The following is a 69,990-nucleotide window of genomic DNA, read 5'->3' as shown; positions in this document are numbered from 1 at the left end:
TTACATCACTATTCTGTCTAGAAAGCAGTATTATTTGCTGTAGAAAGTACCTCACAAAATAACACAATGACAACAGAGCTGTGCAGGTCAGCTCTACCTGAATTCCTGTGCCTGCAACAAAGCTCTGAGCCACTCCACTCTCCCTCTCAGGAATCCCATCTAATACATCAGTTAATCTGTTGGCGCCTCCTTTTTTTTAATCCTGACCCGAGGATATATTTTTATTGATTTTAGAGAGAGAGGGAGCTGGAGGAAGGGAAACACCGATCAGTTGCCTCCTATGCATGCCCCAATCGGGGTTCAAATCTGCAACCTAGGTATGTGCCCTGATCAGGGATTGAACCTGCAACTTTTGGGTGCACGAGATAATGCTCCAACCAACGGACCCACCTGGCCGGGGCCTGTTGGCTCCTCTTTTGAAACAGATCCAGAACCTGCCCACTTCTCCCACATATACCACTGCTGCTCCTACCCAACCCCCCAGGGCTCTCACTGTGGCCTTCTAGCCATCCCTGTCCTCCTCATTTCCCTGAAGTCTGCATGTGACCAGCGCAGGAGTCAGAGTGGACCACTGCAAAACTCAGGTCAGACTGCACCAGCCGTCCCTCTGCTCAAACCCTCCTGTGGCTCCCATTCCAGGGAAAAAGCCAAAGCCATTGCTGTGGTCTCCAGGAGACCTTGAACGATGCCACCTCTCTGTCCTTGTCCCCTCTCTTCTCTGCCCACCCCTCCTTGTGCGCTGCTGCAGCCATGCTGGCCCTTTGCTGCTCCCAAAATGTGCCAGGCGAGCCCACCTCAAAAGCTTCGCTCTTGCCCTTTCCACTACTCAGAAATCTCTTCCCCAGAGACCCATGTGTGTCTCCTTTCCTTGACGTGAGATTTTAAATTGTATATGCTGTTCCTGTCCTCCTCTCCTTCTCTGCTTGACATGTGTCACCTGTTTTGCTAATCTTAAAAAGTTGTCTGTTTTCCCCAAATCCTCAGAAGAATGCGAGTTCCATAAGTACAGAGCTTTGTGACTATTTTGGTTGCTGAGAGAGATGCAAACTGATGCAGCAACAATTATTCTAATCTTACAAAGGGGAAACTGAGGCACAGACAAAACAAGAGAGAAATAACCAGATTGGGCAGATTTTGGCTCAATAACTAAGAAAGCTCCTTGAGCTGAAGTGGGTTCAATTCCAGAGGTTGCGAGTGTTCTTATTACCTAGTACCCAAGAGAGAAGCTTGAAGCATCAGAGAAGGCACCTGATTGGACAGATGAGCTCGGGCATTCCTCCTGGCCCAGGCTCTGAGATGTTGTGCACTGATTGTCCACTCCCCTGGTCCACTGCCCTGCTCAGGAAATGGCAGGCCATTGAGCTGGCGTCTCAGGGGCATTCTGGTGTCTCCGCTCCATTCCGTTAGCACCGATAACTGCTCTGTGTCTGTCTGCTCAACTGTTTGTTTTTTTTTTAAAGTTCATTTTAGAGTTTTAGAGAAAGAAGATGGTTAGGGGGAGAAAGAGAGAGAGATTGATTTGTTGTTGTTCCACTTATTTGCATTGGTTGATTCTTGTATATGCCCTGACTTGGGATCGAACCTGCACATTGGCATTATCAGGATGGGGCTCTAACCAACTGAACTACCCAGCCAGTGCAAGAGTACTATTTTTTTTGAGACTTAGCATCTTATTATCATAGGGAAGACTTCTTTCCATTTCGCAGATGAGAAAGAAAGGCAAAGAAAGCTGAAGGGACCTCTGGTGGGTCAGGCTTTATCTATACTCACTCTGTGCTGATTTCCAGATATCACCAATACTCTTAAACATCTTGTGATGCCATGGTGGTGCCCTTTGGCAAATGGGGAAACCGAGATTCAGGGAAGGTTACAAAAAACTCACCCGCACTTTTGCAGCAAGTAAGTGTCTGGCTGCCTAGCTTTTCTGCAGAATCATGGGCACTGTGGTAGGGAGTGATTCTACAGAGGAGAAATGCAATCTTTATAATCATTTGGCTCCTGCAGGAAATTAACACTACAGCAAGGCACCAGCCTCTTTTCACAGCCAGTATGAACTCTCTGCCTCTCATTTCGGTCTCTGAGCAGAAATCTCTGAGGAGTTCCCTTCCCTTCAACAATGCCAACTAAAGTGGGGAGATGATCTTATAGACTCAGCAACTTCTCCCGAAAAACATGTGGCATCGACATGCCACTCTTCTTTCTAAAGGACGTCTCCAAGCAAAGCTGGGGCTCTTCATTTCATAGACTTGGAACAAAAACCTGAGCTGACAGAGACACAGGTACTGGTCAGATGAGGATGGATCCAGTGTCCACTTTTCCAGCAGCTCAAGCTCAATGCTTAGGGTCACTGGTCCAGTGGCTCCCATAGAACATGGCTTGTTGGGCATTGTGTTCATGTGACACTTGATGAGTGGGGAGGAGGTTGGGGGAGGGCAATGTGTGGGTAGAGAAGGGGCACAGAGAATGTTCTCCAAACTGAAACTCAGGTGTTAGGATGTGGTGGCCTGCTGGAGTCTCTTTTTCCTTCTGGTTCTTTCTCTGCCTGTGAGCTCCTGCTGGACACGGCCCAAAGCCAGATTTCCCTATTCCACCTGAACACAAGCCCCTCTTAGCATGATGGCAGGGGCAAGCAGGAGTCTCAAGTTTAAAACTTTCAGCGCTGGATAAAACCCTCAGAGATCTTATGTGACCTTCCTATGCAACAGGGTGAAAAATCTAGGCTCAGAGAAGATAAGCAAAGTGTCTAATGCCTCATTGAAAGCTTTTGGCAAGACACAGGGCTCCATTTCTTGCGAGTCTACTATGAGCCTAGACAACCAAAATCTCACAGATTCTGTGAGGCAGGTTCTATTATCATGCCCATTCTCTACATGGTGCAAAATACATTTTTGTTGACTTGTTAGTACAAGTGTTGATTGGTGCAGTCTCTTTAGAGGACAATCTGGCACGTTCTATCATTTCTAAGGCTAAGTGGTTATGATAATGTGGTGTGAGGGCAAAGATAAACACACCAATGAAGCAGAACAGAGACTAGAAAAACAGACCTATGCTTACAAGGGCTGCTGATTTCTGACAAAGTGGCAATGATACTGAGTCAACTAGATTATCTACCTTGAGAGAAAAATTATGTATCCTACCTAATCCAATACATAAAAATCAACCCCAGGTGGGTTATAGAGATAAATCTGAAGGCAAAACATGAAAGCTTCTAGGAGATAATATAGGAGGCAATGTGAATGACCTTGGATTTCTGAAACAGGACACAAAAAGCATTAACCATAAAAGACCAAAAAATGAACTCTATAAAAATTTAAAATTCCAATAATCAAAAATCACCACTGAAAATAAAAATCACATATAGAGTAGAAGATAATTGCAAAACATAAAACTGGTAAAGGGTTCATTATCCAGCATGAGAGAACTCCCACAAAGCAATAAAAATAAATAGACAACTCAAAAGAAAAATGGATAAAAGATGGAAACAGGCACTTTATAAAATAGGAAATCCACATGACCAATAAACATATAGAAAAGGTGATCAAAATCAGTAAGCAGAGAAATTTTAAAAACTACCACATACCCTGCAAATGGCTAAAATTATAAAACACAATAACAAGTCAAGGTGCTAGAGCTGGGGAGGATGCAGGCGCCTGGAACCCTCATACACACTGCTGGTGGGATCTGAATGGGGCAGTTACTTTATTCTAGAATGTTCATGGCAACACGATAGGCACACTCAGAGATATTGCAGGTTCGGTTCCAGGCCACCACCGAAGAGCAAATATCAAAATTGAGTCACAAAAAATTTTGAATTTCCCAGTGCATTAAAAGGTATGTTGATACTAGACTGTAGTTTATTAAGCATGTGATAGCATTAAGTCTAAAAAAAAAAGGGTACATATCTTAATTAACAAATAATTTCACTGCTAAAAATGCTAACCATCACTGAGCCTTCAGCAAGTCATACTCTTTTTGCTGGTGGAAGGTCTTGCCGCAACATTGATGGCTGCTGACGGATCAGGGCGGTGGCTGCTGAAGCCTGGGGTGCTGTAGCAATTTCATAAAAGAAGACAACAATGAAGTTTGCTCCATCGATTGACTCTTCCTTTTACAATTTCTTTGTAGCATGTGGTGCTCTTTGATAGCATTTTACCTACAGCAGAACTTGCAAAATTGGAGTCAGTTTTGCTGCTGCTTTATTAATTAAGCTTATGTCATATTCTAAATCCTTTGCTGCCTCACTGCGTACTTTTATGTTATGGAGATTGTTTCCTTCCTTAAACCTCATGAACCAACCTCTGCTAGCTTCAAACTTTCCTTCTGCAGCCTCCTCACCTCTCGCAGCTTTCACAGAATTGAAGAGAGTTAGGGCCTTGCCCTGGATTTGGCTTTGGTTTAATGGAATGTTGTGGCTGGTTTGATCCTCTACCCAGACCACTAAACCCTTCTCCATCTCAGCAATACTATTTGCTTCTTTATCATTTGTGTGTTCACTGGAGTAGCACTTTTAATTTCCTTCAAGAATTTTCCTTTGTGTTCACAAGTTGGGTAATTGGTTCAGAAGGCCTAGCTTCTGGCCTGTCTCAACTCTCAACATTCCTTCCTCACTAAGCTTAATGATTTCTAGCTTTTGACTTAATGTAAGGGTTATTGGACTCTTCTTTCACTTGAAAACTTTGAGGCCACTGTAGGGTTGCTAACTGGCCTAATTTCAATATTGTTGTGTCCCAGGGAACACACAGGCCAGAGGGGAGGGAGGGAGGGAGATGGGTGAATGGCCAGTCAGTGGAGCAATCAGAACACAAGCAACATTTAACAATTAAGTTCGCTGTCTAGATGGGCTCAGTTTGTGGTGCCCTGAAACAATTACAGTAGTAACATCAAAGATCACTAATCACAGGTCAGCATAACAAATATATCAATAGTGAAAAAGTTTGAAACATTGTGAGAATTATCAAAATGTGACATGGAGGCGCAGAGTGATCAAATGATATTGGAAAAATGGCAACAATAGACTTGCACAATGAAGGGTTGTCACAAATCTTCAATTTAAGAAAAAAGCAGTAACTGCAAAGCACAATAAAACCAGGTATGCCCGTATTTATAATAATAGCTTTGCTATGGACTGAGTTAACTGTCTCCTCCAAACTCGTATGTTGAAGCCCTAACCACCAATTCGATGGTTTTTGGAGATGGCCTTTGGAAGGTAATTAGATTTCAATGAGGTCAAGAGGGTGAAGCTCTCGTGACAGGATTAGTGCCCTTTTAAGAAATAGAAGGGACTCCAGAGTGCTTTCTCTGCCATGTGAGGACACGGCAAGAAGGCAGCCAGGTGCAAGCTAGGAAGAGAGCCCTCACCAGACCTCAACTGTGCTGGCACCCGGATCTCAGACTTCTAGCTGCCAGGACAGTGAGAAATAAATTTCTGTTATTTAAGCCACCCAATCTACTGTATTTTGTGATGGCAGCATGAGCAGGCGAAGACAAACTGCAAACTGCAAACAACTCAAATGTCCATCAGCAGTGGAGTCCATAAATAAATTATAGGCTATTCATGTTATGAATTACTAGGCAACAATGAAAATGACCAAGCTACAGGGGACAACATGGAGAAACTGCACAGATGCTACAGTCCGCAAAGGATGTAGATACAAAAGCGTACAGTGAAAAAAGAACAAAAACAAACAAGCAAATTGAATTGGTAATGAAGAATGCATCCTTAGGTAGTACTCTTGTAACTATACGTAAGAGCAAGCAAAGATCTCTGTGAGAAATGATGGGTGACGTGGGGATGGGATAACGGTTTAGAAGGGCACATGGGGCCTGTTATCTTTGCTCTCTCCTTCTTGACCTTGTTAGCAGTTATATGACTGTTAGGTTCACAAAAAACCACTGAGCTGGGTTTGTTTGCTTGTTTGTTTTGTGCTTATTTCTGTATGCATGTTATATTTTATAAGAAAATGGTTTACAGAGAGTATTTGGAAAAATACTCATATACCTTCTTTGCTTTATACCTCTTCTAGGAATTAATGCTACAGAAATGTTGGGACAGGTGTGAAATGACTATGTACATGGTTGCCCACCCATGCTTCCTGTGATGACAAAACATTGGAGACAACCTAGAAACTCATCAAGAGGGGACTGGTTGGATAAATTAAGGGTCTTATCCAATGGAATACTCTGCAGCCATGAAAAGGGATAAGGAAAGATCTCTGTGATATATTAAAAATAAAAAAAAAAAAAAAGCACCAAACCATGACCAGTTTTAAAAGACAGAGCTGCTCATACGGAGCAGAAGGGACTAGGAGGTGGGGATAAGGAAGGAAAATTTATTTTTTCTGTAAACCCAGTTGTACTGTTTGTTTTACCATGCACTGTACCACCTATTAGGAAATAATTATCATTAAAAAGCAGAATAAATATGTACATACAGACTGGGTGAAAGGCGTGGAAGGGGAAGAGGAGGGATTCCAACCCTCTGGCAGTTGGCGGTCCCCAGTGAAACCAGTGTTCAAAGAATTGGCTTTGGACCTGGGCACTTCTTGATTCAAGTCTACCTTTTGGTTCTTTCTATCTCTGTGATGTTGGCCAAGAAACTTAAAATGCTCTGATGTATCCTCATCTATAAAAGAGGACCTTCTACCTGGATTATAGATCACATTCCCTCTTATCATCCAATCTAACAACCATTAATATGATGTTGCCATTTTACAGATAAGAAAACTGAGGTCCAGAAGTCCCAATCTTAGGGCACTCAGGGAGCTAACAATATATCTGCTTCTTAATACTGGCTTTTCCTTGACCCCTTAGGAGTGTCTACGAAACAGACCCAAACCCAGGCCCACAGCAGGCCCACAGGGTTGGATTTGATTGGTTCCTACAAATGAGTTGTGAATGGGCGGCTGTTGGAAGGAAGTGCTTTAGACTTTCTCCACCTACTACTGGTTTTATTCAGCATTTTTGACTTTTTAACCTTGCTTTATCATCTGCTGTGGCAGCTGTTCCTCCCAAACTCCCATTAAAGTAAAAGCATAAGACAATGTTATTCCCATTGACTGATGCCTAAACTGAGCCCAGACAAGGCAGTTACCATTTCTGAGTCTCTATTTCCCACCTCTGCAATCTGATCGGTCTTTTCTCCAGGGTTGTTGTGAGCAGTGGATGAGCAAATATACAAAACCCCCTCAAACAGCCCTAGCACCCCCCAGATGCTTGGCAAATAGGAGCTGCCATTTTTGATGGGTCACTGTCACTAAGGTAGGCAGAGCCTGAGTTGAAACTCCATCTATGGTCTTTTGAATGTTTCCTCTTGTCCTATAGCTAATCAATTACCCTGACAGCCCAGCTCTGGACCCCTCCTAGAGCCTGTTCCCAGGTCAGAATGTCCATGGCCTTCTGTGTGTGTGGTTCTTCTATGAGCCCTGCTCACAGCCCCTGGGAAGACTGTGCACTTCAGCTGGGGCAGGGTGCCAGGCACACAAATCTGCATGCAGGCAGTAATTTTCACAAATGCTCCATGATGTGATCATTTCCAGCCTGTCCCCAGAACAGCGCTCAACCTGAAAAGCCAGCAGAGAGCTATTCACAGCTCTGGGCAAGAAGACGGGAGGCGGGCTCCCTTTCCCCAAGTCCAGCCTAGGTGGTGGCTTGCTCTTTTGGCTACTGTAAGAGGCTGTTTGGTCAACCTTGCCCCCAAGGAGCTTAGAAGTACTAAAAGCTTTTGCTCAAAGGCCAGTGATCCACCTCAGGGATTGTCCGATTTCCTCACGAACCCCATTCAAAGGCAAGTGGAAGAAGGTGTCCCTTGGGCTCCCACCAATCGCTGCCAATGGATTCTAAACATGTAGAAGGAAGAAGGGATACAAGAGGCCTGCCAAAACTAGGGAAGCTCTAGACTCTCTGACATTGCTCTAGGTCAGGGTTTGCAAACTATGGTGGTGGTGGTGGGGAAATATCTGGCCCCCAGCCTGTTTTAGTAAATAAAGTTTTATTAGAACACAGGTGTGCCCATTCAGTCACATGGTCCATGGCTGCTGTCATGGTACAGAGAGTTGAGTAGTTGCAATAGTAACTGTATGGCCCATAATGCCACAAATATTTACTATCTGCTCCTTTATAGAAAAAATTTGCCTCACCATACCGCAGGCAAAGCCCCTACCATCTCATTTTTTAACTGGCTATTCTGTCTGATCCTCCTGTAGTCAGTCCATCCATTCCATGGAAGGATCCTTCTCAAATGCTAATAAAATCAGCTCACCTCTTTGCTTGAAATCCTCCCGTGGTTCCCCATTGGTATCTCAGTCAAGTTCAAGTGAATTATCATGGGTCACCTGGCTGTCCATGACCTGGCCCTTCTGCAGCTTCCCTTTGCCTCATTCACCCACACTGTGCTCCAGGTGACACCTCCCTCACTCTCTAAACATTGGTTTTATGGGAAAAAAGCGAGTCTCAATGAAAAATTATGCATTGTCTACATACAGTGCAAATGTTCACGTTATCTGATTCTAGCTCTGTTCATTATCCTTAAGCTATTTTTCCAACTTTTTGTAACTTGTCGCATATTGATGGACAAGCAAATTCCGTCTTGTCCAACCACTGTTTGCTTCCATTTGCCACTCAGTTCAACATTCTTTTACTCTATAGACAATTAGGCTTTATTTGACTTTTCCTTTGAATCATTTATAACACCTGCCCAGCTCACTGAATGTGCTTAATAAAATTAACACATTAAGTGTTTGTTTTTGTAATTGTATGGGAGTCATGATTTTACCCTTTTTTTTTTTCCCCTGAAGATTTTCTTCTAACAGTTTTTTAGGAAGTCTCTGAGCCTCTCTGTTCATGCTCTCTCTTGACATCTTCCCTGTCTTTCCTGTCTTTTTCTTCTGAAAGGTTCTTCCCCAGCATCCCTAGGGGGAAATGTAACCTCTTTCTTCTTTAAGCTGGAACCTCTGTCCCCCTCCCTTCCCTGAGGACTCATCTCACTGAAAGCAGTTGTTTATGGGCCAGCCCCCTTCTCCCCACGGCTAGCCCAGAAGATCCTCTGGTGTAATTGCTGGGTCTCTCTCTCAAACACACACACACACATACACGTCTAGTACTGTAGAGGACACATGGAAGTTTGCAATAAATGGACATAGCCATTAAAGAATGAATGAATGTCAGATGATTAGACTGCCCACTCAGATGGAAGCCAACTTGTATTCTTTGTTCACACCATTTATGTGATGCCATGTCCAGCATATACTAAGTACCCAATAAACAGTTGAAAAATAGAATAATAATAAAAGAATACCACTTAAGTTCTTGTTCTTGGCCAACTTTTAGGTCATTTCCACTTCCTCCACTTTAAAAAAAATTCTCATCCGAGGATATGTTTTTTGATTTTAGAGAGAGGGGGTGTTGGGGAGAGAGAGACAGAGAGAAACATCACTTAGTTGCCTCCCGTACGTGCCTCAACTGGTGATCTGGGGATCAAACCCCCAACCTTGGTGTGTGCCCTCATTGGAGATTGAACCCTGCAACCTTTTGATGTACAGGACAGCGTTCCAACCAACTGACCCATCTGGCCAGGGCCTTCCTTCACTTTTCAAGAGCAAACCTAGAAGCTTCAGAGTGCACCCTCCCACTCCACATTTTCATACATCACCACTGTGGTATTTCAATCCCACGAAATACTGCTCACAGTTGGGGAATACATGGCAATCTCCGTTCTGCCTGATGGTAATCGTACAACCTTGAGTAAGGCACGGCTCCAATGGCCTCTATTTTTCCATGGGTCAAACAAGGTCAGTTCAGACATTCCAAGAGATAAAATATATCAGGCAAAGATATAAATGACCAGTAATGCCCTAATGATGTTCCAGCCCAGATATCATTCACATTGTAACAAATGTTGTCAATCTAATTGCAAAGTTATGCATGGTTAGCTCTTAGTAGTGGGGGTATAGAGATGTCCTAGCGGAGGTTTCTCAAACTTGAATATGCACAAGAATTCCCTCCAGGATATCACCAAAATGCACATTTATATTCTGTAGGCCTGGGGGTGGGGTGGGCAAGAGTCTGCATTTTTAACCAGCTTCCAGAGGATGTGATGCTGCTGGTCACTGGACCACACTTCCAGAAGCAAGGTATTAGGACACCTTTGAAAAATTCTCAGTGTGGCCAAGGGACATATTTCCAGTATGCTGCCAACAGTTCAAGGCCATAAATGTTGATATTGGCAGTTAAGGCTATGAGACATCTGAGAATGAACACCTGAGGTTGGCAAGGTGGGGAAAGTCTGGTGCAGGTTCTCAAAGGATATGGAAACTGGGTGGAAGCATTCTGCCAGTCCAGTGATACTACTGAAGCATAAATCTGGTGGTAGGGGCCATCAATCTGTGTTCTAACACACCCTCCAGGCGATTCTGATGGTAAAGCTTGAGAAGCATTGTGCTAGGCAGAGAAAGAGGGTGAGCTATTCCAGCTGGAAGATTAGTGTTTTGTTTTCCCATAGGAGTTTTAGGCACATATCCAGACCGTGTAAATTACATTAATTTATTCATCCATCCATTCACACACTCATCCCTCAATTTACCCAACCCACAAAGGGGTTGTGCCCATCCTACAATTCATCCATCCATCAACCCATCCAACAGTCAACAAATATGTTTTGAATGCCCACTGTGTACTCTCTGAGGCACAAGAGACATAACTGAAATTGTAGATATAAAACACCTGTCTTAGCCTCTAAACCGGAAATTCTCAACAAGGAGCAGTTTTACTCTCAAGGGGAATCTAGCAATGTCTGGAGACATTTTTGGTTGTTACAGCTTGAGGGAAAGTGTACCACTGGCATCTGGTGGGTAGAGGTCAGGGATGTTGCTAAACATCCTATAGTGCACAGGACAGTCCCCAGTGAAATGTCAATAGAGTTGAGGCTGAGAAACTTTGCTCTAGACTGTGAGCCCACAGGAGCTGAGCAAATATTTAAATACAAGAGGAAATCACAACACAAAATTACGTTTAAGTGTATATAGAAATCTTATAGCTCAACAAAATGACAAACAACCCAATTCAACAATGCGCAAAGGTCTTGCAAGGACATTTGTCCAGAGAAGACATATAAATGGCCAGCAAGCACGTGAAAAGATGCTCACCGTCATTAGTCATCAGGGAAATGCAAATCCAAACTACAGTGAGATACCATTTCACACTTGCTAGAATGGAAATAATAGTAGTAATGATAATAACACAGAAGTGTTTGCAAAGGTGTGAAAAAATTGGAACCATCATACATTTCTGGTGGGAATGTAAAATGGTGTAGTTTGGCAGTTCCTCAAAAAGTTAAACCAAGAATTACCATATGGCCCAGCAGTTCCTTTCCTGGGCATTTACCCCAAAAAGTTGAAAACAGGTCTTCCACCCAAAGCTTGTACATACATGTTCATAGCAGCCTTATTCACAATAGCTAAGAACTGGAAACAACACAAATGTCCATCAGCTGAAGAATGGATAAACAAATTGGTCTATCCATAGAATAGAATATTATTTAGCCATAAAAAGGAATAAAGTCCTGACACACACTGCAACATGGAGAAGCCAGACACAATAGGCCATATGTGCATGATTCCTTTTATGTGAAATATTCAGAATAGTCAACTCTATCTAGTCAGAAAGCAGATTAGTGGTTGCTAGGGGTAGGGGGATGGGGAAGTGACTGCTTAATGGGCAAGTTTTCCCTTCGGTGTGGTAAAGAAGTTCCAGATCTAGGTAATGGTGATGGTTGTGTAATATTGTGAATGACTAAATGTCACTGAATGGTACACTTTAAAATGATTAATATGGTTAATTTTATGTTATGTGTATTTTACCATCATAACAAAGTACACTTATGCACATACTAAAATGCTCATTGATCATTGAGTCTCCACTGTGTGCCAGGAACTGTGTTATGCATTTGGGACCCAGGAGTAAGCGTGACCGGTGTGATCTCTACCCTACAGCAATTACAGAAAGGGAGCAAAACCAGCACACAGTACTGGACCCAAGGAAGACTTAGGTGTGCTGAAGGGAGTCCAGAGGAGGAGAAATGGGTCTCCAGGCTGTGGATGGGGAGGATCAGGGAGATGTGCTATAAAAGATAGAATGGGGGACACCTCTTGAAGGAGGAACATTTGCCCTTGGAGAGTTGATATTATTATTAAAGGAATGTGTGATTAGAGGCTGCCTCAGGCTATCCTGTCCCCCATGATGGGTAAGACAGTTGAATGCATGCAGCATCTAGAAAAGCAAGGACAGTTGTACACAAGGGAGAAGAGAAGAGAGCAGTTATCCTCAGAACCTTGACCCCTGGACTTTCTGTTGGGCAACAACGGGGACTGGGGCTTGTTGATTCAGCCAGCTGTCACTCCTGAGGATTTTGCCCTCTGTCTCCTGGCTCGGGGGCAGGCAAGCAGAGGAAAGGGGAGGGGCGGGACTCACGTGACCTATGCAGGACTATGTACCAGAGGTTTGAACAGTTTCAGTAAATCTTCATAATAACCCAATGAGATAGGTTCTACCATTGCCCCTCCTTCTCCTCCTTTGGAAAAACAAAATATACGAGCATTCCCTTTTTAAGGATGAGGAGGAACTGAGACACAGAGGTAAAGTGGCCACGGCCTGAGGCTCCCATGCTGGGAGAAGCCCAGTTCAGTTCCAGTCAGTCTGACCCCAAGATCCCCTGGGATGCTGGTGGAAGGGATTCCCCACGGTCAGGGCAGAGGCCAGGCCAGTGAGGATGAGGCCCCAGATTCCTGTCTCCTGGACTCAGGACTCACAGGAAAGGCTCAGGCCTGAGTTTCAGCCACTGGCAACTTCCAGCATGACCCACATCCCAGGACAGAAGGACTGGTGTATGCAGGTCTTCCGGCCATATCCATTGCCAGACACTGAGGGCAGAGGCAGCTGAGAGAGCCCCAACCTGGGGTTCGGGACCTGGGGTTCGGAGGCCCACTACCGTACTTCCTGGCTGAGGGACCCTGAGCAAGTCTCAATCTCTGTGGGCTCTGTTTTGCTTATTTTTAATGCAAGAGAAGCAGGCTAGAGTATACTTTTTCTTCTTCTTCCTCCACGAATATTTTCTTTCTTTTTTTTTAAAGATTTTATTTGACTTATTTTTAGAGGGGAAGGTAGGGAGAAAGAGAGGAAAGAAACATCAACGTGTGGTTGCCTCTCGTGCGTCCTCCACCGGGAACCTGGCCCGCAACCCAGGCATGTGCCCAGATTGGGAATTGAATCAGCGACTCTTTGGTTTGCAGGCCGCATTCAGTCCGCTGAGCCACACCAGCCAGGATGCCTCCACAAATATTTTCTTACATGCATAGGTCCTTTTCGTGCTCCTCACTTCCCTAACTACCCTTTCCATATTATTTATGTATATTATTTTTTCCAAAAAATGCGATTATACTTTACATATTGATGCTGTGACTTTAATCATTTTCATGAGATAATAAAGTTTCAGAGACCTTTCCAGGTCAGGAATGTAGATCTACCTCATTCTTCTAAAAAGATGCTCATTTTCCCATGTGACTGCACCGTAATGTAGCTCCTTCCCGTGTAGGTGTTCAAAAAGCCTTGCAGTCTTGTGTTTATCTCTCTGTGAGCATTTCTACAGAAGATGCCTAGAAGTGAGATGGCTGGACCAAAGGGCATGGATTTTAAATTTTGACAGAGACCTCCAAACGATCTTCTGAAGAAGGCTCCAGAACTAGGTTACTTCTAAAACTGTTTTAAAACGGGCATGACTGGGCAGGACTGTTCCTTTGATCCCTAGCAGTAGAGGAAGTAACATCCTTAGGAAGTCATTTAACCTCTGTGAGCTTTAGTTTGCTTATCTGTGAAATGGGAAACCTAGAGTAATACACATGAAAGTAATTTGGAGATGGCAGAGTCCTGTTTGAAGTGTGAGAGATTAAAATCGTCATGAGCATTGGGAGGCTCAGGGGCTGAGCACCGCCCCCTCCATCATGCAGGAAGCAGAACGAGGCAGCCTGAGCAAGGAGGATGCTGTCTTATATCAAGCATCCACTCACTCCGTGCAAGGCACATATATTAGACCAGTGGTCCTCAATGGGTATGGGGGAAATGACTTTGCCTCCCAGGGGACTATCAGGCAATGCTTGGAGACAGTTCTATTGTCATAACTAGAGGGGGCTGCAACTGGCATCTAACGAGTAGAGGGCAGGAATGATGCTGAGAATCCTACAGTGCACAGGACGGCTCCACAACACAGGACTACCCCACCTCAAATGTCTATAGTGCCAAGGACAAGAAACACTGCTGCTCTAGGCCTGTCTCTAATCTGATGCCTGCCTTACTGACAACAAACTGCACTTACGTACAGTGATGAGTGCACTAATGGCTCAGAGAAGTGAATGACTTGTTCAAGGTCCCTCAGCCAGCAGTAGCCAGGAGTTGACTTCTGGTCCCATCTGACTTTAGGGTCTGCAGTCTGTTCCATATACTGCACTGTCTCTCTGGGAAGATGTCCTTATCTCCAAGTGCCGGCCAGCTTTTCACTGCCTTGGTCCCTGGCAGATTGTCTACAGGGCAGGTTTAAGTTTTACCTAAGGGTTCAACGTCCCTACCATTTTAGAGGTTGTATGACTTTGGGCTTGCAGTCATAACCATTGTTTCCATTTACTGTGTGCTATACACTTTATGAGATTAACTCATTTTACTCTGATAAGGACACTGAGGGATTTGGATCATAGATTACTAATTTCCCCCAAATCACATTGCAAATAGCAGGTTTGGGCTCTAGACCCAGATAAGAAGGGCCAGAGACCACGCTCTCAATCCCTATGCACTCTGGTTCCTCTTCATGCTATAGACATTCTCCTGGGCACCATGAACTGCACTCATGTTCTACATTGGAGTATGACACGCCAGAGTCCTCCCTCATGTCTCATCCAATGCCTCAGGAAAAGAACCTGTGCTCTGAGCAGGGATGGGAGATTGCTGCAGGGAACTCGGGGCCAAAGAGAATGTCCTGGGACTGAGAGGAAAGCGGCTCTGAAGGAAGAGGACGTGACTTCCTCAGACGCTATCCATAGTTCCTGGAGCAAACCTAGCTATGAAACTGAGGGTCCTGCAGGAGACTTGGTCACAGCATATTGCAACCAATCTTATTTGCTGTCCTGGGTCAATTTGGATCTTGCAAGCCTAAATTTGGCAGCAGGCTCAATAAAAAAAAGCACATGGGGTGAATAGTTAAGCAAAAACTCCCAGGAATGGATTCCACAAGGTGGTCTGTTGGGGGGTGGCACTGAGCTCCAGCTCTGCCCGTTCCTAGCTGCGTGACATTGGCAGAGCCTCAGCACCTCCTCTGACAAGTGCAGACAGCAGCACCCAGAAGTCCAGGTTCTAAATGTGAGGACTGGAGATAGTGTCCAGGACCCTGGAATCCCACAAGCCCTGGAGAGGCTGTGACCAGCTTTGCCACCAACTGGCTGGGTGACCTTGAGCAAGACTCTTCTCCTCTTTGTGCGTCTGTTTGCTTAACTGTCAAAGGAAGGAGCAGGTTCTTGATCTGGAAGCCCTTTGAGGTCTTAGGGCTCCAGAACTAGACCATTTCTCTTTCCCAAGGGCTGACCTCTTTGGGCACCCAGGACACACATTTCTCCATACTCCAGGTTGCAGGGGCAGCTCCAAAGAGCAAGGCAAATCTCCTTGTCTTTCTCTTCCCAGTCCCCACAATGTAGCCCACTGGAGAAGAGCTGCTCCCAGTCTCCCTCAAGTCTCCAACATACTGTCCCTTAGACCAGCTTCCCTGAGGTAGCGAAGCCAACACCATCTCCAGCCCGGTGGATGGTTCCTGCAGCCTCCATCTCCCTTGGTCAAGCACCTGGGGAATTCCACTGGGCGATGCCCAGACGCTGGGGTGGGGAGGACAGCCCCAGGGAGCAAACTGGGGCTCTTCTCTCTGCAAGGACCCTCCCACCCCTTACCAGGAGAGGAGTTGGACTGCCTCAGGGGAGGATATTCTGAACACAGCCCTTTGTGTTGGAGTGTATGGGGGGGGGGGGCTGGGAATGGAGTCCCTGCTAGTTTTGCTGCCTTAGAGGTCATCTCTGCTGTCAGAGTTTGGGGGCTCCTAGAAGGGTCTCTAGGCTCAGGACCTCAGTTTTAAGGGCTTCATCACTAGGCCTTCTTATTAAACGTCTTCTTCTACATTTATCTTTGGCTAGGATGAGGAAAGGTGGACGGAATTAAGTGGAGCAGTGAGGTGCGGCAGTACAGCTGGGGAACGATGGGATTAGGTGAGGTGGGGAGGGGTAGGTGTGGGGGCGTTAATGGGATGGGGTTTGTGTGAAGGTTAGATAGGGGTGGAGTGAAGGGGGGTTAGATAGGGGTGGAATGGGGGGCAACTTAATCTGGATGGGTATCCAGACCCTTGCCCTGTTTCTGAGTATAAAAGCCATTGACAAGAGGGGAAATCCCTCAAATGCCTTTAGTGGTGTTTTCTGAGGCAACCATGTCTTTCTTGTAAGTGGAGAGGGGGTCTTGAAAGGTAGGGGCAGGAAATCATCCCTAAAGGCAAATACCTGAGCCTAGTTTCTGAGGGGGGATGCAGAGAGGTCCATATTGGGTTTGAGGGTGACATGCAGAGTCTCTGCCCTGGTAAGTCCCTGTCTTAAGAAGAGGCTTATTTCACAGGATATCTGGGAGCCTCCATTTTCCATGTAATACACTGTTACCTATGCACTTAGAAGACCCCGTTATTCAGAAGGGTGGGTGGAAAGAAATTCAAACTTAGTTTTTTTATGGGGGAAGTGACATGGGTCTTCAAAGAGATAAGAGGGCCCTAGATACCTGGGAAGCTGGACCCCACTTTGGTGGGGGGGGGGGCACATTTCATTCCAAGTGGTAAATTAGGGAGAACTTATCCTAGAACCTAGGGTCAAGAGCAAGAGCCCATTTCTGAAGAAAAAAGGAAACTATTTGCTTTCTGGAAGGTGGGAGACCTCTTTTCGGGGGAGGGGACCAGCGTCTCAGGGGAAGGAGGGCCGTGTTTCAAAGAGATGCCGGGTTTTTGCTCCCTGGGGACAGGGCCAAAGGACTCCATCTCGACTCCCCGCAGACGGGCCCGCCCCGCACGACCCTGCGCCTCGCCCTTACCTTTAGGACCCGGCTCTGATGTGCAGACTCCAATCTGCTGGGCCCCAATTTCCGCGATCTGCGCCCTGCGCTCCGACAGCGCCGGGTCTCTGCCCCACTTCCCCCAGCGACTCGCGGGGCTTCCTGGCTCCGCGGAGTCGCGTGGGCCAATCAGCGCTACTTGCCCCGGCCCTCTCTCGCGCCGCAGCCAATGAGTGTGCCCGCCACGGGCCACCGCCCCCGGGGGGAGGGGGAAGGCGGGGCGGGAATAGAGTCCGATCTCCAGGGGCGCAGGAGCCAGGGGCCTCGAGGAGGGACCACGAGGGCCGGGAGCAAGACTTGGAGAGGTGGAAGAGATGGCTGAGGACCCCCATCAAGCCGGAGGAGAGCCTATCTGATGGACGGGTTGGGAACCCGTCTTTAAAAGGGGCGGGGGGGGGGGGAGCTCTATTGGTTGATTTAACCTCGACCTTAATTACCTCTTGTCTCTTTTCTGGACCCTTTGGATTGCGGGTGAGTGTAGATAAGCCAACTGCACTGGGCGGCCCAGAACCCAGGCTCTGGAACCCTTGAGTCAGAATCAAACAAGGTCTCGTGTGAAAAGGAGGGAAAGAGCATCATTCCTGACCCCCCTCTACCTCCCAATGCGGGAGCTCATGGCTCTGAGGTGCAATTCACTTTACACCTTGCGGCCCACCAGCTCAAGAAGGCAAATAGCTTGTGCACTGTGGGTGCAAAGCAAAGAGCACTGGACTAGGGGTCTACGGTTCTTTCTGCAAGATCTAGGGCAGGTCACTGCATCTCCCTGATTCTCAATTTTCTAAATAGAAATGGAGACAACATTGATAGTACCTCCTTCATGGGTGTAAATGAGATCAGAGATGTGATGAAGTTGTTTTAATAAAAATTAAAATACTGTATGAAAACTAGTTAATACTAAAGTGTAAATGACTGATAACTCTGTAGATTTCTAAAGGTATCTGGAAAAAATGATACATGCATTCAGTGGTAAAATCAAAGACAAAAAATTGCCCATCAGAATAACATGAAATTCCCAAGGGCTCATAATGAATGGTTGAATGGAGATTCCAGGCCTTAAAAGGCCAGGAAAGAGCACCGCTTGGTTTTACCCACTCAGTCTCATCAGGTAACTACTGAGTCTACCTGAATCTTGCAAAACCCGGAGGCCCCCCATTCCTGTGTTCCAGGAAACCAGGTTGCCTTATCTCTGATTAGAAAAGGAGGACTATAGTCCTAGGAATTAAGAATTTCCTAGGACTATAGAACTGGAGAGCATTATGCTAAGTGAAATAAGCCAGGGGGCGAAAGACAAATACCATATGATCTCACCTATAAGCGGAACCTAACCAACAATACAAAGATGCAAGGAAAATATGACCAGCAACACTGAAAGGAAAAGAAATCAACAGAGACAAGAGGGAAGGAGGGAGGGGCGGGTAGGGAAAGGGAAGGGAAGGGAAAAGTCAAGGAACATATAGCAAGGACTCATGGACAAAACCAAAGGGGAAGAGCTGAGGGAGGGAAGGAGGGAGGGGGCAAGGGAAAGTGGTGGTGGGGAGGCAGAGACAAATGTATTTAAAAAGAAAGACAGAAAGAAAGAAAAAATAAATAAATAAAAGAATTTAAGATAAATATAATGCAATCAAATAAATAAAAACTTTTAACAAACCACAGGTACCCTAGTGTGGTCTGTGACTGTAGAGAACAAACAGAAACAATAAGGATAAATAATTCAAAGGAATGGATAAAAAAATATAAAAATAGAAAATCTGCAGTTCTGCTGAAACTGAGAGAGCTTTGACAATTTCTTTGGCTTGTTAAATTTGTCACCTTGCTTGCAGAACTTTATGAGGCCAGGGCTATAAATCTAGCAATTTTTCCTTTATATCCCCAGGCGTGTCCAACCTTTTGGTGTCTCTGGGCCACATTGGAAGAAAGAGAGTTGTCTTGGGCCACACATTAAATACACAAACACTAATGAAAATTTATGAGCAAAAAAATGTTTTAAGTAAATTTATGATTTTGTGCTGGGCCACATTCATAGCCATGCTGGGCCATATGTGGCCCATGGGCTGTGAGTTAGACACCCTGAAGCCATGAAGAAAGACAATCCTCTTTATTGCCCAAGACCCACCCAAAGAAGTCAAATGGTCAATAAACATGGAGGGAAATAAAATTCTCAAAGAAAGAGAAGTGAAAGTGATGAAAAAGTTTCATTTACCAAGATGGTCTCATTTTTATTATAATTACTATTATTTGTGGACATTTTTAAAAAGTGGACAATTTCATAAACTGCTGATGGGAATACAAATGATCAAAACTTTTCTGGAGAGAAATTAGGTATTCTATTTTTAAAAAAAATTAAAAATGAGCTTACCCTTTGACCTAACAATTAAGCCTCTATGAATTTATGCTACAACAATAAATGTACAAATGTTTAGTAATAAAGTGGTTTACTGTCATTTTGTTTATTATAGCAAAAAAACTGGAAACATGTACAATAACAGGGACTCTGAAAGGACATCTGTTGCATGAGACAGAATGCCTCCCATAAAGCATAGGTGTTGAATGGTGAATAATATGAAAATGTCATCTCAAAATATTAAGTGAACAAAGGTATTCAGCAAGAAAGTTTTTTTGGTATTGTCCTATTTTTGTTAAATTCATATAAATATAGATAGATCAGTGCTGTCCAATAGAATTTTCTGTGATGGTAGAAATGCTCAGTATCTGTGCTGTCCAACATGGTAGCCACTAACCATATGTGGGTATTGACACTTGTCATATCACTAGTTGACTGAGAAACTGAAGTTTTAAATTTTATCAAATTTTAGTTTTACATTAAGTAGTCACTTGTGGCTAGTGGGTATCACGTAGGACAGTACTATTTAGATAGATATATAAATAGATAAAAGTATCTTTAAGTAGAAGTATTTTTTATGTTGAAATTATGGATGATTCTAATTTTACTTTATTTACATGCCACTAATTTCTAATTATTCTATAATGAATATATACCACTCTAATACTAAAAATGTGTATTTAAAGTGAAAAACAAATAATCCAATTAAAAATGGTCAGAAGATCTCAATGGACATTTCTCCAAAGAGGATGTACAGATGGCCAACAGAGATATGAAAAGATGCTCAGTGTTACTAATCATCAGAGAGGTGCAAATTAAAACCACAATGAGATATTACTTCACACTTGTCAGAATGGTTATCATCAATACATCAACAAATAACAGCCTTGACTGAGTTGCTCAGTTGGTTGGCGTGTCATCCCATACACCAAAATATTGCAGGTTACAATTCCCAGTCAGGGCGCATACCTAGGTGGCTGGTTCAATCCCTGGTCAGGGTGCGTACAGGAGGCAACTGATCAAAGTTTGTCTGTTTCTCTCTCCCATCCATGTTTCTGTCTCTCTCTCTCTCAAATTAATAAACATATCCTTGGGTGAGGATTAAAAGAAATAACAAGTATTGGTGAGGGAACCTTTGTGAACCAAGAGTGGGATTGCAAATTGGTGGAGCCACTATAGGAAAACTGTATGGAGATTCCTTAAAATATTAAATATAGAGCTGCCATACAATCTAGCTATCCTACCTCTGGGTATTTTTATCCGAAGAAAATAAAAACACCAATTTGAAAAAATGTACGTATGTACCCCATGTTCATTGCAGCATTACTACAATAGTAATAGCCAAGATGTGAAAGCAATCTAGATGTCCATCAACAGATAAATGGATAAAGAAGATGTGGTATATATTTACAATGGAATGTTGTTCAGCCATAAAAAAAAAAAATCTTGCCATTTGCAACAACATGGGTAGACCTTAGAGGGTATTATGCTAAATGAAATATGTCAGACAGAGAAAGACAAATACCCTATGATTTCACTTACATATGGAATTTAAAATGTCAAAACAAATGAATAAACAGAACAGAAGCGGACCCATAAATATAGAGAACAAACGGATGGTTGCCAAAGGGAAGGTGTGGTGAGGGGATGAGACTACAAAAATAAAATGAAACGAAAAACAAAAAGCAAAAGTCTAAACCAAATGCAGCTCACCTTCTGTTTTGTGTGACCTTCAAGCTATGATATAAAATGAATTTTACATTTTAAATGGCAAAAAATAGCCCAAAGAAGAATAATATGTTGTATCACATGAAAATTATACAAAGTTCAAATTTCACTGTGCATAAAGTTTATTTTGGAACACAGCCATACCCACTCACTTATGCATTGTCTATTCCTGTGTTTGTGCTTCAATGGCAGAACTGAGTAGTTCAGACAGAGACTATATAGCTTGCAAAGCCAAAAATATTTACCATCTGGGCTTAAAAAAAAAAAGTTTGCCAAGCCCTGGTCTAAAGCCATCAGGGGAAACAAAATGTCTGGAGTCATCATTCATCTGTTCGTTCGTTCGTTCATTCATTCATTCATTCATTCATTCATTCATTCATATATATACTGAGCCCCACTGTGGGCAAGGCCCTGGCCCTGAGTATTTGGGAGGAGCTGCACTGTTTCTGTTAAGGAGCAGTGTGAGAGGGATATTTAGAGCTAGGTGCTTTGCAAGCTGATTCTCAAATAGCTTCATGAAGACACTTGTGAAGAAAACTGTACACGGGTGGAGAAAGCCCTTCTCACATCAACCCCTTTTGCATTTTCCACAGTTCCATGGTTTTCCTGTGGGGTTGCTCAGGGCAGCAGGTGTCTTCCAAGGGATGCTGAGAATGTTTTCCAGAGGCTGGCTGAGGTCTAGAGTGAGAGCTCCTCTCAAAAGAGCAGTTCTGTTTGAGAGGGCTGATGGGAACACAAATGATAGAAACTGCTCATTTGATCAGTTTGGGAGGGCTCCCCCTGTACCTCCTGAGAGGAGAAATGAGGGCAATGGAGTATAAGGTTCTTAGGGCACCAGCAGTGTGAGCAGGAAGGACCCTTAGAGATCAGCAACTCATTGTACAGAAGAGGAACATGTCAGAGATGAGAATTAACTTGCATAGAGCCAGGTTAGAATGTGTGCCTTATTTCCTAGGTCTGTGGTTTCCATAATCCTGCTCACAAAATAATAAAGGGATATCATAGAGGGCTAGCCAGAGGGATCTAGAGGGATAGACAGAGGACTAGCTTAGGGCCTGATATTGGAATCCAGTATCACCTACAATAGTCATGTGACATTGCATTAAGTCATTTACTCCTCTCAAGCTCTGGGATTTCATCTGTAAACTGTGTAATTAAAGTATCTACCACAATATTCATATGTAAAAGAATGAAGTTGGACCCTCATCTCACACCATATAAGCAAATTATCTCATAATGGATCAAAGACCTAAATAAAAGACTCAAAACTATAAAATTCTTAGAAGAAAACACAGGGATAAATCTCACGACCTTGGATCTGGCAATGGCTTCTTAAATATGACACCAAAACATAAGAAACAAAATAAAAATTAGTAAATTGGAAATAATCAAAATTAAAAACTTCTGTATCAAAGGGCACTGTTAAGAATGAAAAGACAACCCACAAGATGGGAGAAAATATTTAGAAATTATATATTAGAAAAGAGTCTAGCATTCAGAATCTCTTATAGTTCAACAACAAAAAGACAAACAACTCAATTCAAAAATGGGCAAAGATTTGAATGGACAGTTCTGCAAAGAAGAAATACAAGTGGCCAACAAACACATGAAAGGATGTTCAACATCGTCAGTCATCAGGAAAATGCCAATCAAAACTACAAGGAGATACCATTTCACACTGACAAGGATGGCCGTAATAAAAAAATAGGAAATAATAATTGTTGACAAGGACTTAGAGATACTAGAACCTCATATACTTCTGACGGAAATATAAAATGGTGCAGCCACTATAGAAAACAGTTTTGTAGTCTCTCAATAAGTAGCACATAAAAATATTATATGACTCAGCAATTCTACTCCTAGGCATATATTGAAAAGAATTGAAAATAGGTGTTCAAAAATAAAATTGGTTATGAATGTTCATAGAAACACTGCAATCGCTAAAAAGTGGAAACAACTCAAATGTCCCCCCACTGATGAATGGGTAAATAAATTGAGGAACGTTCATACAATGGAATGTTATTCAGTGATTCAAAGGGAAAAAGTACTGATACATGCTACAAAATGGATGTGGCCTTAAAAACAAAAGGCCGCATATCATATGGTTCCATTTATATGAAGTATGCAGAATAGGTAAATCTATAGAGACAGAAAGCAGATTAGTGGTTGCCAGGGCTGGACATGGTGGGAATAGGGAATGACTTCTGGTTTGGGGCTCTCATTTAGGATGACAAAAACTATGTAACAGTGATGGTTGTGCCACATTGTGAAGGTACTTCAAGCCCCGGAATTTCACACTTTAAAATGGTTAAAATGGGTGCTGGCTGGCGTGGCTGTGTGGATTGAGTGCTAGCCTGTGGACTGAAAGGCTGCCAGTTCGATTCCTAGTCAGGTTGCAGGCCAGGTCCCCAGTTGGAGGCATGCGAGAAGCACCCAGTCAATGTTTCTCTCCTTCCTTTCTCCTCTCTCTAAAAATACATACATACATACATACATACTTAAAATGGTTAAAGTGGTAGATGTTGCATTATGTTTATCTTACCACAATTAGAAGAAAGCATCTACCAATGTGTTACTGTTTAGGGTAAAAGAGAGAGTTCATTCCTGGTCCTTGGTGGGTATCCATACGTGGGGAGCTGTTGTTATTACTAGTTCCACTAACTCATCTACCTGATTGTGAGATATTGACCAGAGCTCATTCATTCACTCATTAGCTTAGTAAGTTATCTGTCAATTCATTCATTCAACAAATGTGCATTTAGCACTTACAATGTGCACGTGCTGAACTGTTTTCAGCACTGAAGACTTGAGGTCCCAGCCCCATGGAGCTTCCCTTCTGGTGTTGGAAGACAACATATCAAAAAAGGTAAATATGTAACTAAGGAAGCTTATTTATGACCATAAGTACTATGAGGGAAAAAGGAAAATAAGATGACGTGACTAGCGTCAGAATGGGTACATCAGCCATGGTGGCCTGGGAGGCTGACACTGAAGCTGGGGCCCGAATGCTAAGAGGGAGGCTAGGTGAGATTCCCCCATGCTCGTACCCGTGTGCTGGGCTCCATGAAGATCCAGGGGCTGCCTCATGCTTTCCTTACATAAATGACCCTGGTAAGATGGGTAGGAGTGCCATGCCCAACAGGTGCAGCTGTTGCAACTGACATGTCACAGACTTATAACAGATATATTCTTCTGTCATTGTGATGACTGGGTCCTTCAGAGCTGCCAGTCCAAAAGAGACACGACAGTGCAGTTCCCCTTCCAGCTCAGGACACGTTGAAACGATGGGGGAACTGTGTCCCCCCTAGAGCCCCCATGCCTTGCAGAACTTCCCAGTGGCAGAAAATGCATAAGGCAGCCCCTGATAACATAAAATCACCCTGCTCAAAATGTCAATAGGGCTGGGGTTGAGAAACCATGCATTAGATAAGGTGTATGTTGTTCCAAGAATATGGAAGGAGCTTAACAACACTTGGTCTCTACTTCCGGTGGCTAGAGATGCCCTCGTATTCACCCAATTCTTCTTGCAAATACTTGCAAGGGCATCTCAGATGGAGGGCTGTGGCTCCTGCTCTCATCTCTACTGTTGGAGAAGACAGAAACATTGCTATCTTTTCTGAAATCTGGGGGCTTTGTTGGCATGTCTGAGGTCTGTGAGGACAGTACTAGGCATGCAGTAGGTGCTGTCTTAATACTGACCAATTTCATTGCAGACAAGGGGCAGTGTCAAGTGGGACGCCCAGGGAGGGCCTGACTCCTCCTGCCCCTCCTTGGGGGTGTGCTTGACCCCTGGAGTTGTCCAGCAGCTCCCTGCTGAAACTTCACAGAGGAGCCACGAACCCAAACTGAGATCAAACACTTCCCCAGGGCCAGCAAATCCAGAGCTCTTTCTCCTCCTCATTTTCCCCTCTCCTCATTGCACACAACAGAAGATGAAAACCATGAAACAGTATAACAGAGAAGTTATATTCTCAGACTCTGGGTTTAGAGAGATATAGGTTTATATCCTGGCTGTGACAATTTAGAATTGTAGAATACAGGTGACTTAAGCTCTCCAAGCCTCAGTTCCTCATCTGTAAGATGGGGATGATGGTAACAATGTCTGCATGGTTGGGCTCTCAGGATTGTTAAATGGGAAAAGTGTCTGTAAAGCGTATGGGAAGCACTCCACAAGTATTAGCTATTACCACAAACGTTATCCTAAGCATCACTCTCATAGTGCGGATTCCTCCAGAAACAGACCCGAGACAGGGATTTAAATGCTTTATCTGGGAAGTGATTCCAAGAGACACCAGTAGAGGAGCAGGGCATGAGGCAGGAAAGGAAAAGTGGATAATAACGTGATTGTTCTGAGCAACTGGAGCTGTACTCCACTGGGGAATGTTGGGAGCCAGCAGCAAATATTCATTAAGAGTCATCCCACCCAGGGGCAGGGAGCTGGGGTACTAACACAGCATCTAAAACCAGTCATTGGTCATGGATTTCCTCTCCAGGTCCTGAGATGGATTCACCAGTGTTCCAGTCGCAGACCGACTGTTGTTCCCCAGCTGTGTGACTTTAGGCCCATCACTGACTCTCTTTGAGCCTTAGCTTTCTAAGTTAAGATGCGATTGCTGGCTGCTGAGAGGATTAAGTGTGGTAGCTTGTGTATGTAGCTTGGGAAATCATGCTCGCTCCATGTAAGGCCCCCATTCTCCTTACGGGGATGACCCACCAAATCAAAGCTGTTGTTGTTGAAATAGTCTCCACTCTCCTCTGTACTCCCAGGAAGATGACAACTCTCCCAACATGCCACTTTCCTATGTGGCACTGAAGGCCCAACACCTGCCATGCTGGGTCCTGAGCAAGGGGGACCATGACTCTAGGCTGCCTTGACCCCTCCTCATGTCCGTGATATGGCACAGCAAGCTGAGCTGGGTGGTTGTGTGTGAACAAATAGAAGACTTTGGGGTCACGAGTCCTTAGAGGTTACAGTGCAAACCACTGACCTTGAGTTAGACCCACCTCGGTTCTCATGCAGCCCTGTGGCTCACAGGTTGTGTCACCCATCAGAAGTCCTTCCCCCTTGATGATCCTGGGTTCCCTTGCCCATAAAACAAGGTGATACTGAGAGATGCACCTGCTCAACAGGGTTAGATGATTGAGTGTCATGCTGGTTTCCCAAGCACCTCCCCTGAGTCTCATGCAATGGGCTCTCCCTAGGGTTTCAGGCTCATCACCATTAAGGACACCAAAGTCACATGATCACATGTGGATCTCATGAGACAGGTCCTGTGAATGAGCTTTATAAATGTGGAATGCTATATACATGTAAGAAATCATTATTACCTAGCTTGGTAGCAATTAACTGGGCACATCTAACCATGTCTGTAGGTGGTTTGGGTTGTCACAGATGGGAAGAAGAGGAAGATGCTATTGGCCTCTACTGTGTAGAGGTCAAGGATGTTGCTAAACACCTAAGTGCACAGAACAGCCCCACAGCAAAGAATTATACATCCCCAAATACCAATAGTGCTGAGGCTGAGAAATCCTGTTCTCATAATACTCCTCTGGTTTGATAAGACTGACCTCGAGCAAGTTTTAACCTTGCTGAGCCTCAGCTTCTTTATCTGTAAAATAGGGATAAGAATAATGGTCTTTCCCCTGTAGGGCTGGGGTGAGGTTTAAAAGAGATGACCTACGTAAAGCTTCCTGCCCAGGGCTGTACGAACAGCCAGAAAAATAGGAGGAATGAGAGGACCCCCACCCCGTCTCTCCATTTCAGCCCTGACTCTTCCCTAAGTGGCTGCCCTCCCCTGGAATATCCAGGTGTGCGTTGGCATGGAAACATTTCAGAGATGGTGCACTCAAGAACTTGACTGATATTTTTCTCCCCAAAATAACCCATCCTGTCAATCATGTTACACTTAGAGAAGTGGTTAGGCAAATGAGATTATTTTACTGTTGTTAACCGTTGTGGAAGGCACCTGCCTGAAGAGTTTCCATTTCCCCCAGACAGGCAGCTAATGGAAATGCAATAGCAAGTAATTAATAATGATGATGATGATGGGGGTGGTGGTGGTAGTGATGGCTGCCATCTCTTGTACCTCTCCCCTGAGTTAGCTTATGTGACATGTGGCTTACAAGCACCATCAAGTACAACCTTGAGCGGTAAGTACTAGCAGTGTGCCCATTTTACAGACATGGATGCTGAAGGTCAGAGAGTGAGTGTTGTGACTGTTTTGAGCTCTGTTCAGACACTAGGCACCATGCTCTAACCATCAGGAATTACTGCCTCTCAGTAACCTTCAGTGGAAGAAGATGTGGGGGAAAGCTCAGTTCCTTTTGTCCCTGGCCTCAGCATCAAAACCATCAGCTCCTGGCTCTCTTCTTGGTGAGCTCTGAAGCTAGAAACTTACCATCTGTCCATGGAGTCTGTTTCTGAGCTTGGCTCCTTCCTGGTCTACTCTTGCTCCAAAGAAATGCTCTGGCAGGACTCCAATGTCCAGTTGCTTCCTAAAGACTAAGGCAGAATCATGGCTCGGTGCTGGCAGGTCAAACCCTTTGATCCATCCCAGGACAACCGCACAGCATGGTCTCCAATCCTCATGGCTCCTCTTGCCTTTCCACAAATAGTCCCTACCATGGGCAGGGGGTAAATGGAAAGAACACTGTCTACAGGGGCAGACTGACCTGGGTGTAGACCCTACCCTTGTTACTTCTGAGTCCTGTGACCTTGGACATCCTACCTATCCTTCTTGAGCTTCAGCTCACCCCCCTCTAAATAAATGGTAGGGACTTAACAGACATGGGTTTGACCTGGATCAGGGTGTGGAGCTAGATGGGTGCTGGCTGCTGTCAGTGCTAGTGTACCACTGCAGGTTAGTAAGGGTCCCTCAAGAGCCACTGGGGACCCACACTTTGGAGCATCTGCCAGTGGCTAAGGGGATGGATGACTATGCCCTGGAATCCTCATTGAATTCCTGCTGTTGATTCATGAGGATGGCGTGCCACCTCGTGGTGAGAGTCCTCCAGTGAGCCAGCCCGAAGGTGAGGTGCACCGCCTCCTCAAGCCTCGGAACCTGGGGGAGGAGGAAATGACCTCCAGGTTGGCTGGGAGAGAGGAAGCCAAGAACAAACTCCATGCCATTCGTTGTTGGGCCAGAGTGAGTTCCATTTAGTTAACTCATTCACTCAGCCGTTCATTCACTTGGCCCAGCTGACCCCTTCTCATTCTTTAGGACCCCCCCCCGCCACTTTCCCCAATCACCTCCCTTCATCACCTCTCCTTCATTAATGCTCACCTAGCCCTCTGGACAGCATTATTTTCCCTCATAGCACTTATCAACCCCATCAAGGTTATAATTCTCAAACCATTAAAACACAATTCTCTTAAAACTGATCAGGAGTTTGTGTCAAAGTCTTACTTAATTCATGAATGAGGGACTATGCAGGATGACAGAGCTGGTTCGAAAGAGAATACCAAGAAACATGGATTTTTATAGTAAGTGGGAATACAATGAAATAAAGTCACCACATCAGACACAAATTTCACTAATGACCCACAGGGCAAAAACACTGTACGTACCCCTTGGGGTTATCTTCCTACTAGACAAAACAGACAACCATGGCTCTGTTTGAGTTTTACATTATTGTAAAATGCTTGCACCTGTTCAGTTGTACACACAGGTGCACTCTCACAGGTGCTCTAGCATGCAGTCAGCTTTTTGCCTTACTTCTGGTTTGGGGGTCAATGTTCTTTGCATGAACATATGGTATGTATTTATTTATGTTTATTGCCTGTTGCCTTGTCTGGTATGTGGACTCTGAGCGCAGGGGTGAGAGAGGCCTTGCTCCCTGCTGCCTCCCTGGGCACCTAGTCAAAGTGCTCGATGTTTCCTGAGGCTGCCCTAGGAAATTACCACAAACTGGGTGGCTTAAAACAACAGAAATTTATTCTTTCAGTTTCTCTGGAGGTCAGAGGTCTAAAATGAAGGTGTTGGCAGGGCCACACTCCCTCTGAAGGCTCTGTTTCTTCCTGCCTCCTCCAGTTTCTGGCAGCTCCAAGATTCCTTGGCTTGTGGCTACGTCACTCCAGGTCGCCTCTTTCACCATGTTGCCACCTTCTCTGGGTCTCAATTCTCTCTCTCCCTTCTAAGGATACCTGTCCTTGGATTTAGGGCCCACCCTAAATCTAGGATGACTTCCTGTCAAGACCATTAACTTAATTACATCTGCAATGACCCTTTTCCCAAACAAGGTCTCATTGTAGATTCTGGAGGTTAGGATGTAGACATATATTTTGGGGGGCCGCTATTCAACTCAGTGCAGTTTCAGAAAGTTCTGGAAAACAGTTTGTCTTCTGTTTCTCAGGAATGATTGAAATTGTGTTGAATTCCAAGTAGTAGAAGACAAGAAACGGGTTTCACTGGGGTTACATCTTCCCAGGTCAAGGTATCAGCAGATTTGGAGTCTGATGAGAGCCTGTTTCTTGGTTCATCGAGAGCAGTTTTCTCACTTTGTCCTCACACGGTAGGTGTGGGGAGAGAGCTCTCTGGGGCTTCTTTGATAAGAGAATTAATCCCATTCCTGAGGGCTCCACCCTTATGACCTGATCACCTCCTAAAGGCCCCACCTCCTAATACCATCAGACTGGGGATTAGGTTTCAACCTAAGAATTGGCAGGGGGACACAACAGTCAGTCGTAGCAGAGGGTGCCTTCAAATATGTTTTGTGGGTCTTATGATGACATCGATCAATCCTCCCTTAGGTGAAGCTTCCCTTTCAGCCCAGGCTGTGGAGGGTCTGCTCCTGGGTTGTCGGAGGGGTCTTAGAGCTATGGAACAGAATGGGCCCGGGGCTGCCTCAAGGCCCAGAGGAACAGCACTCACAGCAGATGAAGGCGAGGGACAGGCAGTGGCTACTTCTCCTGCTGGCATTTCTGGGGTCTCCTCCACATCTCCCATCTCTTCAGCCCACGGAGCTATTTTTTCTGAAGCAGAGAACCTCATTCTACAAGTTCACATCAGAATCCCACGGGCCCTCGTCTTGTCAGTGGCTATGTTGGGGTCTAATTTTTGCAGTCCCAATGGTTGGTTCTGTAGTTGGCACCTGAGGTCTGCCTGTACAGGCCTGCGGGGAGGAGGGAAAGGCCCATGGAGTACAAATAAAAGAATTTAGGGAGCTGAGGTGGAGGGGAGTATCACTCAGATCGATTCCTGAAAATAGCATCCTGCTACATACATATCCAGAAGTTAAACTTAAAGATTTACTTACAGCCTCCCAGGGACCCCTGGTGCCATAACCCGCACGTTTTAGGAAACACATTAAAGCACAGATGAGGTTATTAGGAGACTGCCTCTTGGTGGAAAGGTGGTGGAGGTTTTTCATAAGCTGTCTTGTCAGAAGACAAAGCCACCCAAGCCAGAAAGCTGGATGTCACCCTCAGTCCCCTCCTCCTCTTCTTCCCCCCACCCCAATTGACCTGGGAACAAATCCCAGCCCTTGCACTTAGGTGGGCAAGACAATGAACAGATTGGAGGAGACTGGAACCTTCATGGGAGCTGGTGCTTAGAGAACGTCATCTGTGACTATTAGAACACCGTCTGGCTACATAGCCCTGTTGCTGGGCTCGTCCCCTCCCTTCCATACTGGGCAGCCTCTGATAACCCCAATGCTGGGGATTCCCACCCTTGTGTGATCCCCACCCCTTGAGTGTGGGCTGGGCTTCAAGACTAATTTCTAAAGGGCTGATATGGAGAAAATGATGGATGTCATGTCTGAGATCTGGTTACAGGAAGACTGACACTGACCTGCCAGTACTCTCTGCTCCTCTCCCATGCTTGCTCTGCTAATGCCTCCATCACGTCACCAGCTGCCTCTGGAGGGCCCCACATGGCAGCTGTGTTAGTTTGCTAGGGCTGCTATAGCAAGATACCATGGGGTGCGTGGCTTACACAGCAGAAATTTATTTTCTCACAGATTTGGAGGTTGGGAATTCTATGATCAAGGTGCCAGCAGGGTTGTTGTTTATTTTGTTTTTATTATTAAAGAATTAAAATTTTTTCCTTTTTATATTAAACTTGTAGTTTTATTCATGTTTGATTTGAACAACCTGTTGGGGAGAGATACTGAAGGAAAGGGTGAAGCCCATTTGGGCAGGGTCCTCCTAGATGCCTGAGGACAGGGCTGGCAGATCCCCTTCCTCTCCTCCTCTTTCCTCCCCGTCTGAAGGGACTTGGGGAGAGACATAGGCAGGGGAGGGGGCTGGTGTCTTTTCTTTTAGGGGTCATAATCCTTTTGGATCAGGGCCCCACCCTTATGACCTCATTTATCCTTATTTCCTTAGAGGCCTCATCTCCAAATGCAGCCACGCTAGGGTTAGGGCTTCAACATATGACTTTCTGAGGACACACAACATTCAGTTGATAACAGTAGGAAAATGAGAGAAGTCTCTGGTCCATCTCCAGTGGAGAACTGAGGCCCTCAGGCCAGTAGCCAGTGAGCAGCTGAAGCCTCTGACAACCACGTGGGAGCTTAGAAGTGGGTCTTCAGTTGAACATTCAAATGCGACCACAGCCCCTGCTGACACCCTAACTGCAGCCTGTGAGACAGTTTGAGAGGCACCTACTTCGGCTAAGCCAGATTCCTGAGCCATAGAAACGGTGAGAGAATCAATGCTTTTTCCAGTCCCTAATTTCGGGGATACAGTAGTTCATCTTTATCCATGGTATCACTCTCCATAGTGTCAGTTACCCAAGGTCAAGGCAGTCTTAAAATATTAAATGGAAAATTCAAGAAAGAAACACTTCTTAAGTTTTAAATAGTGTGCTGTTTAGAGTAGCATGATGAAATCTCGCACCATGCCACTCTGTCCCATCCAGAAGATGAATCATCCTTTTGCTGGTGTTTCTGTGCTATAGACACTCCCAAACCATTAGTTATTTAGGATCAATGGTTGCCGGTCACAGTGCTTGTGCTCAAATCACCCTTATTTTACTTAATGGTCCCAAAGCACAAGAGCAATGATGCTGGCAATTTGAATATGCCGATGAGAAGCTGTGAAAGTGCTTCTTCCCTTACAGGAAAAGGTGAGCGTAGTACCAAAAGATATGTTGAGAGAAACCACATAAACATAACTTTTATTAATCTTTACAATTGTTCTATTTTATTATTGGTTATTCTTGTTCATCTCTTACTGTGTCTAATTTAGCAATTAAACTTTATCACAGGTATGTATGTACAGGAAAAACATAGTATATGTGGGGGTTTGGTACTATTTGCAGTTTCAGGCATCCACTGGGGGTCTTGGAACATGGCCCTACAGGTAGGGGGGACTTCTTTATTTTGTAATGTGACAAATATATAACTAATACAATCACTTTCCCCAGTGGCCTACACAGAGCCTCAGTTTACAAGAGTTCTCTAGCCGCTGGGAAAAGGCTCAGCAGTCATCCCCTCCCCCACTTCACGGTGGCTGAATTTCTGCACACTTTTCATCTTGTGGCTATGCCCCTCAGTGCTCTCTGTAAAAAAAGTAATGGGCTACAAACGTTGATGACATTTATGGCGAAACTTTAGCCTTCGGTACAGACCGCGGCTACATTTTCCTCAAGGGCATGGACATGGCCAATTCTCTACCAGAAAAACTAGACAACATGGAGTTTTAATGGGTCTGGAGTCCTCTTGTTCTGCCCCAGTTGGGTCTCCCTGCAGGAGCACTTGGCACAGGGTCTTGCAGTCCAGCCTCGCCTGGGGGATGATCTGCTCTCCACACAGGGAGACTAGGCTGTTTCTCAAAGTCTTTTTAGAGCCTTCGGGCCAAATTTGATGTTATTTTCCCATATTGACTATTGAGCCACATTCTAAGCACTTGATTTGACCCATTTGCATTCAAATACATTTCTTGGTGAGGCAGTGTTTGTGGGGGGCATATGTGTATTTGTGTGAACCTAATTTTCCTTTCTCTTTATTTTCAGTAAAAATGAAAAACATAAAAATAACCCACAATGGATGTAACGCTCAGGTCGCTGTAAAAACAAAATACATGTATATAGTACAAAGGGCAAGTCTCTTACCAGCCTCTCTGTCCCAGTCCAATGCCCCGAACCAACCTGAGCTTAACAGTACAAGTAACTTTCTACATATACAAACATACTTTAGAGCTGCCATTTATAAGCTGTGCCATATGGGGGAACTGCTCAGAGTGGCGGACAGCCGGATGGTTGAGTGTGTGGACCCCAGAGCCAGACTGTCCGGGTCCAAATCCCATCTCTGTCCTTTACCACCTATATGGCCTGGAGAGAGTTATCTGGCTTGCCCTCATGCCTTAGTTTACCCAATCATAAAATGAGATCAGTACTTCCTTCAGGTGTGTATTGGAGGATTTACTGAACACATGTAAACTGTCTGGAAGAGCTGGCTGTTGCCAACTCTTGATTTTCCAGGATCTCCACAGAGCATTCTACTGGAGCCTAGTTCCAAATTTCTTCCCTCAGGTCATCTCTTAGTGGCTCTTCACTGCCCAGATATTAGGTTTAGGAGCTGGTGCTGACGTGCCATGATCCTGTACCCCAAGTCCCTGTCCTACTTCTACCACTCAGTGGCTTGAGCCTTGGAATTGACAGGGAAGCAGGTTTAGTTCACTCAGTTCTCATTAATTAAGGCTTTACTACATAGGGCAGCTCAAAAATAAAGTTAGGTTTTAATCATTATAAGTCTTCCACTTAAAATCACCAAGTCCTACTCATGGGAAACCAATTTGAGACCCACTTTGACCGGGCATCTATCAATAGAGATAGATTTTTCTATTAATTTATTTGTACACTGCACTTGAGCTAGCTTTATTTCCTGTGACCTTCAATCACTGATGGTGATATGGTTTCTCCCTCCACTTCCCTACCCTTTCCATTCATCCCATTGATGTTTAGCTATCAACACAGAAAGCCTATCCACTGAGTGCAGATAGTCTGACAAGAAGGAGTGCCCATGTGAGAACAGACAACAGGGCTGTCCCCAAGAGCCCAGGCATTTTTCATCACCCAAACGCATGGTCCAGTGCTAGCCCTGCCCACTAACTTTTGGTGCAGCATGGCCCTTTGTAGCTTTAACAAGGCTAAAATTCACAAAACCATCAGGTTGACTTCACAGTCTGTTGGTAGAGAGACCATAACATCACTTAATAGTTACAGATTTGAAAATCAACAGTTGGCCACCAGCAACAGTTGTTGCTGGGCAGAATCACAGGCAATGCTGAAAATAAGCAAATCCTGCTGACACCCCCTTTAGGGTATGTGCTGAGTTGCTGTGTGAGAATCAGCTTACTCTGGAAGGTCTCCCAGGTTCAAGCTGGGATCCAGGGTTGAAACATCTGCCTGCTGCCAATGATGGAGACATTACTTTTCCTTGGCACAGAAGTAGCTTTGAACTGGCAACTTCACTCACCAGGTGCGATAGGCTTCAATCTAATACCACAATCACCTGGTTTTCTAGAAGGATGTAAGATGGAAAACACCACACATACAGTGGTGCCATCCCATGGGGAGGACCAGCACCCTGTACACAGCTACTCTGCCCCTGAATCCACTGGGGACACATATGATTGCTGCAGCTGAGGGCTAAGGTATGGGTGGGTCAACTTGATGCACAGATGAGACAAGCTGGGTCTCCTACCAATATTTTACATCAGAGCCATGTAGGGCCAGGGTCTGCCTCCTGCTCATGGCTCCAGGGCACACTAGGGGCTCCCCACAGTTGGGGCAGACCCAGCAGCCCGCATCTATCTTCAGTCTGTATGAAGAACTTGGACTCACAGGTTGAGCCCAGGCAGCCAGTCCCCACTCCCAGCAGCCCCCAGGGAGTCCTGCTGGACATGGGCTCAGCAGTGCGGAAGAAGCCTTGCCTATTCCTCTGAGAGGCTCCCAGATCCCCTGAAGTGACCCTGGGGTTTAACATGGAGCTTGGAATTTAAGGCAGGCTGCTCGACATAACTTTTCCCATTTGTTTTTCACCCAGCTATTGCCACAGCATAGGGAACAAAGGGAATCCATGTTATTTATAGAGGTAGGTAGCATTTGCTCACAATGATTTCTCTAGCAACTGACAACCAAGCCTTAGGAATCATGCAGGGCATGGTCTACAAATTGAAAATGCTCCCAAACTAAAAAACTCTATTAGAACAATATCCGCAATCTATTGAAAATGTCCTGGTGCATGTTACGTGAATTAGCTAGTATAATCTTCACAGTAACTCTGTGAAGAGGAGTCTCACCACGTCACAGAGGAGGAAGCTGAGGCTCAGAGAGGCTAGGTCACGTGCCTGAAGTCATCTGGCTGGTCTGCGGCAGAGGCAGAATTTGAACCCAGGCCTGCCCAACCCGAGTTTATGCCCTTAACCAGGAATGGCCTACCATAGCCTCACTCTTAACAGTGTGGTTGCTGGGCCAGCAGCACCAGTGTCACCTGGGAGCTTGTTAAATTGCAGCATTGAGCCCCACCCAGGACTGAGTCAGAATCTCCAATGTGGTGGGACCCCAGATGATTTGCGTCCACAGTCATCTGAGAAAGGCTGGGGGCAATACTATTTTCTGGTTTTACCACATCTTTCCTGTGCGGGCTTGAACAACCAAGTCCCCTTCCTGGGCCACATATTTCTCTGAAAATATTAGAATGTGTCAAGAAAAGAAATGAGTCCAATGGCTTCGGTTAATTCCCCAGAAGAACATCTCACTGGTTTGATGATTTTGAGATATTGTAGCTAAACAAGCACTTACAGAGGCTCAAGCAAAGCCATAAAACATGGTGAGAAGGGCGCATCTCCACACTGAGAAGTAAAAATCTGACAATGCTGTGAATTACAGTAGGTCGATTACTTCCAGGCTCCACTTAGAGGAAGCTTTCAGGCCGAGTGGTTTAGATAGAAGAGCACTTGCCTTAACACGCCAGGTGAAAGGCGCGACAACTCTGCTGCTTGGTGCCAATTACATTTATGGACTTGTCCCCAGGAGTGCTAGGAAAATGTCGCCATTAGTGCTGACGTATTACCAGCGGTGGGCTCTGTCTAGTGGGGTTCTCTTTGGAAGACTCATTATTAATGTATCCCGTCATGTCCTGTGACTTGGTCCATTATGGCAAGTCTATCAGGAATTTTTTTCTGTGTGGGAACCTTGGAAAACGGAGTACCTCTAAGGCTCTACTTCTCAAACCACTGTGCATATGAGCTTCCTGGAGTCCTGTCAAAACACAGATTCAACTCAGGTCTGGGCAAGGGCTGCTGCTGCCCTACCAGGCTCCCAGGTGATGCCACCACCATCGCTGCTGGCGGGAATGTGGTGGGAAGAGCTTGGGCATCGGGATCAGATGGGTGCAGGCTCTGAGCTTGACTCCGTCGCTTGGCAGCTGTGTGATGCTGAACAAGTTGCTTAACCTCTCTAAACTTCAGATTTCTCATGGGGATCCCTTCTGACTTTTAGGGTCTTTTTAAGATTTAGATTAGATATAATTTTTCTGCCCACTACTGCGGGAAAGGGGTGAGATTCATTTCTTGTATAGCTTTCACTGCAGGTTCAGTTGAAACCCACTTTTCTTTCTTAAGGTAGCTTATTTTTTTTATTCCAGGCCCAGGTTTCTCAACATCAGCGCTAGTAACACTTGGGGCTGGATCACCCTTAGCTGTGGAAGGAGCTGTCCTGAGCATTGCAGGATGTTTAAGAGCACCCCTGGTCAGTAGCACCCATTTCTGACTTAACCAAAAATGTTTGGGAACATGGCCAAATGCTCCTGGAACCTGTAACTGGTAAACACCGCTCTAGTAGTAATTTGTATCAGTGTTTCATGCAACATGTGCTGAATACCGAGTCTGGGCCAGACCACATGCCAGGAATATATTGCTATTAAGACAAACAAGGGCTTTGAATTCATTTGAGTTTTTTCTTTTGGAGCATCAGTCTTCTCAACTGTTAAATGGGTATAGCCAGGCTGCTGACCTAGAGTTGCTGGGAAGATAAAGTAAGACTTGCAAATGCCTGGCCCCTGGTGTCCAGGTAAGTCAGTGACTGCAGGCATGATGAGCCTGGGAAACAAATGCGGGTGCTTGGGGAAAGGTGAGTGTGGGCAGGGACAGCTGGAGCTGGAGGGGTGGAAAGAAGCCAGGAGGTCTGGGCTATGACAGGCACGTAGGGGTGGGCCATGCCGGGCTCTGGAGGAAAGGGCACAGGAGAAGCCAGTGAGGGGAGAGGGTGCTGCAAGGGGTGCCAAGGGCCGCAGGAAGATGGGATCCAAACTGGCAGAGACCAAGGAGGTAGAGACAGTGGGAGCGAGCCAGAGTGACAGGGAGGGGTAGAAATAGGAGAGGCACAAACAGAGAAAAACATAAGACAGACAGACACATGCATTTTGGTTATAAAAGGTTAAAAGAGAAAACAAAGGCCACTTGACAGGAGAGTACAGTGCCACCCAGCTCCTGCCTCCCCCACCCAAAGGGCCCTAGGCAGAGGGACAGGGACAGAGCACTGGCATCGTAGCCATGAAGGAAATGAAGCTTCTGTGTCTCAGTTTGCATGGTGTTATTATAGTAATTGTGGTGACAACATTTGTAAGCAGTTATCAGAGAGGACCATAACAGACTACTGGCGCAGCCCTGGGTCCCCTGATCCCAAGCAAAGGGCAAGTGGAATCAGGTTGAGACCATTTGCCCAACTTGACGGAGCAGCTCTCCGAAACATCCTGCCACACATTCCAAGCAAGCAGCATGAAAACACAACCAAATGGACTTCCAGCCCAGAGCAATTAATGTTCTTCTCTGGCTGCTACCAAGAGGCAGCAACCGACTCCAGAAAACTGTCTTGGATCATATTAGGTCATATAAGGTTATGTTTGCTTCATTTTAAAAATGATAACATCTGAAGCACATCATGCTGTGAGCCCTTGATTTTATTAGAACCGATCCGAACAGTCAAGAAGCCGGGCTTGCAGACGTGATGGTCATGTTACTGGTTCCACAAAGATCTTCCACAGCTCCTGCAGCAAAAAGAGAAAGGAGAGATGCCGCAGATGCACAAATGAGTGTTCACAATTTCATAAAGGGATGTAATTAGCAAAGAACAGACATGCAAGCCAGGGGCAGCACGCAAACTACTGCAGGAGTGGGGCACTCTGGGCTGCTCCTTCTGCTTCACTGTGGAGGAGCAGCTGGATGGGTAAGCCCCGGCATGAATCCAGGAGGCGTCAGGATGCCACACGATCAAAATAGACCAGGGAATGGCGGCAAGTCGCCACAATTTCTCCATTTAGGTAAGTCTTTCGTGCCATGTACCATGGTTGCCGAGTTTAGAAGCAGTTTTTTTTCTTGGCCGCAGGTGAGAAGGTACAATCACACACCAGGTTCCTGGTGCACACCTCACATCTTCTGTGGGCTGTCTACTGGGAGGCTGACAAGCAGCAAGGCTCATGGGCAGGGAGGCTGGCCAGAGGCAGCGCAACAGTAAATGGAAGGAGCGAGTTGGACAGGGAAGAAGACTGATAGGACTCATTTGAAATAAGGTGTTGGAGAAAAGCTCTATGGATCGTCTGGACTGCCAGAAAGATGAACAAGTGGGTCCTAGAGTAGATTAAAACTGACACATCACTGGAGGCAAAAATGACACAACTGTGCTGTCCTACTTTGGGCACATCTTGACGGGCAAGGTTCTTTAGAAAAGACAGTAATCCTGAGAAAAGCAGAAGGCAGCAGGAAAAGAGAGGCCAAATATGAGATGGACTGACTCCATAAAAGAAGCCATAGGAATGAGGAGGGCTGAGCAAGGCTGGTGAGGACAGGACACTGAGGACATCAGCACTCACAGGGTCACCAGGAGTCAGAGCCCACTCAACAGCACGTGAACAAACACGCCTCGTTGCAAACAGCAAGCACAGAAATGCAGTGCTGTGCTTGCTTTGGGACAGGACAGGAGTGTGAGACCAGGCCCAGGTCTCCATAGATCCAGAGAAAGGGAGAGCACAGCCAAAAGGTAAAGACTGTAAGACATGAATTCTGGGGCTTTGGACTTCTGTATCCAGCTCCTGGGAATGTTACTGAATTTTCAAGTGTAATTTTGACTTTGCAAATTTTCTCTAAGTGCTGGGTTTAAAAACAGCACTTGGAAGTCGTGGCTCTGCTGTGCCCTGGCTGAGTGACTTGCTGTGGCATTAACTGAGATAGTGATGAAAAGAGCTCAGCACGGCACCTAGCACAGGTATTGTTATTAGGATGATAGCTTAAGAGGCCTAATATGATGGGATCCTAATGTGCAGGGTCAGAAGGGTCACTGGTCATCAGACAAGTCTGCCTAGTCTGAAAGGCCAGCACATTTCCTCTGTGAAAATGTGACCATCAGCACCGCAAGTCTCTGAATTAAGATCTTCAACCTAACCAAGTGCCCCACTGACTTCCTGCTCCCCCAACCACCCTTGGTCCTGCTTCCTCTGGAGTCTCAAGTGCCCACAGGAAAAGAACGTGCTTCTGCTGGCAGGCCCACCCCCGGACACGGTGACTGTTAAAAGCAAGGTGAGATCCCACCACACGCTTCACTAAAGAGAGCACTTTGGCCAACTCCACAGGGTCATGCCAGAGCAAAAGTGGCCCTGAGGCAGGTGGCTGCACCTACCAGCTGCCGGATGCGCTCATACACGAGGTACTGCGGGAAGGAGGCTTCCACTGGCTCCACCGTAAAGCGTAGCTGGCTGTCCTCGAGCTTCTCCAGCTGGTGCAGGGAGGAGCGGAAGTGGTCATAGGCTTCACACGTGACATCCAGGTGACTCAGCGTGAAGTTCAGCCTGCAAACAAGCGGCCAGCACACTCTGTCCATCACCACAGGTAAGGTCTGGTTGTTCCCTCACAGCTCACCTTCCTGCTGCCTCCGAACTCACTCATGCCGCAGAGTTTTCACTGAGTGCTTACTGTGTGCTGAGCATCTATGCACACTGCCTCCCTGAGTCTGTAGGAAGGCCTGGGAGGTGGACATGGCTACCACCTCCATTTCACAGAGGTGTAAACTGAGCCTCGGAGAGGTGAAGTCATGTGCCCAAGGCAACACCACTGCCCCGAGGAGCTACAAACTGGTGCGAAGAGGTGGATATAGACCAACACCTGAGGCTCCACGTGCACGTCTGCTCGCCCCCTCACCTGCACCTAGCACAGATCTGGGCGTGGCTTGTTCATGACTCTTTATATAATGAATTGACAGTGGGCAGTGGTAGAGGGAGGTGCAGAGGCCTATGAGAACCTGGTGGGCAGAGAGAACACTGCTGGGGAGCTGACGGGCTGGGGGAGATTTCAGAGGGGCAACTTCAGAACTGAGTCCTCGCGGAACATCTCCAGCTGCGCCACTCGCACTTTCCTGCACCGCAGTGCACAACATGGTTAATGTGAAATTCCAACTCTTTGCCTCTTTCCCTTTCCAAAATCTTTTATTATGAAAAACTTCAAGATATAAAAAGAGTGAGAACAGTATAATGAACTGCCTAGCTTCAGCTACTGTCAACTCATGGCCATTGTCACCTCTGTCCTCCTTCCACCACTAGATTAAAAAGCAAATGCCAGACATCACAGTATTTCTTCCATACATAGGTCGATGTGTATCTTGAAAAGATACAGGCTCTTTTCCCCGAAAACATATTCAATGATAATTCTTTACCATTAATTATCTAGTCAGTATTCAACTTTTCCTGACTGTCTCGATTTTTCCCTTTATGGTCTATAAAATTAGAATTAAGGTGAGGTTCATTGATCATGTGTTGCCATTGGTCATGTGGGCTTTGACGTAAATCCTAGACATTATTGGTATAAACAACAAATATGTCTGTGTGGATGGCTTTGTACAGAGCTGCGATAACTTCCACAGGCTGAAATTCTAGATGCTAAATTGCTGGGGCAATAATTATGTTCGGTTTTATGGCTTTTGATACATATTCCAAACAGCCTTCAGAAAAGCAGTGGATTATTCTAAGAATCAGAGAAAATTGTGTACAGAGTGTCTAGCACTGCATCTATCACAAGGTGAACACTCCATCAGCCGGAGCCCAAACGTCTTAGGATATTCAAGTGGAAACGTCCTGGAAGGGCTGCGTCTGCAGCAGGCAGAGGATAGAGACCTGGGGAACCTGAGGAGACAGAGGGCATCCCAGAGGAAATGTTCAGAAAGAGGAAAGGCCCTTGACAGAGTATGGTGGTCATGCAGCTTGGCCCTGGCATGTGGCCTGCATTCAAGTCCTCGACTACTTACTGACTAGCTGTGGGCCAGAAGGTTCCCTGATGTCACCTGAACTCCTCTGCATTTGAAAAAAGGTTAACGGCAGTGCTTACACACAGGTAGGGTTGGTATGTGGATGAAATGATATGTGAAGGACACACAACAGGTGCTGACTAACTGACTGACAATGAGGACATTGATGAGAACACGTTTTAGGTGACAGTCTGGCTCTCGGGAACACTAGCATGGCCCCCTGGTGTGGAGCTCACCTCTTTTCCACAGAGAGAATAGCTATGCAGGCGTTTTTTAACTTGTGAGCGAGCCAGGAGAGTGTTTTAAACAGAGCATCAGTTAAGTCGTCATCGTAAAACACTGTGGGGAAGAAAAGAGGCATTACAGGAAAACATACAAATAGCAGAGAAATCTATTCTTCAGAGAACCCTTCGGACACTTGGAACTGAATCCTTACAAACATGGTGGTAACAGTTTTCAGAATTAACACTGCACGTGGTTGCAGCAGATGTCCTGGAAAGATGCTTCTGACGTGCAGAGAATTCGGGAGGGGCAGCGATGTTGCACTTGGCTACATGTGACGATGACACTGGCTGTGTGGAGACAGTGTTCTTACCTTCAGCTGCGAGCAGTATGGTGGTGTGGCTGTACAGGTCAGAGATGTCCTCTTCTGACCAGCTGAAGGGGACTTCAGGATCTGTGAAGACAGAAAGATGGATGTTCTATGCTCTCTCCTTTCTCTGTGGGCCACCAATTCTCACTGGGAGACTGACTATAAGAGGCTTCGGGAGAAGAAATGGGGCTGGGGGCTGCTCAGTGTGGTGGGCACTGCCAGGCAGCCCCGAATCCCAGGGCCCCAGCTTCAGGGACAGGGCTGCTCAGGCAGAGACCCACAGTGAGAGGGGTGCCCTTTCAGCTAGGGGATGGCCGCGGTCAGTTAGGGGCTGACAGATTTTGGTCTTGTCCTCTGCCTTGCCAGAAGCCTGTGCAGAACAGGATCTGTACCTGTGTCCATGGCTCCTGACCCCTGATCTCTCTGGGTTTTAGGTTCCACATTACAATGGCGTACAAGTGTGAAACAGTTTGTGAAAGGAATTTAGAAATCTCTCGCCAAGGGCCCTGAAGCCATGTGGCTGACTCCCTGCTATGGACGGAGGGCAGGCTGTCAAGGGGAGGCAGCTGCCTGGCACCACTGTTTGCAAAGTGGTCCAAGCCCTGGTGTCTTAGACTGGAGCTCACACCCTGACCCTGCCAAGTACCAGCTGTGTGACGCTGGGTAGGCATTTATCCTGAGCATCAGTCTTCACTCATTATTCAAAGATTACCATGGCTATTGTACAGTGACACTGCGAGGTCTGAATAACATGAATGCAAGGTGCCCAGCATGCAGCAGTTGCCCAAGAACAACACCTGTTCCTTTCAGCCAATGGAGAGAACCTGCTAAGAGCCGTGGACTGTGGCAGTAGCCGGGACTCTGCTGTCAGTCAAGGCCACAGGGCCAACGGCCTTAAGATATTACTAGGAACCACTGAATCAAATGGGATGTGAGAGGAAGACACGCACCTGTGCAGAGGTTGTCTTTCAGCCAGTCCAGTTCTCTGACCTTAACTACACTGCCTGTAAAAATATAAACAAACAACTTCCCAAACTTCACAATTAGGAAAAAGAGAAACTTTACACTGTAGATCAAAGTCCATCCATCCTCTGACCCTTCTGTTACCTCCCTCCCTCCTTCCTGCCCATCCATTTTCCCACACTTCACACTCATCCATATACATCCTGTCTGTCTTCTGTCCAACCAATCATCCATCCACCCAGCATTTTTTGCATGCTAAGTATTAGGTCCAATGCCAGACATAAGGAACACAAAGATTTATGAGACATGTGCCTGTCCTTGGGGACTGCAGCTGAGGGGAGACTGGCTAGTTAGCAGACACAGGCAAGGCAATGTGGTTATGGCAACGTTAAAGGGATGGGCCAGGTGCACGGGAGAGGAGCTCATGTTAGACAGGGGTGTTAGAAAAGGCTCAGAGAAGGCAGTTCACACCTGCTTCTTCCTTCCTGTCCTTTCTGACTGAATCCTATGCACTGGGCATTCAACAAACAGCACAGGAATGGGGATCATGGACAGGGCCCCTGCCTTCATGAGGCATGTGGTCTAAGGGGATGGCAGACACCAATCAACCAGTCACATAAACAAATGTCAAATGCGATGGTTCAAGGTATCATGAGTCTGTTAGAAGGCTGTGACCACATCTGGAGTTTCAGAGACCTGAGCGTAGTTAGGAACCAACAAGAAGAAGAGGGAGGTAAGACCATTCCAGGCAGAGGGAACAGCAAGTGCTGCAGTGGAGGAACCACTCGTGGGAGGGGCTACAGACAGGCAGGGCCAGACCCTGCAGGATCTCAGACAAGGAATTCAGTCTGTGCTGAGAGCAATGGGAAGTCTCTAAAAAATGTGGTAGCTGGAATGACCTGATCTGAATCTGGAAAAGTGCCCAGGCTGCTCAGAGGAGAAAGGTCTCGAGAGGTAGTCCAGTGGGGAGCTGGCTGCCAGCATACTATCACATAAGCTTATTCCCCCAGATAGTGCAGAACCTGAAGATCAAGCAAATGGTGGGGCAGGGGAGCTGTTCTAGACAGAGGGAAGAGCAGGTGAAATGAGTCCTTGGCTCACTGGGTGCAGGGCTGGAGCAGGACCGTCAGAGAGGAGGCAGGAAAAGCAGGGAGGGGCCGGACCAGGAGGTTTGGGAGCCAGAGGAAGGGCTCAGACTTTACCCCTTGAAAGGGTCAGGCTTGTATCTAGAAAGGTCACTTTGGATGCTACGTGGAGGGCAGCATGGTCAGACAGGGAGCTGGGTAATTATGTAGGGGGCCACTGTGATGTCCAGGAGGGAGAGGGCTGAAGTGGCATGTGGCCATGGGTGTGGGAAGATGAGATGATGCAAGGACAGAATGATGTAGGATCTGAAGCTACAAAAAGTTTCGACTATGTCCGCTCCCTGCATTCACCTTGGTGTAGAGGGAAGCAGGTGGAACCCCATCTCCCAGGGTCATGATCCTGGGTGTATGTCCCACTTGCCAAAGAGAGACACCTCCCTCCCAGGCGGAAGACCCTCTGGGCCTCACCTCCAGAGGTAGTCAGGTGGCTGTTGAGGGCAATGTTTCGCTGGCACATGGCCAAGAGATCTGCACCGACATCTGGAATGACAGAAGGGTGTGACATATAGCGTCAGCCATTACGACACTTTTATCTCTGAAGTTTTGCCTGGAGAGAGCCCGTATCAACAGCATGACTACAGAAATGTGCAAAAACATGTCCAACTAAAGGCTCTTTTAAGTGAACTTTTCTTTAAATAAGAGATGATCATCCTGGTGGAGACACTTCTGGGCACGCCAGAGGGAAGGGTGAGAGCTCCCCTTCTCTACATTTTGTGAGGTTATGAAACCAGCATAGCACTTCTCCCAATCCATGAGTGTTTCTAACAACTCCATGACATGGTATCATGGTTCTCATCTCACAGAGAAAGAGACTCGAGCAAAGTCATGTAACTATAAAGAGCAAGAACTGGGATCTCAACCCAGGTACTTCTGATTCCAAATGTAGGCCTGCTCTTCGACACCACAGAAAACTGACCAGAATTAGAAGGGTGTTTGGATGTGATTAATGGATATGCAGAGCAGACTGAAACAGGCTGGCGGCACACTCTCCTGTGCATGATTCACTGTCACTGCCATCTGCATCTTCCCCCAGCCACCTGCTACTCTGACCAGGTGGGCAGAACTATCATTTCAGCAGATCTGAGTTGCAGTGCAGTGAATCCTTACTGTAGGGGGCAAGGGGAGGTAGACGGGACACTGCTTTGCCAAAAACTTAATTTTCAATGAAGAGAAGTTATGCGTGGAAGCTACAGAAAAGTGCTGCTAATGACACCTGCCTGTCCACTGTGGCTACGATGTCCCCATCCCACCTGCTGTCTCCATCCTAGGGACCATGCAGAGCCTCTATGATAGTTTTGTCAAAACAGATCTTGTGTGGGATTCTAACATATATACCAGTTAAGAGAGTGGCAGCTCTGGCTGAGTGGGGGTGGGAGCCCTGGGCCTGTTCCCCCATTCCTTATTGCATGTGAACTTGGCCAGCCAACTGACCTTAGCCTCAGTCTATCCATTTGGTAACATGCTCCCTGGCAACTGCCCAGAGACACTGTGAAATTACAAGCCGGTACTGATGTACATGAAAGGTTTTACTAGCTGTAACGTGCCATCCAAGTGTATGCGCTCTTCTGCACATTGGTAAATTGCTCTCAAGGATAAGACAACTTGATTACATCCTGCTATCAGGCACTAGGCACAGAACACAGCTCTTGGGTATTGCACTGCGGTTTGACTCTGAGAAGTGCTCACTGGCAATGTACATGAAATTGTCAAGGAGCATCAAATAGGGTGGCTGCCTGCAGACCCCTGACAGTGGTTAAGGCAGGATATCTGAAAAGTATGCCTGAGCACAGGCCATCCCTAGCTTCCTCTTCCCTGTCTCAGGAGTGGCCCAGGAAAATGTGAACTAGGAATCAATGAAATGCAAACTACCTCAGCAGATACCATTTTCAACCAGTAGATACCAAAGATTTAAAACCTAATACTAATACTTCCCTGGTGAGATAATACTGTCATAACTGTTAACACTCTTCCTATAAGGGCACGTTGGCAGGTCGAGTTCAGGTGATAGTACCATGCTCATGTCAATTTGCTGGTTTTCACCAAGTATTGTTATGTAAGATGTTACTACTGAAGGGAGCTGGTGAAGGGTACATGATACTTTCTGTACTATTTTGGCAACTTCTGTGTGAATCTAATGTTATTTCAAAATTAAAAATTAAAAAGGAAATTAGTTGGCAGCATGTATCAAAAACTTAAGGTCACACTCCCAGGAATCTTGTTTAACAATGAACAAAGGTGCTCAGGGCAGTGCAACTGACAAATGCAAATCAAACAAAAACACCATGGGAACAACCAAAATACCCAGCAAAAGAAAAATGGGAAAAAGAAAAGAAACATTTCCCTGGTCATTAAAATACTATTTATAAATAATTTTTAATGACATTAGAAAATACTCTTAAAATGTTTTTCAATATTTTTGGAGGATACAGTACTGAATATACATAGTTTGATGGCAGCTATTGTTTGGGAGTATGTACACACAAAGGAAAAGAAAAAAGGTTAAAAGAAATTATAGTCAAAATATAGATTCTAAAACATATGCTCTCCAAGGACAACAATCTGATTTGTTTTATTCACTCCTGGATCTCCTGCATTTGGAAAAATGTCTGGCACATAGTAGGCATTCAAAAAACTGCATATGCTTTACTGAATCTGGGGATTCTAAAATTATGAGTAATTTTTATTTGTTGTTTTCCACAAGTTTTCCACTAATAGTAAGCAAAGCTTTTATAATTTGGAAAAAAACAACTAGCTTGTTTTTAAGCCTTATAAAAGGCACATTCGTGGTTTTTGAGATGTTTGGTCTTTCATGGGGGTGTGATCAGAGACACCAGCAGAGCTGCCAGCACCTTCTGAAACAAAGTGGGTGCTGCAGCTGGCCACCAAGGACTGGGTGTTGCTGGGTCATTCTGACTTTATTGAGAGAACAATGGAGAATGTAGGGTGGAGGAAACCATGCAACAGGATGAAAATATCATTAGTAGCCCATGTGCGATTTCCATTTCAAACTCACTTTTTACATAATCAGTACACACTTTGGGAAGAGACAACTTCCCCTGAGGCGGAGGTCCTGGGTGTTTGTTACCTGTACAGTACACAGTCTGCGCCACGGTGGCTGCAATGATGCTGGCGAACCCTGTGCCTGCCCCAAGCTCCAGCACAGTGCGACCCTGGAAAAGGTCCCATTGGAACAGGATGTAGTCAGCCAGGAACAGGGCACCCCGCCACACCTGGGGAGAGATGGACAAGGAACAACAGGTGACGTGAGGCTCAGGGGAGACCCTTCAGGGTCATGGAAAGTGGATGGGACCTACCCACCTGCTTGCCAACATCATCCAGGGGCGTGGCCATGGTGTGTTCTGGACAGGATGGAAATCAAAAGAGAAAGGGCCACTGTGAAAATGGGGATGGACATAAACAGATGAGGAGCATGGCAATCTGCAGGCACGGTGGGATGGGCACTGGGGTTGAGTATCTAAGGAGCAGCAGAAACTCAGGATGTGCTACAGGTTGGGAGGGGACATTTCAGCATCACTCACAGACCAGGCACCAGGGCTCACTCTCAGGTAGCTGGATCTCTGTGCCCAGTCTGAAGACCGGGGTCACAATGGCTCAACTTAATCAGACAATGCATATCCACATTCCTCTTTTTATGTTTAACAACTGCGTACTAAAATTGTCACATTTATGTTGTGATCAACTGTATGCTTATAATAATCACAACTTATCTCAAAATATTTCTTTATACTTCGAACCACACGAGAAGTCAACCAATAAGCTGAGTTGTATACCCTTTTCTAGATGAAGAGAGGTATGTAAGAAGTATTTCTCAAGTACAACATATATTAGGAGAACATCTGGTGGTGACAGTTGGGGGAAGGGACTAGAAATATGAGACCAAGGAGAAAAAACAATCATGGCAAACATTTTTGCTGTTAAGTAAGAACTAGCTCTTACATTTTCAAGTGAGATGGTGATAGCTATCAGGCTTAAACACACAACACATGCATAGTAGGGTAGCTTTGCATGCTTATTGGACTTGCAAGAATCAAACCACAAGCTCACAATGAACAGGAGGTGGGACTGAGGGACCTAAGAAGGGGAAGTTGGAGGTAGTGTGGGTGATGCTCCCCTCCAGGAAGGCCTGCCCTAGGAGGTGAGGTGGACAGTCTGCATGTCCCTTGTTTGTTTTTGGTCCCCTCATGCACTCAGGGTATGGGCACCTCTCTGTGGCAAGGGTGCTGCCATGTTTACAGATGAGTGCTATTTGTCCAACTGGGGTCCAGGACTTAAGCTAACTGCTCTGTCTGGTGCTCTCCTGAAGCAGCAGCTGGCTGTCCCCAGGCCAGGTGAGAAACTGGCTGCATGTAGTCCTCCAGGGAACCCAGGCCACTGCTCTGAGGGCTACTCCGGAACAAATCTGACCAGAGATTTCTGTCCTTCAGACAGACTTAGAATCTGATCCCTGAATAAATGGTGATTAATGCATTGCCCTCGATATCTTGGCTGGATTTGACATTGTGGTTTGGAAGGAGCCACTTTCAGTAAAAATATGCCTTCAGGAGGACTTCAGATTGCTGAACCCCCGCGTGTGTCCACTTGGTTTGAAACTGGAGCAGAAGTATGTCCATCGAAACAATGACACTGAATCCCGCACAGGACACTCACTGGATTGACACCTCTCCCTGGGTCAGGCCTGGGGCTCTGGGGATTTTACTTTACCTGATTCTCCCCATGGCCCTGAGTAGTTATCACCACCCCATTTTACAGACAAAGCCAAAGACACTGAGACTGGCTGACGCTTGGCATTATATTTTTAAGAGTTATAGGAAAAGTATACCTTCTCTGAGCCAGGCACTGTGTTAAATGCTTTGTAAGATTTCATTTAACCCTAAAAACAACCTAATGAAAAAGGTTCAAGTGTTAGCTTCAAGATGAGGAAACGAGGCTTGGGAAGTGGAGCGGGCCACTGCAGGGCACAGAGCTAGCAAGCAGCAGACACAGGAGTTCACATCAGGTTGCCTGCTGTTCGCCTGCCTCTCTCCAGAAGGGAGAGTGTTCCTTTTACTGTGGGGAAGGACCTGAATGGGTGCCCAGGGACATGGTTTAAAACAGGGACTCACCCTGCAGGCTGAAGGCTTGTGTGTTGGAGTTGGGGGTAAGTAAAGTGGTCTCGGGGGTCCTCACTTTTATAGCCCTGCTCCAGACCCTCCGTGGCAGCTGCCCAACTCCTGTCCCAACCAGTTTGTTGAGCCTTTCAGCCCCTACATGCTCCCTTCCCATGGGCATCCTACTATCTTCCACGTTCTCTCTCAACTCTGCCTGGCCCAGTGTCCTCAGCGTATTCTGCTCCCCAACCCCAGGGGCATCCTACCACCAGAATCTCAGTCAAACACGGTCATTTTCTCCAAGGAGTTTTATGGACGTTAAGTTTTGTCTCCCAGCTATATTCAAGGGGTTGATCGGCTTCTCTTTATAGAGAATGTGGACTGAGCTCAGACAGACCTGCATGGGAACAGGTTTTGCCATATTCTAGCTGGGTGACTTGAGTCACCGAATTCCTCAGAGCCAGAGATACAGTTTGCTCTTTTACAAAATGCAGAAATAACATCACCACCTCATTCATGGGCTTAATGGTCTCCCTAACCCAGGATGGGGTGGGGGCGGCACTCTTGCCCCAGTGGAAAGTCACAGTTTATATTTAAGTAATTCCAGTAGCATCGTAAGGACAGAAAAGTCCAGCCTGATGAACACACCCATGAGAAACTCAACAGTTAGCAAATGGGGCGAGACAAATTGTTTTAGTATCTGATCTGGATCCTGCTCCTATGAAGGTAGTCTCCGGACCTGCAGGAAACTCACTTCCTCAGCCAGTCTCCCTTCTCCCAGCTCAAATCAGTTCCCAGGAATTAAAGCTGACAGTGTCTCACATTTATTGAACACCTACCATGTGCCAGGCACTGAGATAAGAGCTTTCCACATGCCATCTCTTACTTAGTTCCTCATGCCCAGAGATTATACCCATTTTACAAAGAAAATGAACCCTGAGAGGTTGAGGGACTTGCCCAATTCACACAGCCAGTGGATAAGGCATCTGGAATCCAATAGCCTAAGTTCCAGCCCTTCTTCTTCAGAGTTCTCTTTGGGTCTCAGTTCTATAAAATGAGTAAAATTGACAATTTACTTTGAACGTTGCGTCTGTGGCTTCCTAGCAGGCCCGTGAATACATTTTACGGTTTTGATAAATCCTGTGGAAAACACATTCTCCTCCCCCAGGAAAGTTTTTTCTCTTCTTTTTTTAAAATTAGTTTCTCCTGTGGCCCTATAACCTGAAATAAAATGGCTTGGTTCATGGATCATAGGAAAAGGATGGTCAGGAGAGTCACATCTGTTTAGCATCTACCTTATGCCAGGCCCCATAGTAGGCTCTTTCTGGGCATTTTTAATTAAATTACCACCAAAAGCCAAAAAGGCCATTTCACATGTACAAAAAAGGAGCTTCTGGGTGGGCAAGATACTTGCCCAAGGTCACCTGGCTTATAAGGGGCGGAAGTCAGTTCAAAACCCAACTCTGCAGGATACCGGAGTCCAAGACCCTGTCTCCTACGTCACGGCACTATGGCAGCAGATGGAATAATTAAGTTATGGCTTACGCTCAAGCACTTGATTCTGCTTCCACTTTATACGCTCAGGACAGACAGGGACCCACTGACAGTGAGCTGAAAAGGAAAGTGAAATTCCAGGCACAGGGAGAGAGGGCAATGGGCAGGTGGGGAGCAGTCCTTTCCTGTGCGACTTTATTCTTAGCTGGCAGGATGGTAAATTCCCACATTAATCACACGCACACCAGAGGCTAAGCACTCATGAAATAACCAAGCCTGCCTCTCCCCTCTTGCGGGGCGGGGGGTGGGGGAGCGCCCAAGTGAGGACAGAGAGTGAAATGAGCCACCATCAACCTCACTACCCTCGTCCTGAGAACAGAAACTTGCAATGTTCTGATCACATGATGTGGGTAAGAAAATGGGCTGTGGCGCCAGACAGACCTGGGTATGAGCTGTGGCTCGGACAAATTTCTCAGCATCTCTGAGCCTCAGTTCCTGCCTCTGTGAAATGGGAATACCCAGCAGGGGAAAGGCTGTGAGGACCGGGGGTAAACCACGGAACGTGTGGAACAAGGTTCTGACGTGAATTCCATGACTGGTACTTGTTGGTACCAGCAGGACAAGGATCCAAGTGTCCCACGGGAGTGGTCTAGAATACAGCCTGCCTGGTGGCAGCAGGCACTCAATAGCTGTCAGTTCAACAGATGGGCAGATGGAGATCAGAACTGCTATTCTGTCTGTTTTCGAGAATGCCTCAATGCACTCCATGCCGCCAACCCAGGTCAGTGCACAGGTTCTCAAAGAACAGACTCAAATCAGAGCTCCTTTCCCCAAAATGAGCAGTGTTGGGGGTGACAAGACTCCGGGCTGTGGAGACAGATCACATGGATTCAAAACCTTTCTCACTGTCAGGGGCACGGCCTTGGGCTTTTTACCTCCTCATCAGTACTCCCCGGCAGAAGGGGCTGTAAAGAATATGTGAGGTGACGTAGGTAAAATATCAGAGCACAACACGTGTTTAACCAGCACTCTGGATCCTTACTACTCCTGGCATTTCTAGGGATCTGAGATCCTGGTGTCACCAAATCCCTCTGTTCCACCCCTATACCTGGGTAGTGGACGCTCTTGACCCTGCCTGGAGCCTCTTTCCCATCCTACTTCTTCTGCTTCTTTGTCACCTCTCCTTCCCCATCTGGCTTCCTGCTCCCAGATCATGGTCCAACTAACTGGCCTACAACACTCCTCCAGATTAATTCGGGATCTACCTCCCCATCTCTCTGCCATACTCTAGCTCCACAATCTCTCATAGCTCTGTTGCCGGCCAGGCTGGCTGAGAGTTCCTCACTCTCCATCTCTGACCCACACCACCGGCACGGCGTCCTTAGAAGGGGTGATAACTAATGGCCATGATACTCTAGCCTGGGCCTGAACACAGAGCTGACGCTTCAACACACTGTGACCTGATCAACACTGTGATGTTGTCTTAGTGACAGACAAACAGACCTTTATTTACCTATTTTAATGACATCGTGGGTGCTGTTCTCTTGTGCTTCATCTCCCGGGACATCATCTTCTTCCTGTGTTAGAATCATGGGATGTACCTTGTCTCTCAGACGCCATGCAGGCTCAGGGTCAGAGGCAGCTCGCGGTCTTCTTACGACGTCCAAATCCCCATCTTCATCTAGCTGAGCTCCCGCCCCTTCCTGGCCAGTGGCGTCAGTGCTGGCCTGGAGGGAAAAACCCTCACTGCTGCAGCTACTCCCAGCAGGGGACCCGGTGCTGCCCGTCCCAACCGGAGTCTCCTCTGGGGGAACATCTCCGTAATCACCACCCTCAGTCCCCGAGTCTATCTGAGAATCTTGGCTCCACACAAGCTTGAAATGGGACAGAAAAACTGAAAGACAAAACACAAAAGGAGAATATTTCCAGCTGTCTTCTTTTTCTCTTTCTCTCCTTTCAGAAAACTTGATTTTGGAACAGAGTTTTAAAGGACAGGTGGAGACATACTAATGCCAGCAGAGGAGGTCCATTTGATTCAGCCATGACACTGGAGTGACCAAGCAGCCCCAACCACCATTGAGAGCAGCTATCATTTGATGACCATCTACAATGTAGGCACTCAGCCCACTTTATCTCATTTAATCCTCACAGCTGCTATGGAGATAGCAGTAATGGCTCCATCTAAGAGATGTTAGAAGTCTCTAAACTGAGGCTTAGAAGTTAAGTGAGCTGACAAAGCTACACAACTCGGAAGGTGGCTGAGGCTGAGGTAAGACTCAAACCTAGTTTGCTCACCTCCTAAGCTGATGCCCTTCTCATTACACTATTCCACTTCTTAAGGAGTAGAGGGCAAGGATACCAAGTATCCTTCACCATCTGTTGGCCAGGAAAGTTTCAGTAAGAGTATGTGTGCCAGGAGAGGAGGGCTGGAGGTGGGAGGTACAAAGACTGGAGCAGACAGTCCTAGGCTGGAGTCCTCCATCTTCCTAGGCTGTCTGATTTTGGCAAGTCACTAATCTGTTCTAAGCTTCAGTTTCTGGAATTCAGGAACCCAAACTGAGACACGAAGGAAGGGGAGCTATTAGTCACACCAGAATAACAAGCTAATACGTATTGACCGTAGTCAGAGAGGGTGGCCAGGGAGGGCCTGTCTGACATGACATCTCAGGAGCCTGGGCTAGGAAAAAAGATGTTCTGGGCAGTGAACAGCAAAAGCAAAGGCATTGAGGGAAGATGTGTGCAGTGTGTAGGGGGCAAAAAGGAGCAGAATGTGGCCACAGAGCAGTAAGGAAGAGGAGGACAATGGTGGACATACAGGCAGGGGCTGGTTTGAGCTGGGCCTTATAGGCCAAGCTGAGGTGCCTGATTTTATTCTAAAAAAAAAAAGGGGGAAGCCACTGGAGGGTCTAAATCAGGGCAGTGATATAATTTGATTCACGCTTTCAAGAGATCTCCTTGGCTTCTGGGGAGATGAGTCGGGGAGACTATAGGACAAAAGCCAGGGAGCCCTGGCGGGAGGAGCTGGAGGTAGCCAGCATGGGATGAAGGGTGCTGGACTGGAGTAGTGGGGATGGAGGGCTGTGGGCAGAGGGACCCAGGGTCCTGCCTCCTCATCAGACTTCAGGCTCCCTGAGGCAGAGCTACGCCCGCTCACTTTTGCTTTTCTAGCATCAAGTCTCAGGCCTGTCACACAGCAGGGACGCAGTAAAGTACAGTTTACGCAATGAAAGAAAGGCACTTAAGAAGTGGTGTGACGATAAGAGTTAATCCAGTCTTCCCAATCTTTCCCCCCAAAACGAGTATAAGAAAACAAAATGGGATCCACTGGGTGTTGGGTCCCTCCACACACACCAGGGCCTTACCAGGCTGCCCCATGCTGTTCAGCCGCACCATGAGGTGTCTCTGGCTGGGGGTGTAGAGGTGGACGTCTGAGAGCACGGTGTCGCTTTTGAAGGTGACCTCGTCCATGGCGGAGGTGGGAGCCATCTACCATGGCCTGGTCTCCACATTAATCACAGAACAGCAGCACCTGAGAGGTGACAGCAAGTCCCAAAGGAGGCAGTGTGGAGTAAACATACCCAGCCGGGTGATAAATAGCTTTGTATCACCTGGGGCAAGTGCTTTCCTCCTCAATTCTTTTAATTTTTCCTAAAGGAGAAAGTCTCCGAGCCTGGGCAAGGGAAAAGAATCCCGCTAGAATTGTGTTATTTTGTTTGCACTGTGTTCATTTTCAAAGTAGTCTCCTATTCATGACATAAAGTTTTCTTTCTCTCTTAATTTTCTCCAACTTTATTACGAAAAAATTTTTAAAAACACAAAGTTGAGGGTAGAGCATATAAACAACCATATACTCACTGGTTAGATCGATTCAATGACCATCAACATCTCGCCACATGCGCTCGCTCTGAGACTGAGAGTTGGGCTTCAGTTCCGTGGCAGGACTTCAAGACGGCCTTGGTGGCGGGAGAACCACCCCGCCGCCCAACTCCCTCACTGTAACCCGTCCGACCGCCTCTCCTGGGGGCTTACCCGCTACGAGCCGCAACCTGGAGTCCCATTCAACCTTCTCGCAGGAAGGGTCAGACCGCCGCCATGGTAGGAGGTCTGCGCAGGCGTGGCCCCGCCCCCTCAGCTGCGTCGGACCGCCCGACCCCCTGACCACGCCCACCTGTCACGCACCCTAGCGCGCCGGGACCGCCTGTGGACACTTGCAGTTCTAGCTCTGGGCGTGAGGGAGGTGCAGTTCTCACTTGCCCGCGTTAGCTGGGGCGGCACGCCTGGTTGAACCGGGTCTGCGTGTGGGAGGCCGTTAGATAACTCGCCCGACGTCACACAGCTGCCGAGTGGAGAGGATTTGATTCCAGTTTGGGTAATAGGGCTTTAGAGCATGTGCCGTTAACCAGCGTGACAGCTATTTATTATTGTAATCATCTTTGTTCTTAGTTCCCATTATTAATAATAGCTGGTAGTTATTTCATTCATTCGTCTATTCATCAAGTCCCCAGTCCCAGCGAATGAAGAATCTCAGTCTTAATTGGGAGTCTAATAGGAAATGAAATCCGATACAAGTGTTTTACTTAAAGTGAACTTCCAAGCACATAGGGCCACAGATGTAAAATATTTTTATGAGCTCAAGTGCGCACACACAGCACCTCAGTTGGCATTTTTTGGTCTTAATTATTTTTAAATGGATTTCTCTTTAGGGACAAAAGAGAGTCAAGATCAATTTCATAGTTACTGTTGATAAAACAGCCGCGGGGTGGGGGGTCGTTTGATAGGGTGGTGAAACAACATAGTTTTTTGTGTTCTGGGTTTTTTTGTTGTTTGGTTTTTGTTTTTAAAGCAAACATTGTGTTTCCTGAACTCCCATTACACGGAGAGCCAGCTGGCTATCTTGGGAATCTGTTGTAGTCCTGGTCCAGTTGTCCCCAGGAGAAGTTGCTGCTGGGACAGCATAGAAGAAGGTGGCTTTCTGCATTCCTGAGTCACAGTTATTGACAAGCCACTCTGCTGGCCCTTCCACCAGTAAGTTCTTCTTTCATCCACACAACCACCCCTGAGGTTCAGAGGTGAAGTGCCTCTCACTCAAAGTCACCCAGCCTTAGGCAGAGCTGGGATGCAGACTCAGGTGTGGGAACCCTCCCAACGAGCCTGTTGGATGGAGCCGTAAAGTGAAAGGCCCTTTTAGCACTGTAAGCAGGTGTCTTCCTCTGGGAGTCTCCTCCAAGGCTTGGAGATGCAAGGGTTTTGGTGCTAACTCAATATACGCTGGAGTGTACATTACCGTGGCTGCTTGGGCTAATGACATCATGTATGCAACTAAGGGAAGATGGACAAACTGTCAGGCATGTGTGTTAAGAGCCAGCCTGCAGGAAATTGCTATCAGGGGATTATTACTAGCTTGGGTATTCAAATCAACCCCTTTTTCCAAATATTGTATGTTTACCAAAGGCTTGATGTGTTTTCCTACTGAGCCGTAGATTTTGTCCTGGAGAGTTCTTCCCTTAGGACTGCTGAAAGCAGGCAATTATAATCTGTACCCTGCCTCACAGCAGCTTCTAATGGCGGTTGCTACAAATACACAAGGATTGCCTCCTGGGTTCCTAGTTCTGTGTGCACAAGCACTGAATTGACCCAGCTTGGCTGCTGATTAATCATATCCACTCATTTAATATATAATCGTGGAGATCTTTTCACATGCTAGGTACTCGGGCAAGTTACTTCTCTGAAATTTAATTTTCTAATTTTTCAAGTACTACAAATAATACCTACCTTGAAATGGTGTGTGAATGAGTGAGATATGACATGTAGAAAGTTCCAGGCACAACTGATTTGACGATATGTGGTGTATTTTAAAGAACCTATCAATTTCAATAATTTCACCAAGTCATATTGTTAGATTTTTTTTAAAATGCAACTTACAGTGTCATACTACTGTAGAATATCAGTTACATAAGAGAAAAAAACATCAAACACTATGTTTTCTCAGGATATGCATGTTATGTAAGTGCACAGAGAAAAGCCTGGAAAGATGCCTTTAAGCTGACACAGTTTCTTCTTGGGAGGGGGCTGGGATGGGGGTAGGCCCAAGAAGACTTTGTTTTATTTTTAAGGAGATGCATTGTTTTATTTGTATAGTTAGAAATTTATTTAAAAATGAAATTACAAAGGGGCTTTCACTAGTCAAGTATGGGACAATATGAGAATGGAAATTAATAGTGGCGAGAATAATAAAAATTATATATGTAAATGGCACTCAAACAAATGGGCCTTTATCCCTCTGGATTGCTCTAACAAGATATCATAAACTGTGTGGTTTATAAACAATAGAAATTTATTTCTCATAGTCCTAGAGGTTGTAAGTCTGAGGTCAGGGTGCCAATATGCTCAGGTCCTGGTGAGGCACCCTTGGGTTGACACAAATGTTTATAAGAACACTACGACCTTGTACACAAATGTGTAAGGGCACTATAATAGCAAAACAGATGAAACAACCCAAATGCCCATCAACTGAAAAATGGATAACTAGAATGTGGTGATCCATGTAGTAAAATATTTTCCAGCTGTTAAATGGCATAAAGTTCTGATACGTGTTACAATGTGGGTGAACCTTGAAAACATAATGCTAAGTGAAATAAGGCCCCCAAAAGGTCACACATTGTGTGATTCCACTCATATGAAATCTCCAGAAAAGGTAAATCCATGGAGACAATAAGCAAATGAGTGGTTACCAGGGGCTGAGGAATAGGGGAAAGGGGAGTGATGGCTCAGTGGGTATGAAGTTTTCTTTTGGGTGATGAAAATGTCTGGGAACTAGATACAGATGGTGGCTGTCCAACACTGAAAATACAAAATGCCACTGAATTGTACAGCTTAAAATGGTCAATCTTATGTGAATTTCACTTCAATAAAAAATTCATGAGTTCATAATGATACTAAAATAAAAATGTTAAAGAAAGGGGGTAGATGGAGAGCTGCAATGAGTAACTGTAGAAGAATAGATAGAAATAGAAAAGTACTTTTTAAGTCACAGTAAAATGAATGATCCAGACAATAATCTTTAATGGGTGTTAAAACCTTTGGGAGGAAGGCTGTTGTGGGACAGGATATAGGATACTCACACAGGCCCTCACCCAACCATGCTGGCACCCTGATCTCAGACTTCCAGCCTCCACAACTATGAGCAGTAAATTTCTGTTGTTAATAAGCAGCCCAAGTGGACTAAAATAAGATATAATTTACATACCATAAAATTCATCATTTAAAGGGCACAAACCAGTAGATTTAGTAAAGTCACAGGTTGTAAGCCATCACCCCTATCTAATTCCAAAACATGTTCATCACCCCAAAACAAAACATTGTACCCATTAGCATTCACTCCCCATTGCTCTCTTCCCTGGCAACCACTAATCTACTTTCTGTCTCCATGGATGTGCCTCTTTTGATATTTCACATAAATGGAATCCTATAATATGTACTATTGTGTGCTTGGCTTCTTTCATGCAGCTTACCTTGTTTCCATGCTTCATCCATGTTGTAGCATGTATCAGCACTTAGTTCCTTTTTAATAGTCAAATAATATTCCATTGTATAGATAGACCTCATTTATTTATCCATTCATTAGAGGATGGACATTTAGGTTATTTCTACTTTCTAGCTATTAAGAAGAATAGCACTGTGAACATTCACATAAAGTTTTGGGTAGACATAAGTTTTCATTTCTGGAGAATCGAAATGGCAGAGGAGTGAATGGAAGTCACACTGACCTCCTGTCAGGACCAACCTGGAATTACAGCTAAATTGTGGAGAAATAACCCGGAACAAACACCTGAACATTAGTGAGAGAGGAGCCTTATAACCTCGGACAGACAGAAGAATCAGCTTTAGCACAACCTAACTGGTAAGGAGTGCGGTAGAGACTAGAGAAGGTGGGCGGGGTGCCCATGGGTGGCAACAGTAGAAGGATATTGAAATGGCCAGTTGGATCCCCCTCAGAAAAGCGAGGTCTAAACCATAGGCGGGAATCTCCAGCCTGCAGCACCAGAGCCCTAAAGGTACACAGATAACAACCAGTTGTGAAAAGCAGCAGGGTTGCTCTCTGCCAGAGATGGGCAGCTGGAGGTGCAAAGAGCCTTTTCAAGGACCAACACATAAATTTTTATTTGCAGCCACTTACTCTGGGCTCCAGCAAAGGCAGACAGAGTGGGCTAGAGACGCCTGAGGAGAGACTGGGGAGGGAGGCTTTGGGGAGAGAACTGAGAGAGTCGCTGGCAGGATCCTGGTGCTGACTCATCCTGCATATGGCAGCAGCCATCTGGCTCAGGCAGACTACTCCCCTGAGTGGCAGCAGCGTGAGAGGACCCAATAACCCCACCCCCAGGAGGGACTCTGCTCCACCTTGTGGTGTCTAAGGCGACTGCTTATTGTAGAGTCACTAGATTAACAACTGAATGAGACAGCCACAGACAGTAGACCCCTGGAAGTCTGGAATAGACTGCCTAAGGTCAGACAGGGTCAACATCTGACATCAATCAGAGGCAGATCCAGAAAGGAAAAAAACAGCGGTCTCCTACCATAGAAGTTCACATCACAAAGTCAGGAAATGAAGACAGACTAATTTAAGAAGCAGAAGCAAAAAGGAAGAGTCTCAAAATAATGGGAAGACAAAGAAACACCCCCCCGTCCCAATCAAAGGGAAAGGAAGAATCCCCAGAAAGAGAGCTAAATGAAATAGAGGCAAGTAAACTATCAGATACGGAGTTCCAAACAACGGTTCTAAAGAAGCTCAATGAGCTCAGTGAGCTCAGAGAGAATTACAAAAAAATATAGTGAAACTACTAGGAACTCACTGCAAACTATATCAGAATGAAAAAGGACATAGAAACTATCAATAAGAGGCAAGAGGAAATGAAGAATACAATTTCTGATATGAACAACACAGCAGAAGGAATGAAAAGCAGGCTAGATGAAGCAGAGGACTGAATCAGTGGGCTGGAGGATAAGGTAGAAAAAAGCTCCCAGAAAGAGCAAGAAAATGAAAAAAGACTAAAAAAGAATGAAGAGGCATTTAGGGAAATGCAGAACAACCTAAAATGTAACAATATCTGTATAACAGGGATACCAGAAGGAGAAGAGGAGGAGGAAGGGATCGAGAGCCTGTTTGAAAAAGTAATGATGGGAAACTTCCCTAATTGGAGGAGAGAAAAAGTCACACAAGTCCAGGAAGCACAGAGGGTCTCATTCAAGAGGAACCCAATGAGACCCATTCCAAGACACATCATCATTAAAATGGCAAAAATTAAAGACAGAGAATCCTAAAGGCAGCAAGGGAGAAAGAGGTAGTAACATACAAAGGAGCCCTAATATGGCTAGCAGTTGGCTTCTCAACAGAAACACTACAAGCCAGAAGGGAATGGCAAGAAATATTCCAAGGAATGAAAAACAAAGGCCTGCAACCAAGACTGCTCCATCCAGCAAGGCTCTCAATTAAAATGGAAGGCGAAATAAGGAGTTTCCCAGACAAAAAAAGAAGGCTAAAAGAATACACGTCCACCAAACCAGCATTGCAAGATATGCTAAACAGACTGCTTTAAGATGAAGAAAAAGAGTCTATGAATACCCAGTTCCTTTCACAGTCACCAATATTTGATATTACCAATATTTTTAATACTTATTGACCTGATAGTGACAATGATGTGTTATTTTATTATTTGTTGAAACTAAATCTGTTTTTGTATATTTCTTGCCAATTTCTATTATTTTTTAAAAAGCTTTAAATGACTTTTTGGTATTCTTTATTCATTTATTGATTAAATGTTTGTAGAATTTTTTCCCTAAAAAATAAAGACAAAAAACTATTAACCCCTTTTTAGATGTGTTGCAAATGCTTTCCTATTCTATTACTTGTCCTTTAAAATTTTAAAATATGTTTATTACTGTATAGTCTTAAGTATTTAATATAGTCATAATGTCAATATTTTATTTTATAGCTTCTGGGTTTGAATATGTTACTTCAGGGTAAGAAAAATATTATTTTGTATTTTCTCCTAAAACTCATCAGATTTTACATGTTGATTTTTAACTCACCTGAATATTTTTTGTACAATGTGTGAAATAAGTCTCTATATTTGTTTTATTTCAAGTAACAGTGGTTCATTCACCTTATTTGTTGAATAAGCCTTATTTTCCCCATTGATTTTAAATATCAATTTAATCATATATTACATTGTTAGATATATATATTTGTTTCTAGAATACCCATTTTATTTCATTGATCTACTTGATCATTTCTGTGCTGGTGTCATGTTGTTTTAATTGCTGAGACTTTATAATGGATTTAAATTTTTAAATATTTTATAATGGATCTTGACATTAAAAAAATAATAAAACCAATCTTCATAAAAAAATAAAGCTTTCATTTCTCTTGGCTACATACCTAAGAGTGGTATTGCTGGGTCCTGTGATAACTATGTTTAACCTTTTGAGGAACCACCAGGGTGTTTTCCAAAATGGCTGCACAGTTTGACATTCCCTCTAACTGAGTATGAAAGTTCTAGTTGCCTGAAGTTTTTTGTTTTAAAGATTTTATTTGTTTATTTTTAGAGAGAAGGGAAGGAAGGGAGAAGGAGAGAAACATCGATGTGTGGTTGCCTCTCCCATGTCCCGTACTGGGAACCTGGCCTGCAACCCAGGCATGTGCCCTGACTGGGAATCAAACTGGCGACACTTTTGTTTGCAGGCCAGCACTCAGTCCACTGAGCCATACCAGCCAGGGCTAGTTGCCTGAAGTTTAACCTTCTTGGGAAGCTCTTAGAACCGGTGTAAAACATGTGTCGCCCAAGGGGTGAGGTTGCCAGAGTGTTTATACACCAAATCCCACAGTCATTGGTTAGGGCTGATAATTATTGCAATACTTCACTTTTCTGCTTGGCTGTGTGTGAGGAGAGTGACTCCAGAGAAAGCCTTCTGATGCTGCCAATTAGATGTCAGGCCCTTATGCATGAAGTGGTAGGAGGAGGGGGAAACAGTGGGGGATCCATACCACCTGCTACTGCTGTTCTTGTGAACTGTTCTAGGATTACCCAGCCAGTCTTCATGTAGTCCAAAGGGCTGCACATGGCCTGCTGCAGCTTTAAAACCTCACAGTTTAGGATCTGTAGTGAACTGCAACTATCCTACAAATTTTTTTGTCCACCTGGAATCTCCAAAAGTATTTTGAAATACAGTCATACCTTGGTACTCGTCAGCTTCAGAACTTGTCAAACCATATACTCGTCACATTTTGACAAGAAAAAAATGTTTCAGCATTCGGCATTTGCTTGGGACTTGTCTCACTTGCTAGAACTTGTATGAGTCATGACACTCGGCAAGAGAAAATGCTTCATCGTTCCATGCTCGCTGGTTTTGGCACTTGTCACGAACTCCAGAACGAATTAAAGAGCACTCAGGTACCACTATAGGGCCTTTGTAGATGTAATTAATTAAGGATCTTGAGACAAAATCGTCCTGGATTTAGGGTGGGCCCTAAATCCAATGACAATTGTCCTTATACTAAGAGGAAGGGATGCAGAGAGAAGAAGGTGATGTGAACACAGAAATCGAGCGATGTGTCTACAAGCCGGGGAATGCCAAAGATTGTGGGGAATGCCAGAGGTGGGAGAGAGGCATGGAACAGATCCGCCCTCAGAGCCTCCTGCAAGAACCAACCCTGCTGACACCTGGGGTTCAGACCTCTGCCACCAGAACTCTGAGAGAATAAATTCCTGTTGTTTTAAGACACCCAGTGTGTAGTACTCAGAACACTAATAGAGTTTCAGCTGCTTTGTGCCTCTAGGCTTTGCTGTCTGACTGACTCAGAATGCCGATACCCAGTGCAATTTTCATGTCCACAACCAGCCCTTCTCATCCTACATTTTTATACAGTTTTTTTTTGCTACAGTTTATAGCAAAAATTCCCTGTTCAAATAGCATCCCAGCCCATCCTATCACATGTTGCACCCTACCATCTGTCCAAGTACCTCCCTATCACACCCTGTTTTATTTTCTGCATAGGCTTATTGCTCTCTGGAATGACCTAGTATTTATTTTTTACTTGTTTGTTATCTGTCTCCTGTGCTAGAATCCAGGCTGTATGAGAGCAGGGCCTTTCCTATCCAGATTAGGTTACCATGTGAGCACCTGTGTGTGACACAACTCAAGGACTATTTGCAGAATGAACGAGCCTGGAGGCTTTTGGAATACCGCTGGAAGTGCTGTTCCCCCAGACCTCTGGAGGACATAACTTGAGAGAAGCTGGCCTTTGACATCCCACCCACTCCTCTGTGTGGTGGAGAGGAGAGGTTTTAGTGGTCCACTTATCTAGGTCAAAATGTTTTCTTTTGAGATGAGCTTAAGAAGTCACCCTGTTCTTTCCTGTGTCTGACTTTGGGAGAATAATGGGTGTTTCCAACTGTCACAAGCCTACTCTTTTTTTCTTCTTCTTTGGTTATCCCAGGGCCCAAGATGCTGGTGGGGGACTTTGAGCAGCAACTGTCTTCTCGGCCAAGCTCCCTCCCTCCTTTGTTTATGGCCATTGCCTAGCACAATGTCCTATCACCATATCCTGGCACTTACTGTAGGCTCCCACTGCAACCATGGGGGATCTAAATAGTGGGTACATCACCTCTGATACCCACAGCAGCAAGCGTATGATAGGGGCAGCAAAGGGGGAGGCTAATGCAGCATCTCCCCAGGGGAGGATGAACCACTTTTCCACTGTCACTGCCTTACAGTCCCTTGGGGTTTCTCATCTGATTTTTATTTCCTTTTATTGCAAATACATCTGTTTCCTTCACACTTGGGCATGGATTGATCTTTTCTAGTTGAGTAAGGGGCAGTGACTCTGGAATAAGAAGCCATGTCCTGGGTATTCATTTCCAGAGGAATGGAAGATGTGCAAGGCCTCTTGCATGTTTTATCACTGTCGGTGCTAACAGCCATCCTGTGAGTGAAGTACCGCTGTTCCCATTTTATAGATGCTGTCAGAAAGGTTAAGCCATGGGCCCAATGTCCTTCCCTTCCCTTTCCTTTTCTCTCCTCCTCTTCATTTCTTAAAACATCTTTTAAAAATGAATACACTTTATTTTTTAGAGCAGTTTTAGATTCATAGCAAAATTGAATGGAAAGTACAGAGATTTCTCGTATACCCTCTGCTCCTACACAGTCACAGAGTATCCCACTATCAGTACTAGCCCTCCCCGCCCTCCCCGCGCCCCCTGAATAGTACATGTTACAATGGATGAACCTGGGATTGACCCCTACCTGTGAGACTTTGGCTGACCTCTGTGAGCAGCTTTCTTCTGGGTGACCTCGGACAAGATTATTCAGTGCCTTCTCCCCTGCGATGCCTCTCCTGATGTCAGCACCACCCCCTGGGACCAGGAGTGGGGGCTGTGTGTGGAGAGCCGGAGTGCAGACAGCTCCTTCCATTCTGTTCCAGGCCTTTGTGATCTATTTTTTTCTCCCTCCAGTTTGCATTTTTCTTTCTTAGCTGATGATACTCCATGAGTCTTCAGATCTCACAAATATACTTTGATTATATAGCTTACCATCAGCTCCTTTTATCTTGGGAACATTGTGCAAAGCAAATTTAGTTAATACAGAACAGCCGACGGCTCATGGCAGGGACGGTGTCCACATCTACCAGGGTCTGCTTCAAGAGCACTGCCGAGGAAGGGGAGGGAGTTGAGGCCCTATTGCCTGAGAATTCACACCCACCCAGACACACCCCGCCCACCCACCTCAGGTCAGGTGCCTGCTGCATGGTTGCATACACAATGTCTAATTCTCCAGGCTGTCTGTCTTAAGAGGAAGGTACCATTTTGGAAATCAGCAACCAGAGGTTCAGAAAAGTGAAGTCACTTGCCTACAGTCACTCAGCTCCTAGCAGCTTGGCCCAGGTGGGTCTGGCTCTGAAAATTGGTCCAGAAAAGTGAAGTGGGTTTTCTAAAATGTGCTCCCAACTGCTTGGAGTCGGGCAGCCTCAGTGCCAGTCTTGGCCCTGCCCCTACTCTCTATCTTAGCTTAGGTTCTCCCAGAACCAGACTCAGAGATGAGAATTCAGGGACAAGTGATTTATCGAGGAAAGGCTTTCAGGAGAAATGGAAAGGAAGTGAGAGAGACAGGAAAAGGGAATTGAGAAGATGAGCATGGGAGAGCAAGCTCAGGGGGAATTCCAGCCTCAGCCTGATCCTGTGGGGAGCTCTGGAGCATAAATTGCATCCTAGCCTTTGTCCTGCCTTGAGGCAAGTGTAGGAGTTTCCTGGAACTGTTGTAAGAAATGAAATGACCCGAGTGGCTTAAGACAGAAGAAATTTAGTCTCTTATAGTCCTTCAGGCCAGATGCCTGAAGTCAGGGTGTGGCGACGTCACACTCCCTGTAAAGGCTCTGGGGAAGGATCTGTCCCAGGCCTCTCTCCTGGGACTTTGGCTGTCCTGAGTGTTCCTAGGCTTGTAGATGCATCACTCCATTCTCTACCTTCATCTTCCCATGGCCATCTCCCCTGTGTGTCTGTGCCTTTTTTTCTTCTAAGGACACATCATTGGATTTAGGGCCCTTACAAATAATCCAAGATGGTCTTCTGATGCTAGACTCACCCCTCTAATGTCTAATCCATTATTCACTCTTTCCCCATCACTGTTTGCCCCTGCACAGTTCTGTGTCTATTTGGATGGCTTGACTGAAGCCCCGGGGAACCCTCAATGACTAATTTATGCTAAAAGATATGATGCTGTGCTTGGGGAATCTCACGACAAGTGAAAGGAAAAGCTGGAAAAGCCAGGTTTTGAAAGGAACAGAGTTCAGAGAGGCTCAGAAAATTTAGGATGGAAGCAAGGCGACTTTCTTCAAGGCATAACCAAAGAAAAGAGTCAACTCTACACCCCAGGCGCTTTCTTTCCTTAAATTCTCCATGCATGCAAATTCCAGATGAAGGATCATCTGATTGGCCAGTGGGCAGGGCACTTTGATCTATAGTCCCAGACAGCCGCTTCTCACTCCTGGTGTGCTGGCCATACCAGGCTGCTAGGGGTTTTGCAAAAACCATGTTCTCCCTCTGGCTCTCTTTACTAAGAATGACTTTTCTCCTGACTTGTCTGTTAATCATTCTCTACACACCCTCCAAGCTTTCCATCCTCTGGAGTTTTCTCCATTTCCTTACCAGGCTGAATTAAGGGAACTCTGCTCCCACAGGGGAACATGTGCTTACTTCTGTCAGCTCCTTGAGGTGGCTCTGCATCCTTCCGCCTTGTCTCTCAATCCTCTAGCCAGTCCCTAGGTAGCGACTGGCCTATGTGCCAGCTCAATAAATAACGACTTTCTGTATGACTTTGGATATTATTCCTGTTCTGTGGGGGAATTTTAGCTGCAGGCAAAAAGGGCAGCTTGTGCAAAAACAAAACTTTTGATTTTCTCTTTCCCAGCTGGGAAAATATGTTGCTGTCAGTCCAAGCTCTTTGGAGAAGGAAAGAGCAAGATGACTTGAGGGTGTGTGTGTGTGTGTGTGTGTGTGTGTGTGTACACGCGCGTGCGTGTGGGGTGGGGGGTGGTGCTGGTGGAAAGGAGGAGCAGGCAAACCAGAGGCATTTTGCATGTTCTGGGATAAAGAGACTGTGTGTGGGAGCTGGATAGGGGGAGGCTGGAATGCCAGGGGAGGGGAGGCACACAGGAGCTGAGGCACCAGGAATGGGATGACCAGAACCAACAGCCATCCCCAGGCAGGCAGTCTGATGTGGGCACAAAGGACTGAACTCAGGGGTCTTGGCTTCAAGTGTGGACTCTCCTGCTAATGAGCTATGAGAATTTGGGCAACTTATTAATGTCTCAGAGACTCAGTTTCTTTCATTTGTAAAAGGGGGATAATAGCACTCACCTGAGAGAGTCATATTTTAGGGATTCAGGGGAACAGCCCAGCTTGGTACCTGGTATATAATAGTTGCTCAATAAATACAGATTCCTCTCTTCAGTCCCTGAGGAGTTCATATATAACCAGGGTCAGAGAATGATGGTTCTCAGCTAAATCCAGCCCAGCTGTCTGCTTTTGTAAGTGAAGTTTCATTGGCACATAGCCCACTCATTACAATTGTTGATGGCTGCTTCCATACTACAAAGCAGATGAGACTAGTAGTGACAGAGAGCATATGGCCAGGAATGCCTCAAATATTTACTATTTTTGTTCCTTAAGAAAAAAATTGCTGACCCTTTTTGTATATATGATACATATCTTATTTATATGGCCTTGCCTCTCTCTAGATTGTCACTGATATGCAGCTGTAGACTAGAGAACCCAAACCCAAATGTGGTCTGGCCAGTCCTGCCAATACATGGTTTGCTTATTTAAACATTTCTGTAGATAAATGTGCTGTTGTCCATTTTTCTTGAAACATGAGCTCTTCTGTGTCTTCTTGATGGTGTGTCTGTTCTCCATGTTTGATGGAGATTGGCTACTAAGCAGTTTATTTATTCATTCAATACGTGTTTAGTGAATGCATGCTGTGCCTCAGGCAGTCTTCCATAAGCTGGGAATAAAGTAGTGAGCAAAAGAGACAACCATTCCTGCTGTCACAGCTCCTACTCTAATGGGAGGGAGAGACAATGCACCAATTAACTTAAAATATTGGGTGCTGATAACTGCCACTATCGAAGGCAAGGCATGGGAACGAGGTGGAGAGAGATGGGGGCTATATAGGGTTGGGTGGTCAGGAAAAATCATTTTGAATGGATGGTCTCTGTCCTTGAGCTCTGACAAAAATTTCTGTACTCAAAGTGTTCTTATGAGCACTGTGAAAGAGGGATGATTAAATTCCATTCAGTGCTGGGTATAGAATAGAAACATTGGAAGACTTGGTCCTTATTTCTCATGGAGTTCACATTCAAGGTGGGAGATAGATAATAACAATAACAATCATAATAATAGCCAACCTTTACTTAGCCCTTTCTGCAGGCTGGCATTTTTCTAACTGCTTTATGTGTATGAACTTGTCTAGTCCAGTGACTCTAAGTAATGCAAAGGAGCATTGTGCAGTATCCTGAGAATTCACAATGAACATAGTTCTGTGGCTGAGATGTCTTTTCTATGCCTTGCTTAGACTTGTCTTGAATGTCAGACGATCTATACAGCAGTGCTGTCCAGTATGGTAGTGACTGGTTCCATGTGACTATTGAGGACTTAAATTGTGGCCAGTGCCACCAAAGAACTACATTTTAAATTCTTAAAATTTTCATTAATTTAAAATTAAATAGCCACATGTGACTAGTGGCTATGATTTCGGATGACATAGCTCTAATACATATAATATATAAAATATGTTCTAAAACCACTATTTTATTCATGTTTCTTTTGCCAAAATGCAGATATCTGGATACTTACTATTTTTCTTTAAACTGACTCACCTTGTTAAAATAATCTTTAGAAGAACTATGCATGCTTCCACTGGAATGGAAAATGTCCATTTCTTTCCATGAAGAGAGGTAGCTATGAAAGTGAACATCATGTAAATGAGACAGAGATACTTGATTCTCACCTGGAAGTGCTCAAGTCTGAGCCTGGAGCTTGCTCCGTGTTGGTTAAAGAGGGAAACCAACAAATGTTAGGTATCAAGGCATTTGTTTGAGCACCACATTGAGGTTTCCTTCTGGGGACAATCAGAAGGACTAAAGAAGAGCCAGCGCTGGAGAGGAATTGGCCGTCTCTCTGTGTGATCAGATATTACTCAGTCCTTGGCACCACCAGAAAACACCTTTCAGTCCTACCCACTTCTGGAGAATGCAGCCCCACTTGGGACATTGGTCCACATGCAAGCTCATTAAGGGCAGCTGTGGCTGCCCTGCTCACCACTTTCTCCCCAGGCTCCGCCACATGACCCAGCACACAGTAGGTGCTTAACAGACAGGTGTTGAGAACTCTACATCTTGTTTTACCCTGAGGGCTCTTTTGCCTCCCCTGCCACACTTGTCACCTTCACAGTCGTGGCCCTGTGCATGGGATGTGGGGATGAAGAGGCTGTGCACAATGACAGTGCCTCATTGTCTTCTCTCCTATCGAGATCTCCAACAGGAAATGCTCACTGTGGCCCTAATAGTTTTTTGGCAGGACTGGTCTTGGTGAGCAGAGAATAGGGAGACTGAGTTAGTGCAGAATTGGGGAGGGGCTCAATCAGCATCTTCATTTTATAATAATGAGTTAGGACATAATGTCCAGGGGCAGACAGGAACACCCACACCAAACTAGGCAGGAGAGAGCATCACTGGCAAAACCTATAAAAATATTCCTGACCTTAAAAGCGAGGCTTTCTGAGGGACATGGTTCTCCTTCTTGTGGGCTCAGAGCATTTTGTTCCTCTTTGCAGCAGGATTTGGAGAGGTTAGGAAATTTGGCTCTGGGCAAGTTGCTTTATCTCTCAGCATGCCTCAGTTTTCCTATCTGTAGAATGGGGTAATGCAAATTCCTCACATGGTTCTTGTGAAGATTAAGTGGGCTAATGTGAATAAAGTATAACAGATCCCGGCACACGGTGAGTACTCAATAGACATTAGCCATTTTTATCCTTGTTCTCCTTATGGGTGGAGACTTGGAGAAGCTGCCAGCCCCTCAGCCTTCTCAAAAGCCTCTGCTGGACTTGTGTCGTTGGCAATGTTTGCAGCATTACAGCCCTTGTGTGCAAGGATCAGAGGGCATGCCAGTTCTGCTGGGCTCTGACCTTTGCATCCAGCTGGCTTTTGTTCACTCAGCCTCTTTTACGAGTCACTTTTCGCTGCACACTGTCGGGCAGAGGACTTGTTTTCCAGGCCTACTGACAGCAGCCTTCAGTTCTCATCTCCTAAGCTGTTGTGAAGTTTGAAAAGGTTAGAGTGGGGAGGGGGAAGATGAGGCATGTATAATGGAAAAACATGAGCTCCATAGCTGAACTTTGGTGGTCTGACTGCAGTATTCCCCTTTCAACATCCATGCTGGAGTAATAATTGCTACACCAGGGTGGCTATACCGATTCTGTCTACAGCATTCCTTCATTGTGGGAACCACTTTACTTCACCTTTGTGTTCTGGGAGGGACTGTTGTTCAAGACATTCATTCCCCTGGAAGAGGTTCATGTGATACAAGATGGCCAGTCATAGAATCCCAACCTTCTGGTGACATAATTCTAGAAAGGGAGATGTGACCCAAACAGGACCATTCAGATTCTT

At 45.6% G+C, this 69,990-nt stretch overlaps 1 protein-coding gene across 2 annotated transcripts; it reads right to left on the bottom strand.

The window, feature by feature from the left end:
• Nucleotides 1-38,130: 38,130 nt before the first annotated feature.
• On the bottom strand, nucleotides 38,131-54,881 carry METTL22 (methyltransferase 22, Kin17 lysine). 2 transcript variants are annotated; one of them, XM_054589565.1, is made up of 11 exons: nucleotides 54,801-54,881; nucleotides 54,134-54,300; nucleotides 52,285-52,665; nucleotides 47,488-47,528; nucleotides 47,255-47,399; nucleotides 44,578-44,649; nucleotides 43,012-43,065; nucleotides 42,065-42,145; nucleotides 41,706-41,808; nucleotides 39,853-40,021; nucleotides 38,131-38,227 (listed from the first exon to the last, which is right to left on the bottom strand). In XM_054589565.1, exons 2-11 carry the CDS (start codon nucleotides 54,255-54,257, stop codon nucleotides 38,192-38,194), a joined length of 1,206 nt encoding a protein of 401 aa, XP_054445540.1. In that variant the 5' UTR covers nucleotides 54,258-54,300; nucleotides 54,801-54,881; the 3' UTR covers nucleotides 38,131-38,191. The 2 variants fall into 2 exon arrangements, with proteins under 2 accessions (XP_054445540.1, XP_054445541.1); XM_054589566.1 differs by lacking the exon at nucleotides 54,801-54,881 and adding an exon at nucleotides 54,627-54,781.
• Between the last annotated feature and the right edge of the window lie 15,109 nt (nucleotides 54,882-69,990).

This window comes from Pteronotus mesoamericanus, unplaced genomic scaffold (assembly GCF_021234165.1).
Source record: "Pteronotus mesoamericanus isolate MK-2021 breed Mesoamerican mustached bat unplaced genomic scaffold, CSHL_Meso_final scaffold_167, whole genome shotgun sequence".
In the NCBI taxonomy this organism is placed as follows: domain Eukaryota; kingdom Metazoa; phylum Chordata; class Mammalia; order Chiroptera; family Mormoopidae; genus Pteronotus; species Pteronotus mesoamericanus.
This window is presented reverse-complemented; position numbering and strand designations above follow the sequence as displayed.

Excerpts from the sequence above, each read along its gene's own strand:
- METTL22 (XM_054589565.1), bottom strand. The coding sequence starts at position 54,257 with ATGGCTCCCACCTCCGCCATGGACGAGGTCACCTTCAAAAGCGACACC. Across the intron at positions 44,650-47,254 it reads GCAGACTGTGTACTGTACAG|ATGTCGGTGCAGATCTCTTG; the intron begins GTAACAAACACC and ends CTGTCATTCCAG. Across the intron at positions 41,809-42,064 it reads CATACTGCTCGCAGCTGAAG|TGTTTTACGATGACGACTTA; the intron begins GTAAGAACACTG and ends TCTTCCCCACAG.